General features: G+C 46.6%; 1 protein-coding gene across 1 annotated transcript; it reads left to right on the forward strand.

Moving 5' to 3' along the window:
* Positions 1–31,913: 31,913 nt before the first annotated feature.
* LOC138569267 (cathelicidin-1-like) lies at positions 31,914–52,385 on the forward strand. The gene is made up of 4 exons (XM_069647098.1): positions 31,914–32,126; positions 32,881–32,985; positions 44,887–44,970; positions 48,914–52,385. Exons 1-4 carry the CDS (start codon positions 31,956–31,958, stop codon positions 49,067–49,069), a joined length of 516 nt encoding a protein of 171 aa, XP_069503199.1. The 5' UTR covers positions 31,914–31,955; the 3' UTR covers positions 49,070–52,385.
* The last annotated feature ends 19,704 nt before the right edge of the window (positions 52,386–72,089 follow it).

Raw genomic sequence — 72,089 nt, forward strand, 5'->3', positions numbered from 1 at the left:
AGTAATAAGGAGCAACATGGCAGCATTCATGATGTAAGAAAGCAGAGAAGCAAGAGCATTGCACTTTTAAAGTGCAAAAAAGACATGTCTTCTCCCACACGGAGCAACAAGGGGGGGGGTCAATGAATTGCTTTGCTGTTGTGCCATATGGCAAGACAAGGACACAAAAGGACAAAGAACATTGAGCGTTTATCGTAATCTGCATAGCTTGAGACTCATGCGATCGCCGCCAACTCTAACTTACCAACAAAATTCAAAAATCGTTCTTTTTCAGGAGTTTATAATTTTGCGTGAACATTCTTTGAAAATTAAAAGCACTTGCAACATTGCAGGCTATTGTTGATGTATCGTTGAAATATTCTATAGGGAAATGCTATTTATGGCAAGAAAGAGAAGGTACGCTCTGTGTGTAGATGTCTGTGATTATCTTGTGTTTATCTTCCTGTTTCTGAGGGCGTGGGTAATGACGCGGCACGTTGGGCTACGTTGGCCAACAATGTAATGAAAATAGGTGGAGCAGATCGTTGGGACAAGTGATGTCAGCTTCGGGGGCGGGTGTTTTCATTTATTGCCGCGAGCCCACTTGATTTTAGGGCGATCGATCCACATATAAGATTAGCATGAGTTGGTTGCACACAACACGTTGTTTTTGCATGTGCAAAAGTGAGGAAAACTAAAGTAAGATGCATCGGAAACATTTTCATGATCGATCACCGTATGCTTATAACGACTTGCCCAAACGATCGGGACAATAACATTTTTGAGTGCACTATTCGTTTAAGGATATACCGTTTTGTCAGGGGTCCTTGATGAGGGCACAGATACCAGTGACACAAATCAGCTCATTATTTTCATTTGTTAGGTCAATTTAAAATATTTCAGGAACTGGCTTCCCTGGTATCTTTACATAGCAGAACTACTGGTGTTGATATTTTTAATGCTTTTCAAAAAGTCATTGATAATTTAAATTTGCCATGGTATGATCTAATAGGTGTGCCCCCTGATGGTGCCCCAGCCATGATTGGTGAGTGAAACGCGTTTATTGGCTGCTTGAAAAGACACTTGGGTGAGAAGGTTGTCTATCACGGTATTATGCATCAGGAGGCATTATGTGCAAAACATTTGCAATTAATATAAGTCATGGACTTTATCGTGGAAACAGTTAACGTCATCTGTGCACATTCTTTAAACCACAGATTATTGCATCTCTGATCTGTTTGGCAGTTTGTGGTTTTGAAATAAAATGAAAACTTCAGACAGCCCAACTTGAGCAAGGGATACTAGTTCACTTCCCCGCATGTGCAGAGGGTTTCCCCCATGAGAGGAATGTAAAATGTCATTGGCATGCAAAGGTCCTGATCGAATTACAAGTTGTTTTGGGGAATCATTTCACACAATTTAAATCCCAATTAGCCTATTTGAAACTTTTTGCAGACCCTTTCTTTGCTGATGTTGAACATGTGCCATTTATTTATTTTATTGTTCATTAATAACATGCTTAATACCAGCGAGTGGTTTTTAAGCACAGGATCGGGATTCCAACCTGTATTGCAATGTGTTGTCTTGCTTCTAAGACAAACATGTTGCCCCTGCGCTATCCTATCCACAGAGCTAGTGGTTCATCTGCCACTTAAATAAAGTGCATTTCCCAATCCTCATGGTTCATTCCTGACTTAGTATTGACAAACAGAAGATCCTAGAATCTATGCAAGTGGCAGAGCTTGTGCCTTACAAATAGAAAACAACATAATGTGAAATGTGTTTGAGCAAAGTGTTTCTCCTGAATGATTTGCCTACTTTATCTCCTATTGCTTTACTTCTGCACAGAATGTTACCAATGTGCCCTTATGAAATAAATAAATAATAAAAATGACAAATGTGTGCTACAAAATAAACGTTTGAAATCGAAATAAAGACAATACACCTCAAAATATGTATTATTGTCCATGTGGTGTGGTGAGGCAGAAGAAGGATAAAAACTCAGGAATGACACGTTACATGTGTTCAATGATAACTAAAAGACAAATTCCTCTCTGTCACTATTGCTATGAGGGATTTCCCTACCTATATGGTGAACTAAGGGTGCTTGTCAGTCATCAACGAAAAATGTAGTCCTCAGTCCGTATCCTATCTGCTATCTAGCCCTAAAAATATATTCAAATAACATAAAAAGGAGCCCAGGTGAGGACCTTCTCACTTGGGCTTTCTCGGGCCAACGTTCAGAGGATCTCCTTTGGGAGATCGTTTTTACGAATAGTTCAATTCAAAAAGGTTTTAAACTCTTCAGGAAAAGTTGCAAGTCTCTCTTTAAATTAAATGTCTCTAGTCCTTTATATGTAGCAAGCCTTTTTCCACCACCTTAGCCACTTTCTCTTTCTTGGCTTTATGTCTTCATCTACATGTTTGAAGTGTCCAGGTTCCCCTGAATTTCCCAAATGTCTCTTTGGGGTTACTTACTTGAATCTTCCAGATTCTCTCTTCTTTGGGGTTTCCCAAATGTCTCTTTGGCTTTATATTATGACCCTATTGCTTTAATCCTCCAGATTCCCTTTTCTTTGGGGTTTCCCAAAATGCCTCTTATTTCATTCGGGTCTTTCAGAACCCTTTGGCTTTCTGAATTTCTTAAGCATTGTGCTGGTTTCAATATTTCCATCGCATATTCATCTCTCAGGTTTCTAAGGCTCTGTAACCCTCTTTCTCTCTTTCTCTGTTTGTGGGGTTCCACTTGCCAGCCTCCACCCTGTGCAACCCTGGTACCTTCCGTATTTCTGGGCATGCTGCAGTGGGTGACTTCACAGCGGGGTTGTGACCGTTCACCTCCCTTCTCGACGTTCTTGGTCTTTAAGCATCTGCTTCTCGAATGCTGCCCAGCACAGCAGACACTTCGGTTTTAGCCAAGTGTATGACTCTGACCTAGCTACACTTAAACGTAAGTGTAGCGCGGCTGAGAGGAAATGGAGGCCTTCTTGTTAATCCTCTGACAAACTGGCCCGACGCCTGCTCCAAAGGCAATACACACTCTCTGTCCGCACCAAGAAGAGAGTCCACATTCAAGCCTGTGTCTCTGCGGCATCTAACAACTCGGCTGAACTCTTTAAAATCTGCACAGAGTTGGCCAACCCTGCTGCAGTCTCCACCCCCTTCCCTCTCGCCTCCCAGTCTCTTTGCAATGCCCTTGTGCTCACTTTATCCCTAAAACCCAGGACATCTTGTCCACCCTCTACTGCTCTCCCCTCTCTGTCTCTGCTTGCTGTCCCTCCTCCAGCTACTCGCCCACTCTCTTTCTCCGCCTTTCCTTTTTTCTTCCCTGATGAGGTCGCTAGACAAGTCCGATCTATGAAAGCCTCATCAAAACAAGTCCATCCCTGCTTCTCTAAAACCATTAAGGACCACATTGATATCCTTCCTACGCCCCTTGCCGATTTCTGTAACCTCTCCGTTGCCTCTGGATCTTTCCCCTGCCCCCTGAAGGACTCCATTGTGCACCCTCTGCTCAAGAGACCTACAGCCGATCCTTCTTGTCCGGCTAACTATCGCCCAATTTCCACTACTCCCTTTTTGGGTAAACTCCTGGAAAAGGTGGCCATCTCTCAGCTAAACCTTCATTCCAATTCTGTTGGCTCTCTACAGGACCACCAATCTGGCTTCATAGCTGCCAGAAGCATGGAAACTGCTCTCCTGAACATCCGTGAAGATCTGCTCTCCAACCTTGACTCTAACATTCCCTCTGTCTTTATCCTACTTGATCTCTCCTCTGCCTTCAACATGGTCAACCGCACTACCCTGCTCAACCGTCTCTGTGACAACCTGGGTATCACTGATCAGGCTCTGGCCTGGCTGACCTCTTTCCTCTCTGATCGACCCTCCCAGGTACAACTTGGGTCCTTCATTTCATCGATCTCCCTCTCTACCTGTGGTGTTCCCCAGGGGTCTAACCTCTCGCCCTGGCTTTTCAACCAATACCTGGCAGCTCTCGCCTACTGCATTTCCATTTTCTGCTCAAACTTCCAGTGCTATGCTGATGACACTCAACACATTTTCAGGCTGCTCTTGGCCACGTCCTCTCCCTCCTTCATTTCTGATTGCCTAATTGCCATTCAAAATTGGTGTACTGACAATGATCTTTGTCTAAATGCCAACACGACTGAGATCCTCCTCATCGGTACACCTTCACCATCCTTTCCCCTTACACTCTGGTCGGCCTCCCTTGGCCCTCCTCCTACCCCCACCTGCGAGGCCAAGAACCTCGGGGTCATCTTTGACTCCAAACTTTCCTTCTCTGCACACATTTCTGACGTCTCTTATTCCACCTCCTCAGAGGTACTCTGCCTTTCCTCTCGTTCCCCCAGAAGCTCCATCTCTCAAGCTCTGGTTCTCTCCAGGTTGGACTACTGTAACAGCCTCTTTTTAAATCTACCTGTCCCCACTCTCCGCCCTCTACAACAAATCCAGAACAGGACTGTGAGACTTGTCCTTGGCCTCAAGCCCTGGAATCGGATCTCTTCAAGTCTGAAATCCCTTCATTGGCTCCCAGTGGATGCAAGGATTACATTTAAAACCCTTTGCATTGTCCACAAGGCTTTATGGGGCCTGGGTCCAAAATACCTTCAACTATCCCTCCGCAAATACCTCCCCTCTCGAGTCCTTCGCTCCTCTACCTCTAACTCCCTCAGGGTCAGTTGTTTTTCAAAGAAACGAGCTGGGTGCAGATCTCTGTCTTTGGCTGGGGCCTCCCTTTGGAACAGCCTACCGGCCACCTTGAAACTTGAGGAGAACCCTCTCCGGTTCTGCAAGCACCTCAAGACCTTCCTCTTCGCTTCCGCCTTTGGCACTGTGCACCTGGACACCCTCTGTCCTTCGGGACCAGGTACCTGCTCACCCTGCCTCCCTCCTGCACTGCCTCCCGGCCTCCCATTGCCCTGGTTTCTGTATCTGTACCCATACATCCCCCACTCTTCCTCTGCACTTATCAGATATACCCTACCTGACTAATCTTGCACTTGCCACTTGCTGCCTGCACTACCACTTTTTCATTGCCTGTTTTTATTCATTTATTGAACTTATTCTTTTCTCTCCTCTGTTCTGCACTTTCCACTTCTCCCCCTTCCACACACTTTCCCTCTTTTTGCTTCTCCATGCACTTGCGCTTTCTTAATGTCACTGGGCCTAGTAAGATTGTTGTTTTTATTTTTTGTTCTCCCTTGTTCCCCTCCCTTTGCTTGGTCGTGCTCTGAAACGCTTGTTTTTTTTTTGTTTTTTTTGGGGGGTTCCCCCAAACCCCTGTTTTTAGGCCAAAAACCATTAATTTTACCTATACCAACCCCAACCCAAAAAAATACATTAAAAAAAGGCATTCAGTCTTTTTTTCTGGTCCTTTTGACTCGAATGTATTGCATTCGATCCTTTTGTTTTCGAATGAATGATTGGACACCAAATAAAATATCATATCATATACTATTCAGAACAGAGGATTCTTTCCAGGGATGTCATTTGGGGGTCACTAAATGACGCAATTACGACCCCTGCCAACCCCCATGCAAACCCTGACATTGCCTCTGCGACCCTTGGGGCAGGGCTCAGATTTCAAAAAGAAATCATTTCTTTTTGAAATCACTCTGACTTGAAAAAGAAAGTATTTCCGTTTTGGTTTTCCATAACAGAAATAATTTCGTTTTAAAATGAGTCACAGTGAGTTAAAAAAGAAAAAAAAAGATGTTTTAAATCTGAGCCCCACACAGGACATGGCTGGCTCTGGCTCCTGTGCTCTGTTGTGCATGACAGGAACCAGAGCTGGTTCCTTGCGTGCTTGCTGGAGCATGGGAGCCAGAGACATGCGTACAGAAGAGGAGCAACGGATTCTGGATGGGAAGGAGATTTATTTGTTAATGTAAAAGTGTATGTGTGTGTGAGTGTGCGTGTGTGTGGGTGTGTGTGTGTGTGTATATTATGAAATGTACATGTGTGTACATATCATGTAATATGTGTGAATGAGCGCATGATGTTTGTGTGGCTCGGCATGCTTGTGTGAGTGAATAGTGAATGAGTGTTTGTGTAAATGAGCAAGTGGTGTTTGGATGTGTGTGCTTGTGTAAAATACCTGGATTGCTTACCAGTAATCTGTATTACTCCTAGTCACACTATTCCTCGTCCAAAAGCTTGCCTATGAAGCACCTTGCCTCATACATAAATAGTGGGATGAGGAAGAGTGACGTTGGGGTAATACCGGCTGCGGAGTTGATTTTAGGGGCTTCAATGATAAAGCAGGCATGAGAGCTAGACTGGCATTTTGGTAAGCCAATCTAGAAGTTTCTTACTGTGGCATGACATTTTGACTGTGCATCTATAATAAAGTAAGCATGAGAAATGTTATTACCTGTCTAGCATGGTATTTGGGGGCATGTGTGTGCATCCATCATAGTCTTTACTAAGTGTGTAATGGCATATTTTCTGGGCATATATAATGAAGTAGGCATGATGAGTGTTATTACGTAGCTAGACTAGCATCTTGGTGCAACTAGTCTAGCAATTTCTTACTGATTTTTTGTACTGGGCATCTCTAATAAAGCAATCATGATACGTATAATTACCTACATTTGGGTGTAGCCAGTCTAGCCTTTCCTTACTGTGACATAGTATATTTGTCTGGGTATCTATGACAAAGTAAGCATGATATGTGTTATTATGTGGTTAGAATGGTATTTCGGTGCAACCCATATAGGTACGTCTTACTGTGGCATGACATTTTTTACTCTGCATCATCAAAGTGACAGCAAACATGATAAGTGTTATAGTGTTATTACATGTTTAACCTATAATGTGCAGCCAGTTTTTACATGTTTTTTTTATTGTGGTATTGCATTTTTAAAAGCAAAGTTGTAAGATAGTTCAGCAGGTTCAGTGCTCGCTGCTGGAATCAATGTGTTATCTGCAGGTTGCAGGTATGCATCCCAGAAAGGCCAACTTAGCATTTCAGTCTTCCGGGGTTAATAAATAAGTTCTATCTTTGATTGGAATGATAATTGTATTTAAATATGTGTTTTGTTGAAAATGCTTTGTGAATAACTTATCATGAATCAAAACATTAATGCTCTTGAGCATTGTTGGTGACTTGGATTTCTGGATACTGTAATATTGCAGCAACTGGCAATGTGGGGGATATTATCATATAATGGCAATACCTGGCATGCAGCTATAACTGGCATAATATGGAATTATCTGGCAATACAATTCTGAAATGGCATATCTATGGCAGTGCCTCGGCTTATGTTGATTCAATTGGGCCTAAGCATATCATATCAAGACCCCATTCATGACATATGAAGGCAGCACCCTTGTTAAAATGTGGTTAATATCTAAAGTATTCTTGTCTGCTTTAGTACCTATTTGGTATTTACATTTTTGTTAATTTATGTACTTATTTGTATGCCCACCTGAAAACCACTTCCGGTGATGTCACCAGAGTTAAAGAGGAACCAATGCCATCCAAGTCAAAGGTGATGTGTCATCACTTCCTATGATATCATCAGGTGTGGGTTGTCACTTCTGCTACCCCAGGCATTTTGGTGAATCAATGTCCCTGATTCTTTCTTCTCTTTATTCTTGATCTCAGCATAGTTTCTCGGGTCCTTGATCCACCATGGCATCAGTGTTGTCAAGCAACCATATAGGACAGTTCGCCCATCGCTGTCTCTCGTTAGACGATGTGGCCACTGTCAGTGCCAACCTTGTGGTTTCTTTGCTTCCTCATTCCTCTTCCGTACTACCGCTGGTTCCGTGGCATAGTGCGGCTCCGCCCCTCCAGGAAGTCAATACGCTATGGTCTTGCCACTGAGTAGGGTTCTCTCTTCGCCATTCACGGTTTTTTGTCTCTATATTCACGCTTGTGTACTTCAAAGGGGTGTGTTGCTGTACGTCCACAGCTGAGTTCAGCTTGTCTCCTCCATTACATTGAGACAATAACAGAAAAGTGCTGTCAGTCTTGGTTGCATGCCATATAGTCATAACATTAGTTTCTCATATACACATATAGGCAGAAATTGTGTTCTTTGGAGGGAGCTCCTTAAAGTAATGGAAGTCTATGGGCCTGTGAAGGGTGGAATTATAGTCGGAGACAGACACGTGCTAAAACAATATTTATTCTGGGTTTAGGGCAGCAGATGCTGAAAGAAAAATCTTATGTCCTCCCGGTTGACTTCACCGGTATCTTGTCCTCCTATAATACCACGGTACTGGGCCTGGCTTGGTCCTATCTCGAGCCGCTGTCCGGATAGGCCCACCACTCTGGTTCGCTCTCCTCTCTCCTCCCCGTCTCCTGTGTAATGAGAACAACCCGTTAGTCTCCCTGGGTGCTCTTTTATCACAGGTGGAGGTATCAAGCCCCCACCAATCCCTGAGGGTTTGAGTTAACCCCCTTCTTATTGGTCCCTGGGACATGGTCCCTCCTCTCTTAAGGGTTGCCGTCCCAGCGTGTCGTTCTTCCCGATCCCCTGGTGGTGGAGGGCGGTGGTGTTGGCCCCGTTCCCCTGGTGGTGGAGGGCGGTGGTATTGGCCATGCGGTTGTGGCCGCGACGCGTATGGACGCGTCCTGAGGCTGGGCCCTCCTCCCCCCCAGCAACGTGCAGCTCTGGCAGCGTCATGAGCAGCACGGGGCCAGCGAGCCGGGCGCTGCTCCCCCGTATCCCGTCGTCGCCGTGAACAATGCTCCCCACCCCCCGGACTGGGGCGAACAGGTGAGAGACGAGCGGCCCCGCCGCGGCTGCACATAGCTGCTTCCTGCGTGGCCCCGCCGTGTCCCCCCGTAGCGGCTTTAGCCGCGCGGCTAGTCTCCGCGGGTTTCCCTTTCCCCTCTCTGGCCTCTCTGGCCGCGGACGCGACAGCGCCTCCCGACTCGTGCGGGTCGGCTTCACGCCGCGGCCGCCGCGGCACCAGCCGAGGCGCTGCTGCTTCACACATCCCCACCCCAATCCCAGGCCGTTCGGGCCAGGGTGAACACCTAGACAGATAGTCAGCCACCAGCTGAAACTTGGCAGGCCTGTGCAATGTGACGAAATCAAAAGGCTGAAGGGAGAGAAACCAGCGTAGGACCCTCTGGTTCGTGTCCTTGTGTTGGGCCAGCCACTGGAGGGGTGCATGGTCGGTGTACAGAGTGAACCGGCGACCCAACAGATAGTACCGGAGCGAGTCAACAGCCCACTTGATGGCCAGACACTCCTTCTCAATGGTTGAGTAAGCCGCTTCATGGGGCAATAGTTTCCGACTGATGAAGCACACCGGTTGCAGGTCTTCTCCATTCCTCTGCGATAACACAGCTCCCAGGCCCTGGTTTGAGGCGTCCGTTTGTAAAAAGAAATGTTTCTGGAAGTTCGGGCAACAGAGGACCGGGTTGGACGTGATCCTTTGTTTTAGGTGTGCTATGGCGTTCAAGGCCTTCGGGTCGTTGGTCAGGTTGGGATTCCCCTTGAGTCTCAATGCGTCCGTCAAGGGAGCGGCTATCGAGGAGAAGTCAGGGATAAATCTTCTGTAATACCCGATCAATCCCAGGAAAGCTCGTATTTGTTTCCTGTTGGTAGGAGTCGGTATATCTTGGATAGCCTGTGTTTTGGATAACTGTGGTTTCAGCACTCCCCCACCTACTATGTGGCCCAGATATTTGGTTTCATTGGTTCCCATCGTGGTCTTCCTGGGGTTGATATGTAGGCCTGCCTTCTGTAAATCAGCCACTACTTGTTCCAGATGGTTCAGATGCGATTCCCAGGATTGGCTGTATACCACAATATCGTCCAGGTAGGCAGCGGCGTATCCAGTATGCGGTCTCAGTATGATGTCCATCAATCTCTGGAATGTGGCGGGAGCCCCGTGAAGACCAAAGGGTAGGACTTTATACTGATATAATCCTCGTGGGGTGGAAAAGGCAGTTTTCTCCCTGTCCTGGGAGCGAAGGGGTATTTGCCAGTATCCCTTGGTTAAATCGAGAGTGCTTAAGAAACAGGCTGCTCCCAGGCCCTCCAGGAGTTCGTCCATCCGAGGCATCGGATAGGCTTCGTATCGGGACACCGCGTTCAATTGTCTGTAGTCCATACAGAAACGAACCGAGCCATCCGGTTTAGGGACAAGCACTATGGGTGATGACCAAACGCTGACCGAAGGCTTGATGATGTCCATCCTTAGCATCTCGTCCACTTCGGAATTGATGATGGTTCGCCTGGCTTCGGGTATCCGGTAGGGTCTAAGCCTCACAGGTGGTCCGGGATCTGTTTTGATAACATGCTCAAGTACATCGGTTCTTCCAGGTAAGGCGGAGAAGGCATCAGCAAAAGGGGACAACCGGTTCCTGATGTCCGTCTTCATTTCGAGGGTTAGGGTGTCTCCCCAATTGACTGAATTTAGGGTATCAGGAACGGTGTTCGGGATCTCGTCCGGTTTGGCTTCCTCGATACATACAAAGGCGCTCAGAAGAGGCTCATTCCATTTTTTTAGAAGGTTGATATGATAGACCTTTTCAGGGGTGGTGCGATCAGGCTGGTGTACCCGGTAGGTTACTGGGCTTAGTACTTCAGTGACCTTGTACGGCCCTCTCCATCTAGCCAACAGTTTATTGGTGCTGGTGGGCAGGAGTACCAATACCTGGTCCCCTGGGTTAAAGGTTCTCATACGACTCCCCTTGTTATAGTTTCTTTCTTGAATTGTTTGGGCACGTCCAAGGTTATCTTGGGCCAGGGTACGTAGGGCGGTTAGGTGTTCCTTTAATTCCTCTGTATACTCGGTTAAAGATACTTCTTCTGTGGTTTCCCATTCCTCTTTAACCAGGTCTAGTATTGTTCGAGGTTGTCTCCCAAACAAGAGCTCGAAGGGAGAGAAACCGGTGGATGACTGGGGGGTGTCTCTTAACACCATTAACACTAGGGGAATCACCCGATCCCAGTTTTTTCCATCTGGTCCCGTCACCCTTCTTAGCATCTTCTTGATCGTTTGATTATAACGTTCTACCAGTCCATCAGTCTGGGGATGATATACTGAGGTTCTCAACTGGTTGATCTGGAACTGTCCACATACTTGTTTTAAGAGGGTCGACATAAAATTGGTCCCCTGGTCGGTGATTATCTCGGAGGGAATCCCTACTCGGGCAAAGAATGGAATCAGCTGGTCGCATAACAACCGGGCCGATGTTCCCTTTAGGGGAAAGGCCTCGGGGTATCGAGTAGCGTAGTCGACTACGACCAGTAAGTATCTATAACCCCGGCTGGCTGGTTCCAGGGGTCCCACTATGTCCATGCCGATCCTCTGGAATGGAATCGCAATGAGGGGCATTTTCTGTAGTGGTGCCTTTGCGGGTAGAACCCCGCTAGTCAATTGGCAGGTGGGGCAGTTCTTGCAGTGTTGGGCAACTTCTCCATAAATGCCGGGCCAGTAAAACCTCTTTAGTAGGTTTTGTTGGGTTTTAAGAGAGGCCATGTGACCTCCACAGGGATGGTTGTGGGCCAGTTGTAGCACTATAAGTCGGTGGCTCTTTGGTAGCACCAGTTGTTCCTTCATGGCGTCATCGTCACCCTTATACCTTCGGTATAGGAGACCTTGTCGCAGTAGAAACCCTGGGCCTCTGGCGATGTTGGGTTCCCCTTCCCGGGCGGCTCTTTCTCTGGCCACTCGTAGGGTGGGGTCAGTCAGGGTCTCGCCCCTTATGGTGTCTTCGTTGTCTTCTAGCTTCCAGTCAATAGGTCGGGTCATGTAACTGGCCTGACACCATGCCATCCGGGTCCTCCTCTTTCGCCCGGGTGGGGGTTCCTGGGAGACGGGGTCGGTTCCTGCCAGATCGGTTTTGGACGGGGACTGCCCCTCCCTGGTGTCCCAATTACCACCGGGGTTGGGAGACAAGGTAGGACGGCAACCCTCAAGGGAGAAGAGGTTTCATTCAAGTCAATCACTACATCCTTCATCGGATAACATTTGGTGTCCCCATGAATGCATCGGATAGGTACAGTTACGTTAGGTAAGCAGGGAGCGTTACTCACGGTTGGTGAAATGGCGGTCTGCCTGCTGCCGCTGTCCAAAAGGGCACGTGATGGTCTGCCGTCGACTCGAACGTCCACCACATATGGTCCTGGGACACCGTTCTCGTCCATCGGGGTCAGATAGCCGATGTCCATGGGTTCGACTGTTCTTCTCCTGGGACAAAACCGGGCTATGTGGCCCCACTCGTTGCACTCATAGCACTGCGGTTGCTTGTAGCTAGGGGTCGGTGCTGGGGCCTTCTCCTCGTTTCCTGGTCTCTTGTCTTCGGGTCTCCTGTTGTTCTCATCGGGAGGTCTCCATCTTATGGGTAAGGCTCGGTTACCCCTAATCATGTGGGGGTCGGATATCGGGATGGCGAAGCGGGCCGATACCCCTGTAGCTGGTAGTCGGAAGTGGCCTGCCTTCTGGTATGCCGATGCAATATCCACGGCCTCGGTCAGGGTGGGTTGATGGTGCTGCCTAACCCATTTTTGCATCTGGCCGGGCAGGGCTTCGACGAATTGTTCCAGAATTATTTTATCGATTAGGGATTGGTTAGCGGGGTTTGGAGCCAACAACCACTTCTCTGCCAGGTCCTTTATCCTATAGTACAGCTGGCGTGGATTCTCCCCGGTCCTGAGCCTGGTTTCCCTCAGTCGGATCCGGTATGCCTCGTCGTCCAAGCCCAAGCGGTCTAGTACGGCAGCCTTGATCTCTCCGTACGGCGTGTTGCCGTTGGGATTTACCGCCTGATAGGCGCCCTGCATCACCCCGGACAGTAGGGGGGCGACGTACTGACCCCACCGGTCAGGAGGCCACTGTGCGTTTCTGGCTATACGTTCGAAACTAGTAAAGAAGAAGGCGGGATCCTCTCCGTCCTTATATTTTTGTAGGAGGGCCGAGGGCACCAGTGGTTGGTTTCTAGTGCTGGCCACTGCATCGGTGAGACGGGACATGGCCTCATGCTGGTTGTCCTGTGCGGTGGTCAATATAGAGCCCTGCAGCTGTATGGCTTGTTGAAAGGCTTGCCGATCCGCAGCTGCTTGTTGGGAATGCAGTTGTAGCATCTGTTGCAATTGTTGTTGGCCCTCAGACAAGGTCTTTATTAACGATTCCATCGCGCTGTCAAAAATCCCACCTTCGTCGCCAGTGTGAAGGGTGGAATTATAGTCGGAGACAGACACGTGCTAAAACAATATTTATTCTGGGTTTAGGGCAGCAGATGCTGAAAGAAAAATCTTATGTCCTCCCGGTTGACTTCACCGGTATCTTGTCCTCCTATAATACCACGGTACTGGGCCTGGCTTGGTCCTATCTCGAGCCGCTGTCCGGATAGGCCCACCACTCTGGTTCGCTCTCCTCTCTCCTCCCCGTCTCCTGTGTAATGAGAACAACCCGTTAGTCTCCCTGGGTGCTCTTTTATCACAGGTGGAGGTATCAAGCCCCCACCAATCCCTGAGGGTTTGAGTTAACCCCCTTCTTATTGGTCCCTGGGACATGGTCCCTCCTCTCTTAAGGGTTGCCGTCCCAGCGTGTCGTTCTTCCCGATCCCCTGGTGGTGGAGGGCGGTGGTGTTGGCCCCGTTCCCCTGGTGGTGGAGGGCGGTGGTATTGGCCATGCGGTTGTGGCCGCGACGCGTATGGACGCGTCCTGAGGCTGGGCCCTCCTCCCCCCCAGCAACGTGCAGCTCTGGCAGCGTCATGAGCAGCACGGGGCCAGCGAGCCGGGCGCTGCTCCCCCGTATCCCGTCGTCGCCGTGAACAATGCTCCCCACCCCCCGGACTGGGGCGAACAGGTGAGAGACGAGCGGCCCCGCCGCGGCTGCACATAGCTGCTTCCTGCGTGGCCCCGCCGTGTCCCCCCGTAGCGGCTTTAGCCGCGCGGCTAGTCTCCGCGGGTTTCCCTTTCCCCTCTCTGGCCTCTCTGGCCGCGGACGCGACAGCGCCTCCCGACTCGTGCGGGTCGGCTTCACGCCGCGGCCGCCGCGGCACCAGCCGAGGCGCTGCTGCTTCACAGGGCCTCATTACGACCCTGGCGCTAAGTGAAAAACGATGGCGGTAAATGGTTACCGCCATCGTTTTCCGCCAGGTCCGATCATGACCCGTGACTGTTAACTACGATGCCATTAGCGGCATCGTAGTTAACGCTACCGCTAACTGCGCTAAGGGTGTGCGCATGCGGCCGGCCACACCGTACTTAGCGCCATGGCGGAAAGGTACGCAAATGCTGACCCAAGCGGACATGCACCTAACGCCATCACCCAGCCCGTTAAGTACCTTACCGCCATGGTGCTAAGTACGCCATCGCGAACCAACCGTAAAGGGCCATGTAAAGTGAATGCAGCTGCCACAGGTGCACAGAAACAGCACAGGTGAAGGCAATACAGACTCAGGAAGTACAAAAAGAGCACACCCCACCCCTTCCCACACCCAGTCACACTCCACAATGATACCAATACGACTAGCAATGTTGGGGCTGGAGAACCTGATAGCAATGCAAGTGCTACTACAACAACAACAACAACAACAACAACAACAACAACAACAACAGGCTGCACAGAGGAGACGCAGGAGGAGAAGGAGGGCAATGCAGGCCCAGCAAGCCCCACCAGCACAGCCAGTGCCACCACGCAGGCAGCCCCCAATCCCACGCATCAGAGCCAATCCATTCAACCTCAGTGCTGAGCAGATCCACACCCTGTACCGTATGGACCGGGACACCATCACCGCCATCGTACACATGATACACAACAACATCGTCAGCATGATAGAAACTCCAACCGCCATCCCACCCCTACTGAAGGTAGTGTCTGTACTCCACTTCCTGGCCACAGGCACCTACCAGCACACAGTGGGGCACTTGCATGGCATTTCACAACCATTATTCTCACGAACCCTCATCCAAGTGCTCGATGCCCTCCTCAAGCACACAGACGACCACATCTCATTACCACGGACTGCCCAGGACATTGCAAACACCAAAGTGGGTTTCCATGCACTAGCCGGCATACCCGGTTGCATTGGTGCCATCGACTGCACCCATGTGGAATTGGTGGTTCCACGTGCCACGGAGGTACCGTACCGCAACCGGAAACAGTTCCACTCAATCAACGTGCAAATGGTCTGTGACTCCAACAAGATCATCACACATTGTTGTGCCCGATTCCCCGGATCAACCCATGATTCTATGGTCCTGAGGAACTCCACAATACCACGCTACATGGAGCGACATGCAGGCCCAAGATCCTGGCTACTCGGTGAGTCCAATGTCATGGAAGTGGGCAGGAGAATGACGTACCGATGCATACTCCACCTGGCTGAAGGGGGGGGGGGATGATGCATACTCCACCTGGCTGAAGGGGGGGGGGAATGATGCATACTCCACCTGGCTGAAGGGGGGGGGGGGAATGATGCATACTCCACCTGGCTGAAGGGGGGGGGGGGAATGATGCATACTCCACCTGGCTGTGAGCAACACAGAGAACGGAGACAGAGGATGGGCACTCACAATGCACTCAACCCCTCTGCATACATTGGGTGATGGCATGCAAAACAGGCCAGGGGAGCCATGAGCATATACTGGTTGCATTGTGTGAATCAATTAGTGCATGTAGAAGTGAGCCGAAGTAACAGTTGGATGCAGGCCATGGTGGCACATCATGTTCTTGATCAGACGACATGACTGACACATGCATTCTCGCCTACATACAGGTGATGCAGGCTATCCCCTGAAGAGCTGGCTCCTTACACCAGTCCGGAACCTGCAGAACCAGCACGAGGAGGACTTCAACCGTGCACATACACGTACTCGTGTGGTCATAGAGCAAACATTCGGCCTATTGAAGGCACGGTTCCGAAGCCTCAGCAGGTCTGGAGGGGCACTCCTGTACCACCATGAGAAGGTGGCAAAGATCGTAATGGCATGTGTCATGCTACACAATATGTGCGTCAGACGGAATGTGCCCCTGCCCCCTGACGCAGGACTGCAACCACCTGACGATGAGGATGAGGAGGGTGCAGATGGGGCACCACCCCATGGAGGAGGCGACGCACAGGAGGGGCGTGCAATGCGCCAACGTATCATCGACCACTGCTTCTAGCACACACGGCTGGTGTGAATCACATGGAGACTGCACTTGGGGCACTGTGTGTCTCTGGGACATGCACACTGTGGACTGTACACCAATAAAGCACACATATGCAATGAAAATGTCCACACATTTCTTTTTGTGAAAGAAAAATGTGTATTGAAACAATGATACGTCGTGACACACCCCCTCCCCCCTCCCCCCTGAACACCCCAACACACCCCCTCCCCCCTGAACACCCCAACACACCCCCTCCCCCTCCCCCCTGAACACCCCAACACACCCCCTCCCCCCTCCCCCCTGAACACCCCAACACACCCCCTCCCCCCTCCCCCCTGAACACCCCAACACACCCCCTCCCCCCTCCACCCTGGAATCCCTACGAAGGTGCGGTAGTGTCTGTGCAGCAGGGTGTGCAGTAGTCCTGCTCGACTGTCAAGCCACTAATGTGATTCCCCTCCCCTGGCCCCCGGGGCACCCCTGCCCGTGCTGCGTAGATTGCGCCCTGATCTGCAGATGGGGCTGCTCTGTGCCGAGCTGGCTGATGAGGATGGTCCGGCCTGCACATCTGGACGCATGTCCCTGATGGTCTGGACAAGTTCTGTGAGGACATTGCGCACAGCCGCGAGTTCCGTGCATATGTCCTTTGTGGACGACTCTATGGCAGCTGTGACTCGGTCTGCCAAACTTTCCATGCCATCCCTTGCCACCCCACACTGTGCAACATGTTCGTTGAGGAGGGCGGATAGCTGCTGCTGGCGGGTAACCATTTCCTCAAGTGTCTGCTGGTTCTGCTGGGCCATGGCAAGTGGCATTTGCATGTGCATTGGGCTGCTCACCTCAGGCTGGGGGGATGGGGTGGCCGGCCAATCCTCGGCCTCCGACTGCCCCTGTGTGGCATCCGCCTGCAGGGGGCTTAGGGATATGCAGGGGGAATGTGGCTGGGCAGTGGGCATTTCCTCATCGATGAGCTCGATGCTGCCTGCCTCACTGTCGGAGGTTGCCGCTATGGCAGCGATTTCTCCCAGGGTGCTGCTTGCAGCAGAGCCTGTCCCTTCAGTGGGCACGAGTAGTGACATGTGCGATGCTGCTGCTGGGTCTGTGTCTGCTGTTGTGGGGGCTGGCATTTGCCTGTCCTCTTCCCCAGGCAGGGTTTGCTGCTGGTGGTGTGTTTCCTTTCGGATGGCTGGGGTGGATGCCTGTGGCCTGGCCCTCTTGGTGGATGTGGATGCGGTGTTGTCCTCTTCCTGGAGGTCTGTGTCAGAGCCTGTGGTGGAGCAAAGGAGGGAAAGTGTTATTGATGGGTACGCGGACATTGGCCGTGCATTGTGAGGGATGACATCTATGCAGTGGGTACATGCAGCACATTTCAGGCAGGGGCATACAGGTTTTGTGCCTTTTGTGTGGAGGTAGCATGGTGGTATGTGTGTGCCAGCAGTTAGGTTGTGCATGCTGCATGTGTACAGGGTGGAGTCTAGATGTGTCTGTGGACATTCACCTGGCGATGTGTTGCATATGCGCTATGGGGCTACATGGTACTTCACATGATGGGACTTTGTTGAGTTTTGCATGGCTTGCTCTGGCCACCTACCTGCATCTCCTGAGGTCGGCGCTCCTCTCTCCATCCCTCCGACACCTTGGATGCTCTCCATCCCGATGGTGGATGCACATATTTCCTCCCATGCTTGCAGCTTAATGGGCGATTCCGATCCACCCCCAGTTGACGTGGCTAGGTTGCGGTTGGCTGAGAGGATGCTTCGGACACGGAGCCTCAAGTCGTCCCAGCGCTTTCTGCACTGCTGGGCTGTGCGGGGTACGGCCCCCACTGCACTCACACGCTGTGCCACTAGGGCCCATATGGCCTTTTTTTTTGCTATTGCCGGCCTTGTCATCTGCGCGGAGAATACAGCTGCAGCATTTTCTTGCAGGGTCTCTGCGAGCATGGTTAGTTCCTCCCTTGAGAAACGGTCTTGGCGCTGCCGGTCACATGCTTTTTTGACAACTTTGGGCATTTTTCCTTGGCTAGTTGGGTGGGTGATGGGTGTGGATAGGTGTCAGGGTTGGATCAGGTATGGTTGTGGAGGATGGCAATGGATTGTGTTTTTCAAGATGGCCGTCGTGCAGTTTCCCGTTCCGCCGCGATGACGCTATTTCCGGTTCCGCCTATTTACGGTGACCGCTAATTACGCTGACCGCTAATTACGGTGACCGCTAATTGCGGTCGCCGCTATGGTGTGTGTGGCGGTAGTGCTCCTTGCGCGGCGTGCGATGGCGGTAAGGGCCGTTTCTGGCCCATTTACGCCATGCCGTACTTTACATTAATGCCATGGCGTAATGCACGTGCCCGATGGGTCGGAATATGCCGCACTTTACGCCATCGACCCACGGCGTAAACGTTGATTACGCCATGGCGGTAATGTTCGGTACTTACCGCCAGGGTCGTAATGAGGCCCTATGTCCCACAAAGGGGAGTTAATCCCAGTGAGGTCCCACGTTCCCTGACCCCTAGGAAGAGTTTTGCTTAGCAGGCGCGGCTCCCTACTCTCAAAGGGGGTGGCTCCCATCTGGGAAGAAGGGACGAATTGCCTAGATTCATCCCAGTGATTATTGAAAACTGGAGGTTGAAAAAGCCTCCTCCCACGACCTCCCGTTCCACACACATTTGCTTTTCGTACCACTATAGGCAACATGTAAGGTAAATTTGGCCCTCTGGCAAAATCAGTTGTGCACCCCTGGTGTACGATGCCACCTATCAATGTTTGGATTGTGAATCTTCCCAAACACCTGTTAAATCAATAGCCTATTGCACTCAACTTTAATAGTAAGTCCTCCTAAATTACAAGAAACACGTTTGTGGCCACCTAAGAGTTCTATGTTCCCCTTTTCTGTTAGCCTTTGCATCACAGGAAAGCTTTGAACACGATTTGTGAATCATGCATTATAACATTCTGTTTCTTATTATGAATTAACAAAGAAGAGCTTAGTTTACTATCATTTGGTTGCTTAATAATGTGGGGTTTCACAAGAGTCTTCCCTCAGGGCCATAGCCAGGGAACTTAACCGATTCATGGCGGTCGCCGGATTAAAAATAAACCCAGCTAAGTCTGAAATTCTCAACGTCACCCTCACGAGCACAGCCTCAAAAAGTCCTCCCCTTATAGATGGTGGAACACTATAACTTACCTAGGAACAAAACTGACTAAATCACTGGGTAAACTATATCAAGCAAACGACCCACTGCTTCTGGAGAAGCTTAAATCTAAATTGGTAGACTGGGGCCTGTTAGCGATTACATATATGGGACGCATAAACGTATTAAAAATGGTAGTGCTGCCACAACTACTTTACTACTTTACAGCCCTCCCGACTCACGTGCCGCTGGGCTTCTTCCGAGCCCTCCACAAAACCACCAGTAAATATTTGCTGAATAACAAACCTCTGCGAGTGGCCGCAAAACTTATGCAAGCCCCAACTACCCGAGGGGGAATGGGGGAATCAGACTTCAGGGCCTACTACACAGCAGCCTAGATGCGGGTTATCGGGGACTGGCAAAAGGACGACCGGGAGAAGATCTGGAGACCTATGGACAGAGCAGTCGCGGGGGCTGGAGGGGCTTTAGGGAATACTATGGAAAATCAAAGCAGACAGACAAATGCAAATGTATAGTAGCTCTATCACATCAGTCATGGGAGATGCATGGAACAATGCGGTCAAGAAGGCACACTGTACCACATTTCCTTCACCATACGCACAGCTTTTTGACTATACGCAATTCACACCAGGTTTCAAAACATCCACTTTCGAGGCCTGGCAACAGGCGGGCTGCCTCAAGGTTAGAGATATGTTAGACCGGGACTAGGTCAAACAGTTTGACCAATGCAAATCAGACTTTACCCTGGGGAAAAATGAAAGATACACCTACGTCCAATTGAGGCATTGGCTACTCGACCCCTCCATGAAACAAGCAGGGAACCCCCAACTAACCCCATTCGAAAAGTACCTAAACAGGGACCCAGGTGACAGGCGAGTGGTAGTGACCATATACAAACACATAAAACTAGGCAAAGACCCTCCGCCGAGAACATACATTAAAAGATGGGAGACCTCCACCGGGTGCACAATAGAGGTAAAGAAGTGGGAAAAAATGTGGGAACACATTCACAAACTAACGAGATCCCTCCAGATTTACAAGCTATGGCTAAAATTAATGTTTCAGTGGCACCTGATGCCAACTAGGTTACACAGAATGTATCCCGGGACCTCTCAGCGGTGCTGGAGGGAATGGGGAGAGGAGGGAACATGGAGTGACATCTGGTGGGAATGCCCGAAGATAGATCAGTACTAGGTGGGCATACAGGAAGCAATCCAGCAGGTCCTAGAGGTAAAGTTCAAGGGGCACAGGGGCCTCGTAACCATAGACCTTGACGGCACACTTGAGCAACTCAACTCAAAGCCGGTCCGCAAGCTCTATGTGACAATGATGATGGCGGCAGATCTAGTACTGGCACGCAAATGGAAGTCCAGGCACCCTCCACAGGACCACGAATGGGTTGCAATGATCTGGAACATTGTTGCCATGGAGTGGCTCACCTGCTCCATTCAAGGGGACCACAAAAGGTTCAACACTGACTGGTCATGCCTACTGAGATACCTGAGGGAAAGTGCTCGGGTAGCATGGTGCTCCAGCTGCATGGGCATCTTGGGAATATTCGACCGCCCAGGGGAAGGGGTCATTTGAATGAGACTTGCCGTCAATGCTAAGCAAGGACTGAAGCTGAAGAGACAGTCGTGGTCAGCAAACCCGCAGCTGAAGGGAGTCTGCATGCAAAAGGAACTTTACCCTGATTAAAGGGGAAAGTGTGGGGGAAGGGGGGGAACTGTTCCAGTTGGAATGTGTTATTGTTGAAAACTGTCAATAAAAAGTTTTGGAAAAAAAAATAATGTGGGGTTCCATGCCTATAGTAATGCAATGTTTTTTTTAAACCCTTGTTACTGTCATGGGCATTTCACGCATCTGGCCATAGGAAAAGAAATGCCTGTGACCATCAGAACGGGTTTGGTGGTAATGATAAACACGTGCAGTTGGCTCAATGCTCTGCTATACTTGTCATTGTCACAGGTTCACTTATCCCTGCTTCCCCCAAATGCTGATGCTTCTTGATTTGTGCTTTTTGGCGACCGTAGCGGATTCACAGATGGTAGTAGCCTGCTACGAACTAGCATTCCCGTCAGGCTATGCATGATGTCACCTGTTTTAGGCCTCTGATATTCAGTTCCATGTGTTCAAAACGACGCCATCAATAATGACATACATTTTTAATGACACCTAAATAACGAAAACATTTCAATTAGTCTTTTTTTATTTGGGGGGAGGGAGGGCCCAAGCCCTGTGTTTTCTCTGCTTTGCTAACTCTCCCCTAAAACTCTCAACCCTTTTGTATCCCTTACCCCACCCCAAATACAATTTTATTAAAAAATTCGATTTTATTTTCTTTTTTCAGGTGTCACTGAAAATGTATGTCGTTATTCATTTTTCGTTATTAACACTGTGTACCTGATAATTTGCATGAGTTTTCTGTGGCGCACCTCGACACAGCTTCCTGCATACCTGTGGAGGTAGTAGCGTCGGCCACTGTACTTTCCTTTTGCTCAAAGTAGGATTGCTTCTCGGATTCTCTAGGCTCACTCCATTTTTTATCTTCTGCCCACCCAGCTGGCTCTGTGTTAGCCCATTACCCTTCTGCCTTCTCTGTTTGGTCCTCACGTTTGCCCCTGATGTTCCTTTCTTTCAAGAGCGTACCTTCTGTCCTCCTGGACTCGACTCTACTGCTCGTTGGGGCCTTTGAATCCCTATTGTGATACTCATTTGCTTGTTGCGGATTCAGTTGGTGTTGGGTCTTCAGCAACTATTCTTGGAAGTTGGATTTTTCCTTCTGGAACAGTACTTTAAAGTATGCTCCGTCCGGTTGCAGGTGATTCTCTGCATTTCTGCCTCTGGATTATCCCAGTTTGAGTTGCTATCACAGAAAATAGTCAGGCCCACAATACACCTAGCGTTCAGACTCCTGGTTACTAGATGTTGTGGGCATCACCCATGGATAGAGGGTGGTGTGTGTGTGTTCGGGCGTGCGTGTGTGTGTGTGTGTGTCTGAGGTTTCATTTAGAACAGTCTTTAATCATGTGTGTTTTCTTCTTTTTTCAATTTGGGGACTATAATAATCTGTTCTGGTATTCTAATCTTCTGCACCTTTTTGCCCATTTTCCTCGTTGGATTTTCTTCCTCAGGCTTGGGATATTTTAAAAAGGTTTAGCAGCAAGGCACATACTATAAGCTGACAGACACCTTCATGTACAATATCAGCCAACCCAGGATGCATCCTTTAAGACAATATGAGACCCTACGTCACAGCTGGTGTATTCTCGTTGATTTATTCTCTTTTTTACATGTGGCTAACAGGCCTAAAGATAAACTAATTGCACTTCTCCAAATCTTCCACAGGCAGGCTCCAGACAGAAAGCATGATTGTCATGTCTGAAATGTGTCTGAGCCGAGTGTATTGTGACAAACAATATTGCGTTACCCCTTACATGTTCTCCTACAGACTTGCTCTTTGGGGCTTTGTTTGTGAACTGGTTTGGACACATGCCTTAGAAAATGGAAGCAGCCATAAGAGTTTGAATCTCACTTCCTCCAATGCATTATTGAATTTGCTCAGTTTTTGAAAAAATGTTTGCTGTTTTTTTTTTTTAATCTGTTGACAAATGGCCAAAAAATAGATGGACAACATGGGGTGAGGTTTATGTACGCTTGGAACAAGAATTAGCCTCAGGGCTTGCTTGCAGATGGAATCTGATGTTGGACAGTTTTGGTCCTTCCCGCAATCATTACTGCCAGGTTTCCAAGCTAGTGTACATCACACACTATTTTTAAGTTCCCTCTATGCAAACAGTTGCTCTTTTTATATACTACCGGAATGTGTGTGACTCTTCGTGCCACTGTTTTTGAAATAGTTATCATTTAAACCATGGGGTTGTTTTTTATGGGGAGGGTTTTATCCCTTAACACTTGGTTAGTATATGACATTATGATTGTAGCTTAGTGCACCAAAGTTGGGTTTGGTGAAGACTTCTGGGCATTCTTCAGTATCTGTGTGCCTTTACTATGGTATTTCACGTCTGTCTCTATATTTGCTACATTTCAAAGGGTGTCTCTTTATTCATAGGTTCTCTACTGATTGGTTCTTTATTTTAATGTCTTCCATTTGAATGCATGGTTGGGTGGTTGGGTTAATGTGATGTAAGGGTACATGTACGCAGTATGCAATGTAAACCTGCATACTGAGAGCCTGATGCTGCCCCTGGCCTCTTGCAAGGTGTCTGCCCCCTTTCAAATCAGCAATTTCTGTCTTCCGAGGATGGACAATGCCAATTGCCCCTGATTAAGGCAGTAAGTATGGATGATTGTTGTCAAGACAGTAGCCTATGGAACAATTTATCTGCAGATGTTTACCGCCTCTGTAATCCTCCTCCCCCAGTCCTCCACCATTTAGAATATGCATAGCTGTCTGATGTGCTTTGCAATTTCTGATCTACTTCACCTGCTGTACAATCATGGGTCCACTGATGACAAGCAGAAGGAGGATTTGTGTTCGGGATGACATTGCAGAAATCCAGCAATGTGGCATTACTCTTGGTTGTTCGCTCACACAGTCTGCCACAGACTACCAAATCAGTGAGAATACACACTCAGAGTAGGGGAGAATCAGGTATGAGGAGGAGTGTGGTTCGTTTTATGGTACACTGTGTGCTGTATCAGGAGGCAGAATGTTACTATTTAGTATAGGAGTTGAGGTGCCATACCATCTCCATTTAGGAGAGTGGACGTCCTAAACTCTAGACCAACATTTTGTTGTTTTTGATATATTCATACATTTTTACTTTAACCTTCCCAAAATATGACTCGCTCCAAAGCAAGTCAATGTGTACATGCATGTCTCCCAGCTTTCATCTCCAATTGTCAAAACAAAATGGTTCCATGGGTCTGAACGCTAATATTACTCTACCTTTCTGCAGTACTTTTAGGCACCTGTGTAAATCCTTACTACCCCCCTGATTGGGGCACATGATGGGCAAACTGTGACCGCTGAAGTCTCTGCGTTTCTCGCATCAGAGGATTGGAGTTATGAACACAATCATCTACTGTTCTCACCTAGCTCTTGGTTGAAATGATGAGCTATGATATACGTCAGACTTTAAAACTGCCCCGGGTTCAGGGGAGTGTTTGGGTGGTGGTTTGTGCTGTGTTCATTTGAAGTGTTCCTACAGCAGACACATTGTATGCAGCGTTATTATCCCCCAGGCACAGTGAGCTTAACACCATTACCCCCAGGGAATAAGATATGGCCATGTCCTCTGTACTATTGGTAAGCGCAATGTGCTGAATGGGCAGGGCTAGAGACATGATTGACAGGGCTAGAGCCAAGTCCCACTTACAGTGAAATCTGAACCGTGTCCAATGAGCAAGACCTACATCCATGCCCACATGGCCCTGCGCCAAAGTGAAGACCTTCAGCCATTCCATAGGTTCTGTAATCCTTCCTGCAATGTGTGTGGCCATGCCCAGCATTCATTGCGGCTTAGTTATGGCCTTCATCCATGCCCTGGCACAGTGAGCCTACCTGTGAACATCTCGTCCAAATAGGACATCAATCTGTTGAGCAGTTATTGTGCGGCACTTCCACACAATTGACATGTTTTATTCCGGCCCCTGTAACTTTTCCACCCTTGGATGTAACGTCACAAAACTTTCCAATAATAATTAAAGTGGGTTAATTAGGTTAAATGGAACTTTTCATGCTGTTCTGTTCATGGGGCAAAGTGGAATGGAAACATTATTTATTACCCGTTTCAATGAGTGTGCTCCCTGTACATGGACCTTCACAAAACATCCTAAAAACATTTGACGTAGTCTATTTGTGATTTTCATAAATCTTCATGCATGGCCATCCATAGGACGCAATGGTGTAAGCCTCCTCCCAAAACTGTGCATGATTCATTGGCACACTAAGCTTGTCAGGGGAAACAAATGTGCATATCACTGCCCATACTAAGTCCATGGACACAGCACTAGCCTGAGCCCCGACGACCTGCCATCCAAACAGGGCCGGCCTTAGTGGCGGCTGCGCCCTGGCTGGCAAAATCCAACCTTTTCGCATCAGTGCTCTATTCTTATTAAATGCGCTCGGCTCCTGGGAGTGGCCCACATTTAATTTCAATAGGGCACCTGCCACGCCTTCTCCCACCACGCCAGTTCAGCTGAGACATTGAAAGTCTCTCCCAAGCTGGAATGGAGGGTGGCTAATAGCGCCCCGAGCAGTCGCCCGGGCGCTTGCTCTAGGGCCGACCCTGCCCTAGGGCCGGCCCTGTATCCAAGTCACTTCTTGAAAAGCGGCATAATTTCCACCCCTCTAACGCATGCCGCTACCGACCCGCTGGGTCAGTACCGATCCAAAGTTCCTGCTATATGCCAATTTTAAACATTGTCTGTTTGCATGGTGCTCTGGCTCGTAGTAGGTTGTGTAAGACACTCATACACCATGCTATTAATGCCCCTTCCTGATCACCGAAACCCGGCAAATGATTTCCATCCAGACAAAATGGGCAACTGAGAGGGAAGACCTGCAAGGGTATAAATCCTTCCAGATCCAGGCAAGAAAAGGGCCCAAGGGGAGACCTAGAGATGGCCTGGTAATCTGGCTGGAGGCCGCCCTTAACTTGGAAGTCGTTGAATGCCTTGCTGATTTGGCAGACCTCCAACATGTGGTTGCACACACCCTCGGGGGAGAATTTATCATTGTGTTCAATATTTATAACAGACCTTTTGCGCTACATGGGCTGGCTGTGGTAGAAAACATACGAGACCCGGCCAGTTCCTGGGTGACGGCCAATCCACTGAAGACCCACATTCTGGTTGCTGGAGATTATAACCTTCAATTTGAGCCTACCAGAGAATTGTAAGGGGTATGGGAGGACCAAGACATAGCATGGGATATCCCAACCTTGATTGCTACCCCCCCCACAACGAGTTCATGCCGCCATGCTATTGACACAGCCCAAATCCTGTATGGTTTTGAACTAAGAGCCTGCAATGCCCGCTTCCTGAAGGAACAAACGGCTAGACCAACTTAAGTTGGCTACAATGGCGCTTCTACCATTGACTACATTCTTACCATGATCAAAGATTGGGGGTAGGATGAACTGTTTTCAATTCTTGGATCAATTTGATATCGACCACAGACCTTTGTGTATTGATTTTAGTTTCAGGCATCCAATCCGCTACCCTGGGCTTAAATAGGACACGCCCGTAAGTCTGTTAAATGGTTTAAGGTTTTAAAGCCGGACTTAAAGGCTGTCATCTATGATGCCATCTTAAACAATTTAGGAGAAATTTGGAGAGAAGATATCTCTGATTTTGAGTTTCTATCAGAGAATGGCAAACACACTGAAAATGTGTTAGCCCACATACCCGACATAGCATCTAAAGGCAAAAAGAATGCTCTAATGAAAGTTGGTTGGCAGGGACTGCAGAGAAGCTACAAAATGGATAGTGACTTGTCTAGCAGCCGGCACAGCTGCTAATAAGGCTCAACTGCATTTGCAGAGACTTAATCATGAAAGGCTAATAACAGATAAAAAGGAGACATTTGGTAGGACAAAGTAGACACGTCTAATTCAAGCATTCAAAGAGGGTGATTTTGTATACTACTGGAAGCTTGATTCTGGGGAAGAAGTGAATAGTGATGTAAAACTTCAATGTGGCATATGTATTTATGTATTATGCATTTGTTAGGCGCTTATACAACAAGTAAATTGTGTTTAACATGGCAACAGGGAGGGGGCATGGGATTGAAAAACAATATATACACTGGAGGATAAAGACAGAACCTACTATGCCTTGTCAGTATTCAGAAGTGCAAGTGCAGAGAGAAAAGGGAGGAAGAGGGAGTGGGGGTAAGTGCTGGAGTGCCCGTGCTCATGAGAAAGCAGCAGATGTAAGTGCCGAGTATAGTATGCTCAAGGGAGCATTGAGCTGCAATAAGCGGGTAAGTGCAGGCCAATAATGGCTTAGGCCAGTGGGTGCTGAGGCAAGTGCTGTGTGTAAGCAGAAGCTGAGGCGATTGGGTGTGGGAGGCCAGGGTCCCGAGGACACATAAGGGCCCTAGTCACCAATCACAATGACTGTGAGGTTGGCAGAGGAGGGAAGAAGGGACGGAGGAAGTGAAAAAGAATGTCTTGCGCAGCTTCCAGAATTTGAGGAGGTCTGGCTCAAGACGAAGAAGATGGGTAGGGTGTTCCACAAGAGGGAGCCTGCAGAAGCAAGAGATTGGCCTCCGCCATTCTGTTTAGCGAAATGCTTCGCACACAGAGAATTGATTCCGGAGGAATGTAGAGTTCTAGAGGGGGAATATTTTGCAGTAGCAAGTTGCAGATAGCGTGGTCCCTGGCCCCAGACAGCCTTGGGGATGATGCAGAGGTATTTTAAATCAATCCATGCAGCAACGGGGAGCCAGTGGAGAGTTTTTAGGGCAGGAGAGATGCTGTCCCTGGGTTTGAGGCGAAGGATAAGTCTCACTGCCCTATTGTGGATTAGCTGAAGGGTTCGTAGAGAGGAAGAGGGTAGATTAAAGAGAAGCTTGTTGCAGTAGTCAAGCCTAGAGAGGACCAGAGCTCTGGTAACATTGAGCTTCTGGAGGAAAGTGATAAAAGGGAATTAAGTTGAGAAGAAAGAGTTGAAAGTTGGCCTTCTTGGCAATGTCCTGGTTGTGAGGGAGGAAGGATAGAGAAGTTGACTCCAAGGTTTCTGGCTTCTAATGAAGGAGAAGGGGGAAAGCCCATAGAGGATGGCCAGAGTGAGGGGAGGAAAGAGGGACCAGGGATCCCAATAGGAAGGATCTCAGTCTTGCTGGCACTGAGGCAGAGATCATTGGAATTGCACCAGGATTGGATGGCAGATAGGCAGTCCGGGATGATGGAAGAAGCAACAGAGTCAGGAGGAAATTTGAAGAAGAGTTGAGTGTCATCTGCATAGCAATAAAAACTGGCAGAGAAGGAGGAAATGATGCATGCCAGCGGAGTGAGATGAATTTTAAAGAGCCAGGGGAAAAGGTTGGCGCCCTGGGGGATACCACAGGTGGAGAAGGAGGTAGGTGAGGGGAAAGTGCCCAGAATAACCTGGGATGGGCGATCAGTTAGGAAAGAGGTCTGCCAGTCCAGTGCCCACTCCAAGATGCTCAGGGTATCATGGAGTCATTTTATGAGGATAGAGTATTTGACCATGTCAAATACAGAGGAGAGGTCAAGTAGAATGAGGACAGCTGGAGAGTTGGAATCAAGGGATGTGAGCAGTTATTCACAGGTGTTCAGAAGAGCAGTTTCCGTGCTTCTACCGGATGATGCTTGGTGGAAGCACTTCTAATATTGTATAAGATGGACACTATTGCAATCAGGTCATCAAATCATATGTGGCCATTCAATGTAATGAGGTAATGATGCGTCTCCTGGGCAGGTGATTTTCAACTTGATGTGGAGGAAATCAAAGTGAAGGTAGAGCCATGGTGTTCCAAAAGAGTGGAAAGGCCTACAGACAAGATAAGATCCCCATCTATGTAAACTCTTTAATCCAGTTATTAAGCTTAACATGGTCCCTACGACCTGGCAACATGCTGTAGTGTTTCCTATATATAAAAAAGGTGGGGGACTTCCCTGCAAATTATTGACCTATCTCACTTTTGGATAGTGCAGGGAAGATCTTTGCCAAGGCCATTTTATTTCATTTACAGGCCTGGGTCAATGACAATAATATTATTAGTGATCTTCAAGCCAGGTTCCAGAAGCAGAAGAGTACAGTGGGACAACGTTTCTGAATGTTCCTGTGTGTCCAGTAATACACTGTGGTGTTAAGAATGAGATTGTACACTGTGTTTGTGAATCTTCAGAACGCCTTCGATGGGGTCTCACGAGATACACTTTGGCAAGTTCTAAAGAAAAGAAGCGTGCCTCCCCATCTGTTTGTGAGCATAGAGGCATTGCATCTTAATAATAAAGTGGTGGTGCATTATGGCCAGGCTGGTGAAGTTACTGCCCCGTTCAATGTATCAAACAGTGTAAGGTAAGGTTGCGTCCTCAGCCCATTACTCTTCAGTGGTTATGTAGAAGAGATAATTGATTCATTAATGTAAAAGTCCTAAAATGGGCTCGGAAAAATACTCAGCACTTTTGTATGTGGACGATGCTGTACTTTTGTTTACTACCCCACAAGGGCTAAAAACCACCCTTGCCATATACCTGAGGCAATGTGAAGGCCGTGGCCTTAATTTGAACACTGAAAAAACAAAGGTCGTCATCTTCACACCTCAGTGTGTTAAGCAATGTGCACTGAATATCACTGTGGCTGGCTGAAAATTATAACAGGTACCACTGTATGATTATCTAGGAATTAGATTCAATTAGGGTGGTCCCTGGTCCGCCCAAACAGAAAAGGCCTATACTAATCTGAGTAGGCACAGTGGAGCACTAGATCCTTCTTTAATAGACATGTGAGAGACCTATTTCCCTGGCCATTGAGTTATATCAAAAACAAGCCATACCATTGTCTCTGGTGCAAAACTCTGGAGTTGTGTCAATACAACAAACCTAGCGAAGGTAGAAAATAAATGTTGGAAACACCTACTACAGATTCCTGAAAGCTCTCCCAATGTTTTATTGCACCTCAAGCTCGATATGTACCCAAATGGAGAACTAGTCTCCCTTAGCCTAGTATTATATTGGGTTAGGATGTGGAGCACCAAGTGCTTAGAGCGAGATTCGAGATGCCTTGAAGCACCTTTTGAGCCTGCAGGGGGGAAAAAGTATACTGTGGGTAGCGAAGGTGAAGAAATCCTTCCTCGCTATAAATGGGATCGGGTTGTGAGAGAATCGGTTTAGTGCAGATAAAGCGGCCCTACATAGGATTAAGAGAGCAGCAATTGTCATGGCCAGGGAGCATTTGGTAGAAGCGACCAATAGGCTAAAATTGGGGCCAGAATACCTCTCATGTAAATGAGAGTTTGGCTCTGAAAGATATGTTGACTATATAAAGCTACCATACGAAAGAACACTTTATGTCTGATTAAGAATGGGGACAATACAAATTGCTACCTTCACTAAATCTTTGGGACCTGTCGAATCGGGAACCTGCCCTCTATGTGGTTTGGGTGATGAAACTATTACCCATTTTCTGTTCCATCTGTGATGTGACAAGATCACTGAGAACTTGGTATCTGAGACCCTTACTCAGGGCTGCTGGCCTACGCTCAACCTTGGATGCCCTGAAATTTTGTAAAGGGACGTCAGATCCCTATATAGTGTCTGGTGCGGCCCGCTCTATCTATTGATTAAAAATGTGAAAATGCTTAACAATAATAGTGAAGCAGATTCATAGAGAGTCAATGTTGGGTAAAGCTGTAATTATGTATGATAAAAAGGCTGGCTGCGAGCTTGCTCTCCCCTTTCTATTCTATGATGTCATATGTATTATATTCCTTATCATGTATATCAACTTAGCAATTTCTGTAATTGTGTTTTTATTTGTGTTTTGTTATTTATCATTATGTATATTAACTTTGAAATGTTGTAAAATTGCAACTGTTTTTATGTACTTCATGGTTTTTATGCCAAATAAATTATTTATTTATTGATTGATTTTGAACACACCCCAAAAAACCTTTCTCCTTCTTTCAAAGTAGTGGTAATGAGATGCGTGTGTGTTGAAAGTCAATCAAGCTAGCCAGTGCTAAAGTATGCAAGCCAGCTGGTGATTTCCAGGTAAGACAAAATCAAATGTGTCTCATCTCAAACACATTTCCAAAGCTCTGTCAAGCCTAGCAAAGGCTGCATTTCTCTGAAATACAGAACCTTCTTTTTAAAGATGCTGCAAAAATTAAAAACAATAAGTAGATTCTGTTGTGTGCCGTGTAAAAGAACTCCTTAATCCAGCCAAACAGTAACATTCTCGAGTTCTCCAAAAGCAACAGACACCAGCCTCCTCCCACTACAACAGGTCCCTGTGACTGTTGCAGAGCTCCAAAGCAAGTGTCCTATATAGAGAGGCAGTTCTAGCTTCCTGAGCTTGGTTGCCCGAATCTCTCAAAGGTTTGAAAAGTTCGGCGGATTCTCAAATTCCAGTCATCAGGTTTAGTCAGGATGCTTACAGACATTTATCAATGACATGGAGATGTAGAATTCAGATTAGGCACTGCCATGTGACCCACGTGACACTGCCTATAAAGATGAACTGGTTTGATACAATCTCTAGCATCTGAACTGTGAAATTGGTTGAAGTGCCTTGTCCTAGGCGTTCAATTATTTACCTGAACTGAGCCTTTTTTGATCAAGATATATTATATCTTACATGTACATGTGTATTCTAATGGCTTTTAAATGTGATTATGTGGCACGGAGAATGAGTGTGGCGCGTAATGAACAAGTCAGTTCCTGATGTTGGTATAGTTAAGCTTTAACTTAATTTTGTGAATTATGATTGTTTACATTTCATCATGCATTCCCAAACTAAGATCTTTTCAAGTGTTCCAGAAAAGCAGAAGCTGGAAACAGCAGATGATCACAGATAAGTCTTGTGCAAAGTCCCCCATTATTTCTCCACGTCTCTCTGTTGTAATCTTATAATTTACGGGCACACAAACAGGCGTCTGCGTTCCTTGTGCAAGATCTACCGGTAAATGATTGAGTGCATGTCCACGAGGAGGGGGAACCACTCTTCTAGTTTAAAAGGGCTTATCCGTGGGTGTCACACACTGCACTGGGATCAGCCCATCCGCCAAACATGCAGAGCTGGCTGCGACTCTTGCCGGTGCTCGCCGTGGCTACAGCGGCTGCCGGCCCTCCGATTCCCAAGGTTTCCTGGACTGTAGAAGATGCGGTTGACTTCTACAATGAGGCTTCCAGCACAGACTACATCTTTAAACTTGTAGACACTGACCCTGGGTATGGCTTGGTGAGTGGTGCCTTCCTTGAACGCTTCCAGAGCATTGGAGCCAGGCATTTTTGCCAATTCTCGAGCACTCTTGGGAGAAAGGGACAATGGGTCTCATTATGAGTTCAGCTGTGCACTCGTTTTTTGCCTGCAAGTCCGTTATAGTGATTTTTTTTGTTGCGATAATTGATTTAACACAAGTTTACTGCACCACCAAAAACCGAGTTTGAGTGCAAGTGGGTGGGGGATTTACCTCCAGTACAGAGGTGGACATCACAGAACTACCGCTATATTCGCAATGAGTCCAAGTGACCCAGTGATGGGGCTTTCATGGTTATTTAAGGCTACTACTCTGTCCGGTGAAGGTTTCCAGAAAGCCAGCACAGCATACCTTGAAGAACAGAAGGCACATTAAGTCTCACGCACATGTTGGTTCTGGAGAATTCGCCGTGGTCGCCCGCATTGCGCGCGCGTGATGCGTTTTAGAGTAGCCTCAATGCGTAACAGAATAGCAGGCATAGTGCACGCCCACTGTTCATAGGCTGCTTGGAAGGATTTAATAAGAGTTTTGTTACACAAAATGATATGAAGAATTGGTGCTTTCTGTAGTGTCGTGCACAATACGCTATTCTTCTGGAGCAAATATTAAGGCAGCAGCAACTGCTGGCTATGTCACACATTCGCATGCGTTGGGGCATATGTTTTATATATATATATATATTTATATATATAGGAATGACCGAGTTTCAAATAGTTGTGTACTTATCTCACTCAGAATGAATCTGCAAGACTCCATCAGCTGCAGTTTACGATGAAGGAGACCGAATGCCTGAAGTCTGAGAATAAAAGCCTTGATGACTGTGACTTCCAAGTGGGCGGGGTAAGTACTATTGAGTAAGATGATGTATGAAAGGTGCATGGCCGCCTTTCACTTGTTCTGTATTGGGGAGTGGGCGCATAGACATTTAATTATTTATTTAGCATTGACTGATTGTTGACACACACACCATTTGCCATCTGCTCCCATGTACATGTCAGAGGGCTTAGAAGACTGACTGCATGAAGCGCTACATTCCAAACACTCCATGCTGTGTGTGGCCAATTGTATCTAAACTAGGGTGTTTCCAGAGGACACAGGCAGCACCAGCTATTGTGGAGCACATGCACCCCAAGGCAGGGGAGAGCATGGTGAGGCCCTTAGTGACTGTGGAGCTCGCCATCTTGATGCGCTCCACAGCCTCAACCGTTTGGCTTTTCCAAAAGAGCCTCATTACAAGTACGCCGGTGCAGCAAAAAGAGACAGTAAAGTGGCATCAGTTCTGTTACCACCACTTTATCACCAAACATCTGCACCTCCAGCCTGCAAGTCTCGGTGGTAAGGTGAAGGCCAATCATCCACCTTACCGCTAAAAGCTATTACAATTACTTATGTGGAATTGTCCCTCACTGTAATTCCAAACGATTCCCCATGGGGTCCTACGGACTCCTATAATGGGGACTAACACCATTGTGCCACCACTCGCAATCCTGCGATAACTCATCCGGACTGATTTGCGGTAACGGTAACTGATGTTACCAGTAAATCAGTGGACTTGCGGTTGGTTTTTCGCCAAACTCACAATGGGACTTCCCCATTTCGCAATTCACGTTTACTAGTGAAAAAAAGACCTTCAGGGTTACATCATGCTTAAAACCTGTTATCTCCCTAGCATAAACATGAGAAAATTAAGCACAGAGGTTGTCTCAGGAGGATAGCTCAGGGGCAACTTGGAGCAACACAGGTTCGATCCCCATGTCCGTGCTTAGAAACGTCTGGGTATTAAGTGCGTTATAAATAACCAATTATAATTATAACTAATTATAACTATAGGTGTTCTTCGTACATGAAGGAATGTATTTCACTCTATGCCCCTGCATCACAATACATGGACTATCGTGCAGGTTCCTGGGCATGTAAAATGCAATGGGCCACATTATAAGTATGGCAGTAAGATAACTACCGGCACCGGTAGGTAGTGCTACCGGCACCGTTGCTACTGTACCGCCATACTACAAGCTGTGCTCCCAGGTGCCTGTCAGCCCGCCAGGTCTGACCTGGCAGGCAGAGTGGCACCCGTGAGAACAGCAAGTCGGATGCACCGGCACCGTTGTAAATGGTGCCGGTGCATTTGACGTCCCCATTCCCATAGAGCCCTATAGGGCTCAAATGGGAATGGGGATGTACCGGTTCCGGCACCCACAAAAGGGCAATTACCGGATCCGGCAGGGCCAGAATACCCAGGTAATTGCCCATTCACGGGGGCCAGACCCAGTTGCGAGTTCGGAGATAGTCTTTCAGGTTTTACAGGCAAGGCTACCTCCAACATTGTAATAAGACTCAATGGGCCTCATTACGAGGTGGGCGGTAAGGGATTACCGGTACCGGTAAGGGCACCGGTGCCGGTAATCCCTTACCGCCCTACCACGAGTTCCCTTTGCGGGTCCTCCCTTAACGGCTGGTTTTTCCAGGCGTTAATGACAGGACCCGCAAAGGGACTCTGGAGCTAATAACAGTACCGCAATTTGTGGTACCGTTATTAGCGCCTTCCCCATTCCCATTGAGCCGTATGGGGGCTCAAATGGGAATGGGGAAGGGCCCTGGTGAATGGGGAATTACCGGTCCCGCCAACCTTGGAATGGACCGGTAATTGCTCCATTCACCAGGGCGGGGTCGGAACGAGTTTTGGAGGCAGCCATGGCGCTAATAGCACCATGGCTACCTCCAACCTCGTAATGAGGCCCAATGTCTGATAATGTTTGTGTACTGGAACATGTGATGTCAGTGGCCCTCATTACAACCTTGGCGGAGGACCATGGTGCTTTTAGCACCATGGTCCATGCCGCTAAGGTTACGATTCCGCCATGGTGGATGGCAGAATTACCGCCCCATTCCAAGGTGAGTGGGGCAGTAATTCCCCATTCACCATTTGCCCTTCCCCATTCACATTTTTGCCCCCAAAGGGCATAATGGGAATGGGGAAGGCGCTAATTACGGCACCGTAAATTACGGTGCCGTAATTAGCTCCAAAGTCCCTTTGCGGGTTGGATTTTTAACGCCTGCTAAAAGCAGGCGTTAAACACCAACCCGCAAAGGGACACTTGTAATCAGGCGTTAAGGGTTAACGGCGCCGACGGCGCTGTTAAACCCTTAACGCCTGAGTTGTAATGAGGGCCAATGTATGCTAGAGCTGGGAATATATGGGTTTATTATTACGTTTGGTTTATTATAGCAATACCTGTACTATAATATGACTACTACAGCAATTGATAGTAGTACCTCCACACATGGGGACAACAGCTGCAAATGCCTGTACAAAATCGAAAAATATGAGTTGTGTCAGTGTTAGTCTATGTGGTAACCACATAGCAGAGCACTCGTTGTTTCAATGCGTGCCCTTGTACCAATTTTATGAATTAAATTGCACTTGCATCATTGTAAACATTCGGTAATATGGCCTGTATGTCCAGGCCCTTGCAACCACGTCCATAGTAAAAGATGTCATGGGTAACTTGAGTCTGGCGTGTCCAGGGCTGGACTGGGAACCAAAAGTGGCCCTGGAATATTTTTTCAAAGGGGCCCCATATTTCACCCAGCGAGCGAGCATAGCGTGTGAGCCAGGGCTGGACTGCCCCACCGGGACATCCCCCGGTAGGCCTCTGGCCTGTAGGGCCTCTTTTTGAGCGGAAGGATACATGTGTTACACATTGCGTGACTCCGCCTGGGTGGTTTGCCTTGAATTGGCTGCCACCACTGACCTAGGCTGAGGCACCGTCATTTTTTTTTCCCCAGGCAGCATCTGGGCTGGGCCCGCACCTGCGCAGGGCCCCCTGGGCTGGGCACCAGATTGGAACCGCACGTGCCCTGCAGAGGCACTGTCATTTTTTTTTTTTTCTTCACAGCAGCTGGGCTGGGCCGGGCCCGCCCCTGCGCAGGGCCTCCTGGGCTGGACACCAGATTGGAACCGCACATGCCCTACCTGCAGCCCAGCCTGCTGCACAGAGTGCACACATTAGCAGGCACTGCAGGCAGGCAGCTGGTCCGGACTGCATGAGGCCCGGCAATGGCAAGCCACAAGATCGATCGATTGTCAGGTAAGAAGCGAGACACACACTGCACGTTGATGATATGCATCTCGACTCGAGATATTCATCAACGTGCAGTGTGAGATCGTCAGTAAAGTTAACTTGCTGCGCTGCCTGGCCAGCCTTCAAATAATTCCCCAGAGCCCTGTTATTGGGCCGTAGACAAAACCGACTCTGCAGACTCCCAAAGCCTGGATAATTATGGGATGCATGTTTGCAATTGCAGCTCAGTAATAAGCTGCACTTGACTTCCAGTGTCTGACATGTAGCAAGCAGCAGGGACCTTCTCCCTGGGGGACCGTCACCCTCCTCACTAAACGCCCACACTCTGCCGCTGGAGCACATACTAGGCTGTCCTTGCACCAGACTGGAGAATGAATGACTGACTCAAGATCATAGCGCTGTGAGTCGCATTATTCTGGCCTGCCTTCTGAAATCCAGTACACTCACTTGCCATGTGTGTAGACGTGGCGGAGGTCAGGACCCACCCAGGGCTGGACTGGGAACCAAAAGTGGCCCTGGAATTTTTTTTCAAAGTGGCCCCATATTTCACCCAGCGAGCGAGCATAGCGTGTGAGCCCAACTCTTCTATGAGCGGATTCAGAGTATCCCCCAAGAAAATGAAAATGAGTCAAAATGAGTGCATTTAAAGCAGCTTTTAAACATATATGGATTAAATGGTCATCTTTTAAATAAGTTACCAACAAGTACATCTTCAATGACAGAGGGACAAACCACAAGTGCAATATCGGTCTGAATAAAAGTAATCCTGGAGAGGTTATTTTCTCTCATTGTAGTCATGCGTTGTTTTTCAGGGCACAACTAGAGGATACATGTGGGTGGGCACACTTTTTTCCGAGGGTGGCTGCTACCCTGCTTGGGTGTTTTTGAGTCCGGAAAACGTGCTCAAGTGTTTGACTACAAGGATTTCACCTAGGTTATCATGTACCAAGTGCAGACGCTTACCCACAAGACCACATAACTGGGATTTTGTTTTACTAGGTATATTTCACTATAGATTGTTGGGATTAAAAGGTGGGCACCTTTTACACTTTGCCAGCGTACTTATGGGAAAATCTACCCTCTCATGTCATTTTTCTGGTGTTGATTAATGTTTTTTTAATGCCATTGCTCTTTGGTGTGATGCACTTTTTTCTAAGGGGAAAGGTCAATTGATCCAAACATGTATATTTCCCTTTAAGTTATGTACACTTACTGTGCGTATATTGATAGGTGCCAGCTTTTGATATTTGCGATCGGGCCAGAAGTCCCCACACCTAGTGATGTGAGGGAGCCGTACGCATCTCCTAGTTAAAACACCTCATTTTACTCCACATGTTGCAGCAGTAATGGGAAAAAAAGCCATATGATTTACAGGAAGATATAAAGATAACATCTCAGCAGCAGTCGCCTAACCTTCTCAGTTGCCGTTGCAATGTTCTGTTATGGGATCCCCTGCTTCGCCTTTCAATTCCTGCATCCTGCCAAACAGTTGTGGCCTGCTCACCCCATCCAGTGAAGGCTCAGGGGGTACATTGATAAGGGTCCCTTCTCATTTTGTCTGCCACCCCAAAATAAAGCCTCTCTCCTGATATTGCCATATGGGTAAATGTTAACAGTGACAAATCATATACTGGACGTCTCATTGTATTGGTCTCCTGCCTTACTCATGGCAACGTGTTTTTAATGTAACTTCCTATGATACCTGTGTGTATTAAAGACTTATTCTGTGATATAAGTTTCTGTAATATCACGGGTCACCATTAAGTTTCTGTAATATCACGGGTCACCATTCATGCAAATAAGGGGTCCCGCACATCTTATGTAGTCCAGGGCCCAGAAAATCCTAGGGCCGGCCCTGGGCTGGGTAATAATTGTTCATGGAAATATTTTATGCAAAATGCTTTGTCGAAAGGGCTATGTTAACAACAATTCACTAACAAATGTACCAACACACTTGGGCGTCATTACTAGTCTCAGTACCAGAAAAGAAAATGTAAAGCTTGTGTCTATCAGTCTTTTTTTCAATTTCCTTTCAACCAACTCCAAGATGTCATATCGCCTTCACTCCGTCTGCGTAATGTTGTTACCAGGAGTATAATAGGTTAGAGAAGACTGAGGGTTAAGTAATGCAGTGTACAATAGATCTAATTCTAATGAAACCCGTGAGATGCATCAGTCCTCTCACACAAGCAGCTCAGTAATGAAGTAGGAGTCAGTAAATCAGACAGAGACGCATGAACTTTATGTTGTAGGTCAGGTTGCATGCACCTCAAAAGACGCCAGTCACCCTCAAAATCTCAATGAGATGGATTCCCCATTATACGATGTGCTCGGCCCTCAATAAACACCTCAGCATCGACATTACACACTCTTCTGCTCACATTATCATCTCACTCACATCTAAACCTAGGTGACCCTGAATGCATCTCTGATCTGATCCTCACACAGTTCTTTTGTAAAAAGACTCCTGATTGCACTACCACGGTATGGAGACAACACAATTAGCAAGTCAATTACAAAGAAAACCAACTACCTATTAAGTCCCATTCAGTGCCATCTAAGTCACCCTGAGGCCTCACGCACATACACATAGAAGTTCCATTTATACAGAGCTTGCTGTCACCTTGTAATGACTTCTTAGCACTGTAAATACCAGCTAGTGCTGGCCCTCTTCGATAGCAATCATGTCATAAACTTCTGAACGATGAAAGGAAGAGTCAGCCCTGATAATAATCAAAAGCTCCATAAAACCCCTGATAATACCCCACTTGCAAAGCACTGCTGAACATATACAATGTGCAATATCAATAAAGCTCACAACAAGAACCTTTTATGTAATGCACAGCCCGGTGTATGTTCTGTTGGAACTTACATGATGAGTTGGGCTGTTATTAGGCTGTACAATAGTAAGCATTTTAAGCACCTCAGGAGAGTGAAAACCAGTCGTGCTTCAAACCTGTGGACTGCATGTAGATCGGTTGCACACGTCCCTCACTGTCCACCCTCCCCACAGCACGCCAAAGCACCCCAGGCAGGTTTCTGAGCCATAAACTCCATCTAGACACCACTGCCCACAACCACCCCATCTCTCCCTCGAAATGTTCCCTCTGATCACCTTTCTTGGTACAGAGAATCTTTGGGCAAGGACCTCCACTCCATTGACACAGGTGCACATGTGAATTCTATGCAGACCGTGCTCTGGCAAGATCAGCATCAGCTCCAGCCAGTAGTTTATAAGAACTTATGAGAAACGTAGTGAGATAATGGGAACAACACCAGTGACATGCTTATGTCGATATCTCAAAAAAAGTACGAGCATCAATAGAAAAGGATTTATCTCCGGTTAAACGAGCTGTTGCATTTAATGCCACAGTTTCCTCTACAGCTCCCCGTGCTGCTGGACAAGGAACCCACATGCTCTGCCAAAGGTCATACAATTTCACCCCAGGGCATTCTGGCTCACAGGCTACGTGAAAATCCAAGGCCTTATGCTAGATCTGGCACGCAGATGCCTGCTTCACGCCCTCCGACCTTCAGAATGCACCCACCGCTGCAGTGTGTCAAGAAAGGGTGCTGTCTACTGCACCACGAAAGGCAATGCATTAGAGAGCATTACATCATTTGAGCATTATATAATTTTTAAGATGAAATACAAACTTGTTGCAGGCTGACAACGGTCCTTTTATATGTCTGCAACACATCACCCTACTTCCACCCTCTGCCAGCTTCCGTGGCCATTCCCACAAGAAAGTAAATTTTCAGGACCCCCCCAACCCCCACACCCACACTGCGCCAGCGCTCCGCCAGGCGGGTCCTGACCTCCGCCACGTCTACACACATGGCAAGTGAGTGTACTGGATTTCAGAAGGCAGGCCAGAATAATGCGACTCACAGCGCTATGATCTTGAGTCAGTCATTCATTCTCCAGTCTGGTGCAAGGACAGCCTAGTATGTGCTCCAGCGGCAGAGTGTGGGCGTTTAGTGAGGAGGGTGACGGTCCCCCAGGGAGAAGGTCCCTGCTGCTTGCTACATGTCAGACACTGGAAGTCAAGTGCAGCTTATTACTGAGCTGCAATTGCAAACATGCATCCCATAATTATCCAGGCTTTGGGAGTCTGCAGAGTCGGTTTTGTCTACGGCCCAATAACAGGGCTCTGGGGAATTATTTGAAGGCTGGCCAGGCAGCGCAGCAAGTTAACTTTACTGACGATCTCACACTGCACGTTGATGAATATCTCGAGTCGAGATGCATATCATCAACGTGCAGTGTGTGTCTCGCTTCTTACCTGACAATCGATCGATCTTGTGGCTTGCCATTGCCGGGCCTCAAGCAGTCCGGACCAGCTGCCTGCCTGCAGTGCCTGCTAATGTGTGCACTCTGTGCAGCAGGCTGGGCTGCAGGTAGGGCACGTGCGGTTCCAATCTGGTGTCCAGCCCAGGAGGCCCTGCGCAGGGGCGGGCCCGGCCCAGCCCAGCTGCTGTGAAGAAAAAAAAAAAATGACGGTGCCTCTGCAGGGCACGTGCGGTTCCAATCTGGTGCCCAGCCCAGGGGGCCCTGCGCAGGTGCGGGCCCAGCCCAGATGCTGCCTGGGGAAAAAAAAAATGACGGTGCCTCAGCCTAGGTCAGTGGTGGCAGCCAATTCAAGGCAAACCACCCAGGCAGAGTCACGCGATGTGTAACACATGTATCCTTCCGCTCAAAAAGAGGCCCTACAGGCCAGAGGCCTACCGGGGGATGTCCCGGTGTCCCGGTGGGGCAGTCCAGCCCTGAATGACAAGTACTCAGATAGACACTTATACTCAAGGTTTCTTGGTAAAAACTCTTCTTAATTTATTACACAATCATTTATAAAGCATTCACTAAATGAGGCAACCAATATCACACAAAGATAATACTACAATACCGATTGCTAAGCAGTTGAGCTCCCTTGAATTAGGAGCCAAATAGCATTGAAGTAGGGGCAAAAAGGCATAAATTGATAAAAACGAATATTACAGTTACTTTAAAACAGTGCAAATAGTTTGAGTTCACCAGAGGAGTTGATTCAATGCAATAGATAGGCCAAAGTCAATGGGCTAGTGTCTTTGTGTACAAACAGTTCTGGTATTTAAAACGGAAAAGTCTTTGCAATGGTTCTTAGAAGTAGTTCAAGGAAGAAAGGTTTGTATGTCGAGTCACAAGCTGACTAGGCCTGCAACTTGCCAAAGTTCCATGAACTTTCGCAGTGAGAGGTAAGTTCTCTCGGTCGGGTTTTCACAGTACCTTATATTGAAGCAAAAGATGCAACTGAAGACTTCTGTTCCTGGCAGTTCCTGCAGATCTCGCTGTTCCTGAGCCTCAGTCGTGGGGACAAGAGTGAGGATGTCGGGGGACTCCTGCACTGCACGAAGACGGATCACAAATCTGGCAAATTGGCAAATCTTCCATTCCGGTTACTGTTCTTCAAGCACAAAGGCTGGCGTCCTTCTCCCTGGTTAATCCTAACCAGCTCAGAGCATGGTATGCAGGTGGCTTACGAGTTGGTAGGTCCTACCAACTCAAAGGAAGAAGTCGTCCTTGAAGGGGCTTCTCTGTCGAGGTGAACTTGGCGATTCAGACCTGCAGCAGGGCTCCACCGGGCAAACCAACGGTCCAGCAGTTGCAGCAGCCGTCCTCTTCCAGCTCGTCTTCGGTTCTTTCGTTCCAGTGGTCGACTCTGCTTTTCAGTCCAAGAGACTCGCCTTTTAAACAGTTTTCTCCCATTCATTCCAGCCTAGCTGCCACTCACCCAGCAGGGTGGTTGTCCTTGCCAGACAGTCAGCCGGCCAATCACACCAGAGTGCATTTGGGTCTCCTAGGAGACTAAGCACAGGGAGTTTCGGGCACCTCCCTCACTTCCTGCCCACCCCAGACACTCAGACCTCAGAGGCGGTATTCAGTCCTGAAGCCCACAAAAGGCATGGAAACAAAGGGACCAAACCTAGTTTGGCACGCAGAGACAAACTCTAGAACGTCCTTTCCAAAAATAAATGGGGAAAAAAGAAGACCGGGACCTGTTAAACAAAGGGGCTTAAGGTGCCATCTTGAAAAACATGGCACCTGCAATTTTTAGCTACCGGTGTTCGCGGTCGGGAAAAATCATGGTAGTTCTTTGTAAAACCACTGCCACCAGCCATTTCGATAGGAAAGGGCAGCATTTGACTGCTACATGAGTTTCTAGACACAGGGGGTACTATATATCACCTCAAGCACTTTATTGTAAGATAGTGTGTGCTGGGTCTAGGAATTTAAAAAGACTAGTAAAGTCAATTTAACTTTACATTCTCTGGGAAAGAGTAGTTTATCCCAGAGAAGTTATTTAAACCTTGGGACAGCCTAGAAAGGCTTCTACTGCACTGAGGGTGCTGTGTAACACACATGAAAAGATGATGCCTACGGTGTTGGCTAAAACTCCATAATCAAAGAACACAAGAGTAAAACACATATCAAAATACACGAGAGAGTGGGAAAAAAGGCTCACACTCTCGCCAGTAAAAAAAATCAAGTCCCCAAAATCCAGCAAAGTTGCTGGGGGTCTCTAAGGTGAAGGGAATTAGCACATTTATGAGAATTCTCCCTAACACAGAACACTCGACGATTTTAGGCATGCTGGCAGACGTTAGAGATGGATAACTCTGTACCTACGCGTCGGAAATTGGGTCAGCTCAATTAGACCCGTGAGCTCCTGCTAAGCCAGATGAAGGTCAAATAGCCTTTAGGCTTGGGGCAAGGGACAAGGAACTTGGGATGGGTGTTGAATGAAGGGTTCATGATAATTAAGCGGTCCAATAACACAGCGAGTAGAGTACTCGCTTTGACACCTGTGCAGAGCCTGCTGACACAGGTTCGAATCTCGGCAGGGCCAAACTGGGTCATAGTAAGCAGCGCTGAGATGCCTGACGGTTCGTAGCGCTATATAAAATGCTAAATTATTATTATTAATTGCCTGCGCTTTGTGACCTCGGTGAGTGTGGTACGCCATTAGTAGACTCAGCACAGAGCAAGAGAATAGTCTGCGGTCGTAGACTTCTGTTCTTTATGGATCTAAGCTTGCAGTCTCAGAGCAGAAGGCAAGACCTTGTTCAAGTGAAGTGGCAGCTCTGAAGAGATGCTTGGTTGACAAGAAAGTGAATGCTTTTACAAACTGTTCTTCTGGTTGATGTGTTGGATGATCCCATTGGATTCATTTCTGGAAGCTTATTTTGCTGACTTTGCTCTGTTCCAAATATGTTTGTTGGCAATGAGGTGCACATTGTTTCATGACTCTATCTTCTTTCTCTATGGAGTTTGGAGTTTCTTTACATTGGTTGGGTGGTGGAGGTGTTTTGTCTGATTGGCTGTGTGTGGCCAGCTTTGGATGGGGATGTTATGTTACTGGCACGGTATGAAGTTGTGCAATGTGTTCCTTTTCTCTCCCTCTCTGTCTCTCCCTCACATGCTCCTCCTTTGGCTGTCAGTGCATTTGCTTTGAGGATGGTCATTGTTCTTTGGTAGTTTTATACCAAAAAGCAAGTTTATTGAAGGGTTTGTTTTCAAGCATGCCTCGGGAGGATAGCCCAGAGGCAACGTGCTCGCCTTGGAATAAAGACGACACGGAACACCACAGGTTCGATCCCTGGGTTTGTGCTTAGAAACCTCTGTGCATTAAGTGTGTTATAAATAACCTATCATATCATATCATTGGAATGTGGGCATTTCTTTTTCTGACTTTTGTGATGCATGATTTTCTGATGACAATAAAATTCTGTTGGTCATAAATGTTGCATGGAAATCCAAGTGGACCCATGTTATAGTATTTCCTCTATCACAATTAACAAAGCAGATTGTAAATGCCTACCACTGTGTCCATGTATGTTGGGATGAATTTCTACGGAAACGGTTATCATTGCACAGATGCATAATGCATCCCTATGCCATGGGAATCCATAACATCTTCGTATTGGGCCCCATTACAACGGCGGCGGTTACCTGCCGGTGCTATCGTCGGATTGCCACTGAACTCGTAACACTGTTCCGCCGCCTGAGATCTCGGTGTCACTGGGACATTACAAGTCCCGTCGGGCCAGGATGTCAGGCCGTGGAAACTGTACATCCCCTTTCCCTGGAGTCCCACAGGACTCCTCGGGAATGGGGACATGGGAACAATGACACCATTGCTAATGGTGCTGGTGCTTCAGTGAGAAACATGCCTGCAGGGGCCAGCAGGTCAGACCAGCGGAGAGCACTGGCCCCTGTAGTCATTCTCGTAGTCTGGCAGTTCAGAAAGGGTGCCGATATGTTTATTTCACGACCGCCAGACTTGTAATGAGGCCTGTGGTAGAGCACATAGAGGTGGCGGGATTGTACATTTAAATCCATAACCCTGCTCCACCGTACAAAACAATCAAAATCTCCCATGGCTACAAAGTTTGAGGTATGGTTTTTACCATACGTTTGAGGGTGCAAGCAAAAGAACCACCCAAGTGATGCTTTCTGTTGCCATTTTCTGTGAATCTGTGATACTTGTTTAGCTGATTCCGCCAACAAGTCGGATTCTGTCAGTCAAAACCTAATCTCCTCTAGTCCATATCAGACTGTATGGCCCAGACGATTACATTATTCTGATATTGAGTGGAATTGTGCTTCCTCTCCTTTCAGAGAATACAGTCTTGCTCAGCAGTGTTCCTTGTGGACCCTGAAAGGAATGCCATTGTGATCAGCTGTGATGACACCAGTCCCGAGGTAGGTGTCGCTGGTCCTATTACTTTGACCATTGCCACGCTGGCTTTTTCTGCAGCTTGCTCATGATCCTTTTGTGATATTTTATATAAATGTTATTAAAAAAAAGGGAGGCCTTTTTAGAGTGGCTTTAGCGGTGATCCAATGCAATAACGCAGGCATGATTCCAAAGATTACGTTTGCTTTTCTCAGGTGTTTATTGAACTCACACATTGTGTATTGTTACAGCAACCAAGCAATTGCTATAATACAAACTTAATTTCAATGCGCACCTGTGGAGATATTAGAACATTTTATCTGCACCGTCATCAAAAGTGAAACACAGCGCAAGATCACCTGCTGGGGCATTTTTACAATCCAAAGGAATGACCACAGGTCCAAGTGGAAATGGTGAAATGCTCCAGCCAATGGGAGAATGTGAATCCAAAAATAAAGATGACATGGTACCATGTGTCACCGGTCTGCCCGAGTGTAGTTTTGGAGGTTAACACCTTCTTTCTATTGGGTTTAATCAAACTTGCGAAAGTAGTATAGATGAACTTAACTTGACAAAGTGCAGAAACAGCACACATCCTGCTGTGGTAGCAGCTAAACGACAGGTGATGTGAGGTTACCAGACCCCTCCTGCCACCTCTGCACTGATGCAGACCTTATGAGGATACTACGCATTCCTCATCAATGTGAGAACTGGTGACTTCAGAAGTGAGCTCCATGGAGTGGACACTTCTGATGAACACAGAACTCCATAACATAAACCTACAACGCAGAATAAAAGCGGGGAGCTTCTCTTGCATACATTTAGGAAGACACACATGAGGAATAGTGGAAATTTGTTCCTAAAATATTTTCTTTTGTGATATGATTGGAGATGTCTCTTTCAATATGAGGAGTAGAGAAATCCAATATTAAATTTAGTCTATCCGCCGGTCTATTTCCAGGATGGCAGATATGAATATTTTTAAGTGCCTGAATTGTTGTGATCGCCGCTGGGAAATGTATTATGGACCTGCCCCAAGGAGCAGTCTTGTTTTAGATTCTGCATGGAAAGAGTTAGCAAGTTGCAGGCCAAACAGCTCCCCTACCTTGATGCTGTGTGGCGATGGAATCGCTCCACTGTCCACAGAAGTACCCGAGAAAAAAGGATACATGTTGCTTTATTCGTCACTATGGAAACTATTCTATCAATGAGGAAAACTCCAGGCACCCTGGATCTATCCGGCCGGGAGAACCTTGCCCATTATGTGCTGTATGGAGCAGGGAAGGAATAGGAAAAGAATTTCACCCCAGATGCTGGGTAGAGTCTGGGAGCTTTGGGAATTTGTTATATGAAGAAAGAGGTATATGCTGTAATGGGATTGGGAATAGGGTTGGGCAAAATGGCAGAAATTGGTCCCGCTTAGAAACTGGCAAATTCAGGGCAAAATCCACCTGCTTCTTAAATTGTGCATGATTAGTAAAATATGCTATTTAAGCTGTTTTCCAACCCAATTTGTTTTTTTGTTGGGCAGTTATGCTGACATTTCTACCAATTAGGATGTAGAAAAACATTTGTACCCCTGTGATTGGCTGAATTGTAGGGAAAATAACCTGACCTGTATGGCAAAAAATTGATGATTCGGTCTAGGAAGAAAGGCGCTCAAAAATTACAAATCCAGAACAAATCTAATCCACTAGCAAAGCAAAATTGGAAGTGTGTTTTGCCAATTTGTTCCACCAGCATTAATTTTGCCCACACATTATAGGGTGATATATCAAATATGAAAGGTAATGTTCCTATGATTCCCTGATTGGTCGTTCCACAGCTTTGTTCCACCTCTGAGAAATGAGTGATAGGTGAAAAGATGAAATAGTACAGGAAAGACAATGCATGACACAGTTGACATTAAGAATACATGTTTTATTTTCTAACAGTAGGATTACAATTTCAAGTCTTGATATTTATACAGTTTTCAACATTATCTTGGGAGGCTGCAATTAGGTGTCTCCTTCTCTATCATCTTTCTTAGTGCCAGATAACCAAATAGGCAAAGTAGGAACCGGCATATGGGCCCCACTCCTTTTAGGACTCCATGACAACAGATCCAAAACAATATTGATTGGTTTTTTTAAAGAAAATTACAATTAAGCTTTCTTAAATTGTTTCTAAAAGATCGAAAAAAATGAATCAACTCAAAGAAACAAACGGAAAAGCTTGCATTAAAGACTCTACAGAGTATAGAGAAATACTGTATTATTGTAATGTACCCATTAACAACTTAAAGTAGATAAACCAGAGACATCAGATTCACATTACAGATTGTCTCTTAAAAGCTCATCATGTGGCAACTGTCAGTATGTAAAACTATCTGATGCAAACTACGTACGTGTAATGTACAGTACTGATGGTCATCTCCATCTACCGCCCGACGTGCACACTACTTAGCTCAATGTTATCCCACAATAGCGCACGGGTGCAGTCAAACAGGAGAAACCTCCAGAAGCTAAGCTTTTTGTGAATTAGTGTGTCACGAGTTCCTGAGGACTCCAGACCCTAGTAGAATATTCACGAGTAGAAGCTTTGAGAAGACTGACGAGTATACATAGGTAGGCACCCGACGTCTGCATTACTAAGTTAGGTTTTCTGAGTTCTAATGAAGTTTGATTAAATTCACCATCTAATTTCTACCCTAACAGAACAAATCTATCTTGTTCAGGCACTTTTTACTAATTTTTGTCGGAAATTTAAGAATTCTTTTAATTTCCAAAGCGTAAATATTGTTTGTCATCGCCCTTTTGTGGACCCATAATGTTGGCACCCGAAAAGAAGAGGTAGCAAAGCAGAGCAGAAAACTGAAAACATATTATGAGATCATTTGCAAGGTGGGCCCTGAAATCTGGACTGGCTAGGGGCCTCTGTATTGTTTAATCCGGCACTGATCTTTCTGTGACTGCTCTCTGAATTTCTAATTGTGCACACACTGGAGATGATGCAGGAAAAGTTGATTGCATGACTATCCCATGAGTCTATTGTTATTTTAATGTTATTTAAATTGCTGCCAATTTGAATACATACATCTATTAATAACTCCCAAAAATAATGATAAATAACAACAAGCAAAAGTAGACAGGCAGCTGGGTGTCCGAATAGTGTGAGCTGGGTTGCACATTCTTTTACCTAGAGATCGATTGGTAGAAACACTCCATCCAGAGTAGGGACAGGCAACCTGGAGGCTCTCTATATGTGTTGGTCTACAACTCCTGTGAGCTTTCACTATTGACTTTATGGGCTAGGACTGCTGGGAGTTGTAGGCCAAAACATTTGGGGGGGGGAGGGGCAAAGGTTGCCTTTCTCTAGTCTAGAGTCGATGTGGAATTAGTTGGGGGTCCCACTCTAGTACCCAGTGGTCACATGTCGAATTATAACAACGGTGTCCCAAATTGGCATCCATGCGGGATATTATTGAAAAAAATGTAACTTCTCAACTGCGGTTCAAGGAACATTACATGCATATACCTCCAGCGTTCTAAAATGAGCGCTGCGATATTGATTTGTTATTTATATTTCAATTTTGGCAAAGGTGAAAGATGTACTTAAAATTATCACCGAAAGTTGGTACTCATATATCAATCTCGAAAGGATGAAAGGCTGAGTTGGCCTTGCAGAGATTCACACTCGCGACCAACAGATCACACACAGATCAAAGCAGCAAGCACTCAACCCGCTGAGCTATCTTACAAGCTGTTTGCATTCTCTCTATGTTCATATCTTGAATTCCAGTTGATTTCTTTTCCGCTCGCGAAAGGGTTTTGGCTGTGCTTCTGCTTGCTCTTCTAGAATGTCTGCTGCAGAACTGCATTGAGTGCAACTTGCTGGAAGACAGGGCCAGTCTGCTGTGCAGCAGGTGCATCCGAGTGCACTCACCTGTATATTTTGATTGAGGTGTTCTCCTGTCTCTTTCCATTCCAGAGTGCTCGTGTGCGCAGGTCCAGCTGGAGATCCAGACATGGACGCAGACCTGCGGTGAGACCTCGTCCAGCAAACAGATTCCGACCTAGTGTTTACACTAACATCGTGCACCCACGGCGTCCCAGCTCCAGAGGCACCGGCCTCGTCAACGTGTAGTCAGCCAGGCAGGCAGCTCTTCAAGCCGTGAGCTTCCCTGGAAGGCGTCCCCTATGCTCCATGAACACCGGTCCAAAGGTCGCCCTCCCTTACGCTTCACTCCTGTTGGGCAGAATTTATTTTTTCCAAAAGCATTGGACATTTCACCATTTTATGCTGATTTCAAAATGGGTGCTCCCTAGCTATTGGCAGAACCTTTGTAAGCCAATCACAAGTTTGCAGAAAAATCTCATGCAAAAATGCAACAGAGGGGCTTTTTCATTTCATAATGCAACATTTAACACACTTTGCAAACTTTTGTTTAACGTTTATCAGCATTATTTTAGGAGTTTTGAAACAAACGAGGCCACATTATTACTTAGCAGTTTGCAAAAAGTGTTGACATCTTGATTAAACATGTAGGTGTTATTGCAATATTTACACATGTTGAAACGTGATCAGGTTTTGCAAGACTTTTTGAATGCACATTGTTCAGGGATTTTTTGAATGCACATTGTTCAGTGATTTTTTGAATGCACATTGTTCAGGGATTTTTTGTTGCACATTGCAGTTGGTAGGTTTGGACGAGGAAATATTGTTTGTGGAGAGGTTGGGATTATATATAAATAGGACAGGAGAGAGTTCCCCTCCCGCCCCCCACATTTTGCAGCAACACATGAGTAAAACATTTGCGGTAAAAAAATCAGCAGTCAAAAAAAGCAGTAAAAGCACACGTAACTGTTAGAATTGCTTTAGGCAATTGTAAACACGATATTAAGGGTGCAGTGTTACTTCCAGGTAAATGAAAAATGTCAGCTTTCAGGCTACAATGTGTGGTGTATGCATCTGCTGTCTGGCTCTTTGCATGAGTAAAGAGCAGGTCCCCTCATAAACAGTACTTCTCAGCGTCCGGAAGTGTAAGGAGTTTGAGCAGTTCCTTGCCTGGCTCTGAGGGTAAGGGGTTGGGTGAACAAGGGTACCGGTTACCGCCAACCACTAACTGATGCACGGCGTGGGGGTCTGTGGGGAGGCTCACCTGGTCGCTACCACACTCATCCTGGCATGTGGCATGCAGTTTTCGCATTGTACCACCAAAGAGCGGGTCATGTACAAATCATGCAGACAGAATTGGGGGTAGTAAGGGTGACATCAGAACAAGTGCTGCAGAGAAGCATACATTGAGGGGAAAAAACATTTGGGGAATGAATATCAGGTTGGTGCTCATGAGCCCTGCATGCGGGAAACATATTTGCAAGCGCTGGTATTTGCATACGCAGAGAGCTCACAAAGTACGCAGATACCCTCAATGGAGGTGTCAGTGGGGAGGTGTAGATACCAAATCAAAGGTTGCCCTGGCCTCAGTTATTGGCTTGGCAAAGGGAGGGGGTGAATCTGACCATGCCGCCCGATCCCAAGTAATGTAAAGCAACCAATCCAATTTCTTAATTATCCAATGCACCTGAGAGATATTGAAGAAGGGAAGTCCGAGGAGGAGAGGCCGGCCCTTGTAAAGGAGCGAGGTCTTCCCAGAAGGAAGTGGGAGTCTGCAGAGAGCAGATGTGCAGAGCAAGAGTGTGTTAAAAGTGAGAGGAAGCGGCTGCTTTGAGAGGCTTGATGAGAGGAAAGCAGGTGATTGGGACTAGTAGGGAAAGATTGGTGTCTTGGGGGAGAGAGTGGGGAGGAGGTTGGAAACAGCAGTTTGAAGAGGAGCAAAACATTGGTTAAGTATCAGGAGGTGGTTGCAAGAGGACAGGCGTAGGTGGTGAGAGAACAGGAGGAGGTGGTGGGTGGGCAGGAAATGTTGTGTCACTTGTAAAGTCGAGGCTGCAGGACACCATGTGAGCCAGGAGGAGAAAAAATATCAGGAGGAGGAGGAGAGATATCAGGAGGGGTTGCGAGTGAGCAAGACACACATGAGGAGGGGGAGGAGGAGGAGAAGGAGGAGATAAGACATCAGGAGAAGGTGTAGATGGTAAATGATCAATGCCACAAGGTAGAGTGTCAACCGAAGGAGGTTGTAAGATACCGAGAGGATGTGGCGGTGTGCACTAAAGGGAAGGAAGTAGAAAGAGGTCAGAAGAAGGAAAAGCTGACCAAACAGGTGGTTGCAATTACCTCTCATTTATTACTTTGACCCCTTATTTGTAACAAACCCCAAATATACACTGAAACCCATAAGAACTGCATCTGGCTCATGACAGATCCATGTCACCTTTGTGATGGGATGCAAAGTTCGATAGTATCATTCCTCCCTACACTTTGCCTGTGAATTGAAGGGTGCTGGGAAATGGAGCTTTGAAGACCCACCAACTTTGACTAATCTTGATTCTTCCTATGGCAGAATAATGGCCTGGAACCTCTGCCAGGCACTCTGAAAGCCTACTGCATGCGGGGAAGACAAATACAAATACATGCTGCACTGAGGGGGGAGGACATTGATAACAGCCCTGTTTTAAATAATACTTGATCCAGATGTGCTGTCTGTTTCAGCACGATTCTAATTGTGATAAATGAGAAAATGTACGGTGCATGGAAATGGAGCGATTGGCCGGTAGCAAATTACAAGGTGAAGTGGGGAGTCTGGGACGAACACAAAGCTCTCCCAATTTTAATATCCTTCCACTAGAACAGCCCACTTAATAAAGTCTGATATGTGCCGTGGGTACTGGTTAAATTGATTAACAGGTTTACTATACATGATATGATGTCAGAGAGGAAACCAATGAATACAAAAGTGGTTCTTTTAAATAAGGAAATACAATAGATCCCAAAGGGGGCATCCCATCCTGCCTTATTGTAATATGGAGCATATATTGATCGGCCAGGCAGAGTACTGATCATTTCCCTCAATGCTAGGAAAACAATGCAACACAATAAGATGAGGGTTTGGCATTGAGGGATTCAGGGTTTGGCGTGTGATGATCTATTGTACCCATAGAATGTAGTCCAAGACACATCTGTCATGATTGCTGTCTGTAGTCCCACGCAAACTCAACCCTATCTATTGGGATGGCAGATGTGTGCTTACAGGCGCATGCTCAGTTGGGAGCACTACAAATGGAAACTGTAAATGGCTGCACACCTAGGGCTTCCGGGTTGCTTGGATGTGCCCCAACTGCAATATATTGCAACTTGGAAGCCTGGGATTGAGATGTGTGTATAGCACATTTCCAAGCTCCCAGCACCTTTCAAACTGTTCTTACTTTTCACAAGCCTTGCAAAACACAGTAAATAATACTCAGTAAAGCTATACTGTAATGCAAAGTGACGGGAAGATGATTTAAAACTCATGCCATACACGTTTTAAAGTAATGAAATAAAATGTAATGCTACTTCACCGCATTGGCTGTCCACAATTCTTTCGGGATGGGTTGATTTTTCAAAGGACCAAAAAGACGTGAATTAACAGCGTTATGTTACGATTCCATGTTATGTTGGGCGGTGTCGTGCTTTGTTATCTGATGTGACCTGGGATTGGTCGCTACACACCCACAGCAACCATTTATTGGTCCTCCATTCAGCCAGGACACAGCCCCTTTTTCAGCTGATCTTGAGCCCTAAAGAGCAAACTTGTAGGTGTCAGGATTGGGCACTCTTTTCACCTGATAACAGTCATGTGGGTGGTTGATTGACCATCACGAATTCTGTATGATACCGGGTACAAACAAGTTTCTCTTCCTGATGATGTTTTTAGAACACAACCGTCACTTTATATTTGATGTATCTGTATCGTTGTGTTAGTTTCTTGCTCACGAATGTATCCTACACTTGTGACTTATGCATTTAACTTCAAATGCTTTCTGTTCTACTCATGTTTGCATGTATGAACTGTTACGTTTTTGAAGAAAAAACACAAAAATTAGTTTGACTAAATAATGGTCACTAAATCAAATAGTGGCCACGTTTGGATGCATCCCCGTTGTTGCCACTTTTTATGTCAATATAGTTCGACTTGGACAATAATTTGAATACCCAGGGTGTTTATAGGGTTCCACGACATTCCTTCTTTGAGGCTAATTGGATGTATGCCTCTCCCGCGCTTCCATGAAATCGCACCAGAATTAGAATTGTGCCGCCAAAATTGTATGGGAAGTCTAGACCCCACTTGTTCATCAGTTATTGATCCCCTTGTGGGCCTTCCCAACAGACAGGGTCACCCTTATGTTTACTATTGTTATCTGATGTTCCTGGGTCTTGCAATATAGTGGCTCTTACCATTTGCTTGGACACTTGGCACGTAGGTTCTTGGGTGAACAAACGGGTTAAGGTTTGGTTAGTGGATGCCGAGGGAGCACAGATCAGCTGTGCGTGGGAGGCTGGGTTTTGTCTTTGCCTGTGGGGGATGGGAGGGATGTGGGTGTTTTGTGTTCGGGATGCCTAAGGGGGTTGCTGGTTTGGGTGTTCCACCAGCAGGAACCCTTCGCCTAATGCGGATTAGTGTAGTGGTATGCCGAGGAGGCAAGAGTGGGTGAGCTGTTGATTTGTGCAATGAGTGGACGCTTCTATTGTGAAGTTTGGTTACTGTCCCAGTTTTAGGGTTAGATGTTACCCACAGTTCAGATATTCAAACCGTCCACACCATTGAATTTATTGCTGAAAGTGCTTAGAGTTTGTGTCCACACCATGCATCCCCGTGTTACCACATGCAGTGGGAGAAGGCACTAGGGCCTCATTATGAGTATGGCAGTAAGTGGTAAAATTGGAGGTAACTGAATTACCTCCAATTTAACCACTAAGTCAAATTGTGAGTTTTGGCTTTGATTGGAAGATTTACCTCCAGCAAAACGCTGGAGGTAAATATTGCCACTCAATGCCAAAAAATCAACAGAATGGGTGGAATTACCACAGTGGTAATTCTGCCATGGCAATTCCACACAAAAAAGCCCCATTGGGTCCAAGCGACCCAAAATAAATGGGGATTTACACTGCTACCACCACTTGTAATCAGGGAGAAATTCCGCCTGACCAAGTGGCAGTAATAGTAGTATTCTGCAGAATTACCGCCATACTCGGAATGAGGCTCTATAGCTGAGTCTTGACTTGAGCCGGGTGTGGAATAGTTTGCGTTATCTGGCATCACATAACACAATGCATGACAGGATCCTGGAAGATTTGCAACCAGCCCAGCAAATGGAAAGGGAGTGCAGAAAAAGTGCCCTAAACTCGACCATTTTACGGTGCATTGTTGCTGAATGACTTTATAGTATATCAACATGTGCGCATGGATTTACTGAAATATGAGTTTCGAATAAAGTGATTTGATGATGATTTTGATCATCATCTTAAACCTTTTGAACTGTGATGTAGGGTTCTCCTTCATAAAACTACCTGACCTTTAACTCAGAATATAGTTTATTATGCAAAAACATACACATAACCATAGACCTATTTGTTTAACCTAATGTTCATAAAAGCACGTGATGTCACATATGAGCACAGCAGTGAACACATACCTCATCAACATCAAAACAATGCATCTAAGTTCATGTCTTCCTGAACAAAAGTCCATGCATTGCTAAAAGAGAATGTTTTTTTAATACAAAATAAAAATATTGAAAGAACATTGGGTTACAGTCCAAATTTGGGGAAGTGGTGTAAAATTGGTGTTAATTACATTACCCCCCACTGTTTTGCAGAAATGGAATTACCACCCTTTTTACCGCTCTGCCAAATTTGACCAGTTTGGCGCTAAAGTGGATGATTTACCTCCAGCAGGTAAATCGACCACTTAAAAGCCAAAAGTCAGTGGAATTACTGCAAGCGGTAATTTCGGCAAAAGCCACATGGAGTCATATGGACTCAAAAGATGGGCACTAACATCGCCCTAGCACGACTTCCTATGGGGCCAAGTGGCGGTAATGGAAACCGATTTTGGTAGTAATTCGGTAGAATTATGTCCGGATTGCTGCCAAAATTTAAAAGGCCACATTGTTAACCCCACCCATTATAGGTGCCCCGCCTCCCCATCTTTATCTTTTAACCCAAATAGACAGTGGTTTTCTCAAAAAGAGTTCCACTGACAAACATGGCAATGCCTCAGAGAATGCTAACAACTGGGACAGCAAAGGTTTTCAATATCTGAAGGAACTATGCTTAACCAATTGAAGGGGATGCATTACATGTTCAACTGTCTAGCAGCTGCACAGTTATATACAAGCTTGCGGGCGGGGTGGGGATGGGGGAGGGCATTACGCCCATCAGCAGTAACTAAACAGAGAGAGTGATGACTCAATCTAAGATGTGCCAGCATAAACTTCCGATTCATACTGTGCATGGGGTGAACCAAATAGCACCAGTCTCCTTTCCGAATGTTTAGGGGCTTCCACTGAGGCCTTCATCGGCTCCCTTTCTTCACCGAAACAGACAAGCATTGCTCTCAACACCCATCAATTGTTCAGAAAATACATCTAATTCTGTGAAGTTCTTATTCACACATCGGAGCAACGGCGATGGAATTGGATGTCCATTACCCAAAGAGTAATTGAGAGTAGATGTCATAAAGCCTGCATGCCGACTGATCCAAACTGCAGACTATATAGTTTGATGTTTTTCTTATCACAACTATCAGCCTAATTGTACAGGCAGATAAGGCGTCGTAAAATGAAGGCGTAAACATTGTATACTTTGGCTCTACGCTCAGCCTCATGAAGCACAAGGTGCCACTAACCCCTGCACTTCACACCTTGCATGCAAAGAGTATACTCGAGGTGGTTGTGTCACCTTGTGTTTACTCTCCGCCTTACGCCTCAATTTAAACCACAAAATAACACCTAGGATAAATGCCGCATTCAATATTCAAGCACCTTTCCACTTAATTTACCATCCACATTTACAGCTCCAAATAGCATCTACTCTCACTCTCTGGATGGCCTCCCTTGGCCCTCTCCCTGCTCCCACCTGTGAGGCTAAAAACCTTGGCACCATCTTCAACTTCACACTCTCCTTCTCTCCTCACATCTCTGACGTCTCTAAGCAGTCACACTACCAGCTGCACCTCTTCAGAGGTATTCTTCCTTTCCTCTCCTGCCCCCAGAAGCTCACTGTCTCCAGAGCTCTGGTTCTCTCTAGGCTGGAATATTGCAAAGCCTCTTTCTAAATATCCCTGCCTCTACTCTCTGTCCTCTGCAACTCTTCCAAAACAGGACTGCAAGACTTGTCCTTGGCCTCAAGCCCAGGGATCGTATCTCTCAAGGACTGAAGTCTCTGCACTGGCTCCCAGTGGCTGTGAGGATTAAGTTCAAAACCCTCTGCATTGTCGACAAGGCCTTCTGGGGCATGGGGCCACAATACCTTCAGCTCCCTCTTCCTAAATATCTTCCTTCTTAAGTTCTTCGATCATCCGCCTCCAACTCCCTCAGGCACAGTTGCTTCTCCAAGTAACGAGTTGGTGGTAGATCTCTTTCCTCTGCTGGGGCCTACCTCTGGAACAACCTCCCTGCCTCCCTGAAACTTGAGGAGAATCATCTCCGGTTCTGGAAGCACCTCAAAACCTTTCTCTTTGCTTCTGCTTTTTCTCTTCCTCTCCCCTGCTGACTTCCTGGCTGAAACTGAAACTGCACTGGTTACATGGCCACTCTCTGATCTTGGGCCCAGGTCCCCTCCCCCACCAGTCACACACCTGCCTTCCTGGCAACCCCCACACTTACGGACTCTTTTCTGTATCCCTACTGTTCCACTACCAGCACCTGACACATGTTTGCACTTACCCTTGCACTTGGCACCAGCTGGCCATACTTTACATATTGTTTATTATTCTTTTCTCATGTACTGCACTTTGCCCCCTGCCCCTTCCCATGCACTTAGGCAATCTGAATGACACCTGGCCTACTAGGATTGTTGTCTGTCTTCCCTCTGTTCCCCTCCTCTGCCTCATCACGCCTTGAAACACTTGTGTATAGGCGCGTTATAAATGCCATATCATATCATATCATACTCAAGCGAGGGTGCTATTTGGAGCTATATAATAGGCCTTTCACACAGGTTGGCCAAATCAGCTCAACAAGCACTCCAGCAACCCACAACTAGACACACATGAATATAACCAGCCCAGCAATTAGGGGTTTAGAAGAGCACATACAAAGCAGCCACACCCCACCCTCAGTTTTCCACCTGCATGGAAACAGCAGGAGCATTTTCCTATAACGTAGATAGCTAAGGATGCTGCCACAGGAAAGGATGGCACTGCACCTACACAAGCGGGCAGCCCATACGCCTGCCCACTTGCCCAACTGCAGGTAGCCCACCAGCCTGCCCCTCAGCCTTTCCCTGCAAGAAGCCTATCAGGGTGGATCCCAGCCTCTCCATCAGGCAGCCCACCAGCCCATCATCCCTTCCCCAGCTTCCTGGTAGGCAGCCACCAGCCTGTACTCCAGCTGTTGGCCAGCAGACAGACAGTAGCCTGCGCCAATATGCCCCCTTGCAGCAGCATCGGGACAAGCAATGTGGTAGGAGAGCCTGATGGCCCTACACAACTAGGGTGTACACGCCTAGGCCGTTCCACCCTGACCTCACCGACCAGCAGGTTGTTGTCACTTACCATCTGGACTGCCCACCACCTACAGCCTCCTGGAAGAAATTGAGTACTATATGGAGAACAACAGGCAGACTGAAATGTCCACTCTCCCCACCGCCTTAAAAGGTCCTGACAGTGATTTATATCCGTGCCACAGGTACCTTTCAGAGCACTGTATCCATGGCGCATGGCATCATCCAGTCATGCCTCTCCCGCATCTAGTCACAGGTGTTGTCTGCTATGATGAGATAGATCTGTCACCAAATATCCTTCCCCACAGATCCAGTGGCCATAAACCACATCAAATCCCAGTTCTACACCTTTGCGTGCTTCCCCAATGTGGTTGTGGCGGTAGACTGAAGACATTTGGTCCTTGTCCACCCAGGGCCAGAGAACAGATCTTCATTAACCGACGTATTCAAAACTACATCAATATGCAGATGGTGTGTGATGCAGACATGCTCTTCAGCCACATGTGTACACATTTTCCTGGCTCCACACAAGACTCCCTGATCCTGTTGTAAGGTCCCCTTCCAGGCATTGTGGAGGGATTGCAGCAATGCGGACATGACTGCTGGTTAAATGCAAACAGACACCACCCCTTAATAAATGGTAGAACACTCCTACCATGCATGTGATCTAAATGCACACCATTGTGCACCAGCACACACATGCCACTTTGTTAGTTTGTGCACAACATGTTCAGTGCAAAGTAGTCCTTGGAGGGCCAGAATGATAGAAGTAATTCCTGGGAAGGTCAGGCTAGCTGTGGTTTGAACAATGGATGGATAGGCATGCAGTCCCCAAAGAGTCCATAATTAAGGACCATTGGGGCCTCCATACAGAGGCAGACAGATATGGCATTAGCATCAGAGAAGGAGAACAGAAGTGCGATGCAACAACATTCTACCTGGAGTGGCAGAGTATTGGAGGGAGATGAAGCAGCATACATCCCAGGGCCATTGGGGCCTCCATAAAAAGGCAGACAGGGATTTTATTTATTTTTATTTATTTATTTGCATTTATAAAGTGCACAGTCGGCCCAGGGGCATCGAGGCGCTGTTACAGAAGGCTTTTTCTTATGATACATGCGTGACATGGTTATCTCAAATTACACACATACATTACATGTCATCAGATGTGTAGTTACTTAGGATGCAGTTTACGACGTCGTATCAATACATGTGCTTCTAGCAGAATAGTTTTGTTTTACAGCAGTTTGCGGAAAGTGGGGTAGGATTTTTCGTTTCTTAGTGAGGTAGGCAGGGCATTCCAGTTCTTGGGTGCCAGGTGCTGAAAGCTGGACCCTGCCGCTTTGGTTCTTTTGAACGTGGGTACGTTTATCTGATTGGAAAGATGTGATCTAATGGGTCTTGTAGAAGAGCGGAGGGTGATTCTTTCCGACAGGTAAGGTGGGGCTTCCATGGAGATGCACCTGTGCATAATGGCCATTGTTTTAAAGAGAATGCGTTCTTTAACTGGTAGCCAGTGGGCATCTTTCCTGGCTTGAGAGATGTGTTCCCTCTTAGGAATGCTAAGGCTGCTCTAAGAGAACTATTTTGAGTGACTTGAAGTTTATGCAGGTTTTTGGCCGAGGTGCCCAGAAAGAGGGCATTGCAATAATCCAATTTGGTACCGACTGTGGCCCTGGCGATGAATAGGCAGTTTTTCGTGGAGAGGAATGGCTTGATCGGATTGATAACCTTGATGGTGAGTGCGGCGGAGGATGCTATAGCATTGACTTGGTGGGACATGGAGAGAGAGGAGTCAAGGTAGACTCCAAGCGTTTTTACCACTGTTGAGACTGTGATGGTAGAGTTGTCAATAGTGAATGTTTTGTATTGTGTAGGGAGTTTGTTGAGGGTCTCGCTGGTGCCTACTATGAGGATTTCTGTTTTGTCCCCGTTTAACATAGACCATTTGCGGCCATCCAAGTCTGGATGGCAAAGTACATTTTGGTTAGTGCTGTGGCGTCTTGTTCATATATGCCAGATAGAGGGAGAAGCACTTGGGTATCGTCAGCGTAGTTGGTATACGCTATGTTGCAATGGTCAAGGTTGTTGTAGAGCGGGAGGGTGAAAATGTTGTATAGTGTGGGGGCAGTGCAGGAACCCTGGGGGACGCCGCAGTGGATTGTGGTCGGTGATGCGCAAGCAGTGTCTGAGAAGACTTTCATGAGTCTTCCTTTCAGGAAGGAGGCTACCCAAGCGATGGCTTCTGGTGAGAAGTGGGCCTCTTTTTTTAGGTGCAGTCCTAGAATGTCATGGTTAATTAGGTCAAAGGCAGCGGATAGAGCTAATAGGAGGAGAAGTGCCGGTTTGCCTGTGTCCATAATGTCACCTAATTGTATTTTGAGATCTAGTAGCGCAGATTCCATGCCATGTCCTGAGCGGAAACCAGACTGTCTTTTACCTAGGATATGATTTTTTTCAAGATACTGTTGAATTTGGGTGTAGGCAATTTTATCCAGTATCTTAAGCAAGAATGGGACGGTGGTGATTGGCCTATAGTTTTTAGCGATTTCAGGGTCCAGGGTACTTTTTTTTAGCAGAGGACGCACCCATGCTTCTTTTAGGCTATCGGGTACAGTGTTGGAGTTGAAGGAGACATTAATGAAAGATTTGAGGAACAGTGAGAGTGTTTCCGCACAGTCTTTGATTAGAATTGCTGGGCATTCGTCTCCTTTGCAATTGAAGGGCCTAATTTTATTCACTATCTAGATTACTTCGAGTTCGGTGACTTCCCTGAATTTGAATGGTGTTATGTGCCCGGCTGAGACTAGTGGGTCTGCGGGGGTGGTGACACGTGTTCATTTTTGGCGGTTAGTTTGATGGCATTAGCATCAGAGAAGGAGAACAAAGGGATCATGCAACAACTTTCTATGGGGAGGGGAAGAGGGTTGGAGGGATATGAAGGTCCATACACCTCAGGGTGCAAGGGAGGCAACTTTTGAATGTTCCATTGCAAGTATAGGAACATTTAGAACAGATTGCTTTTCGCAGGCAGTGCCCGAGCCCTGAAACACCTGCGTACTCTCAGCACTCCTGCAAGGGTGGAAGGTGTGACGGCTGGCAGGGCATAAGAGGGGTGGGCCTTGTTGACCACCAACCAAACATGACCACAACATCCAGACGGTGGGTTGAGTAAGGTTAGGCATCAGAGTACATGCAGACAACAGGGAGGTTCACACTACGACTGTTGGCCAGGGCTCTATGAGGGCCCATGTGGATCCAGACACATCATGAAGGCAAGATGTGCACAATATGAGTAAAAAAAGGTATACACAACAATAATCAAAATGTTGCAAGGTCAAAGGGGAGGGTCACTCTAGGAATAGCTGGGAGTGAGAGGCATGCAGAGCAACTCCATGGGGATTGGGTGAGTGCTAAAGTGAAAGTCATAGTTGTGTTATTGAAACATGCACATGACAATAACACTAATCATTTGGGTTCCCAGTCAGGAGGGAGCACATGGTAGGTGATGACAGAATGATTGGAAATGGAGGGGCAAGGAAAGGATGCATACGAGTGGAGGGCCATATTCTGGGCAAAGGAGGGAAATGGCTCACAGCTGGTGGAAACCTGGTTGGTAACTGGTCTGGTATTCATTAGATACAGTACATATACATGTTCATAATATGGAAATGAACAATGCAGTAGTGGGCAGGTAGTCACGTTAGAGGAGCCCACTGTCCAACACTGAGGCCCGTGATGACCACACATAGCCAATTCCACATACACCCTGGAACTCTTACAATTCCCCTTTTATCAAAGTGGTCAGGACTCTGTGGGGACAGACTCAATGTACATATCATGTGACATGGGAAGTGTATCATGATGCACCACAGGCTGTAATGGCTCCTGCAGGTGTGGTACTTTCAAGTGTCAGAGGCAAGGGGAAGGTTTTTGAAGTTGTGCCCAGATAACAGAGAATCACTGCTCCTAGACAGATCAGTAGAGGTGCTGTGACACACATGGCATGTATGTATGATATTGAAATCCAGGTGATATTTCCCACACTCCCATCTTGAGGCACGTGATGCTGGAATTGGAGATGTAAAAGTAATGTGCCTTTCTTGTATGCCGTCTTTTCGTGTACAACCACATTCAAATGAGCTCTACACAGTACAACTGAAAATTCATGATGATTTCAGCTGGTTTTACTCTACTGTTTTCCACTCTCCCCTGCACATTTTCAAATGTCCATACAGGGAACACAACATCGTGAAAGTACAACTGTTGGTTGTCCCCTTTAAGCATTTTGCCAATACACAAATTAGGACTGGTGAGTTGTACCACCCCTTACACATCAGTAAAGTCAGCACTAAACGTCACACAATGGAAAGTCAGTAGAGGATTTCAATGCCACATGTTGAATGTCAACGAGACAGGTTTACTTGTAGTTCCACAAAGGGTTTCCAAGCATGGTCCCTAACTATATCTGTGGTCTGAACATTTACATCAAACACAATCTGCACATATAGATATAAGTCTTACCTCAACTCTAACCACTACTGCAGAGCATGGGTGCGTCCATTTTGAATGTTCACATACATGGAGAAGCCCATTGCACAAACATTTCCATATGGGATAAAACAGGTGCTTTGCACATTGAAAAAAAGTAATCACCATCAATGCCATCCTTTGTGCCACACAGGTGATGCTGGATAACGCATAGGCCCATTGTTGATGAAACCGGTTCAGAATTCCATGAATCCCTAACAGCACAGGTACAAACCCACACCTGCACCAGCAACTACTTTGAATGGGTAGTCGGGGTCCTCAAAAACCAATGTTGGTGCATGCATTGTATAGTTGGTGCATTCATGTACTGGCCTGAAAAGGTTTTCCCCATCAAGGTGATGTTTGTTTGTTTTGTTTGTTTAGTATTTATTGTGCACGCCAGACCCAAGGGTATCAGGGCGCAAGGAGTAAGAAGTTGTACAGCTTAGTGCATAGGTTACAGGTTACAAAGTCTCAGCAAAAGGCATGTAATTCACAAGCCAGCAATTTAGCAATTAACAATCTGGCAATAACAATTATATACATATACAATTATATACAGGATCAGTATTTGTATGCAGTCAGGATCAAGTTTGTGCAATCATTTGTTGTCCATCTCAATTAACCATTTGATCAAGTTTTGCCTAAATTTGGTGAAGGATTGTTCCATTCTCAGTGTGGTGGGAAGCTCACTCCACAGTTGGGCTGCTTTAACTGGGGACCTGGAGCCTCCAATGGTGGAGAGTTTGAATCGGGGTACCTGTAGGCGATTGGTGTTTGCTAGTCTCGTCAGTCTGGTGGATGCTGTTCTCGAGAATCTATCTGCTAGATATTGTGGGGCTCTGTTGTTTAAGTATTTGTGGGTAAGGGAGCAGTCTTAAGTCTGATTTTCTCGTGTGTGGACAGCCATTTGTGCTTTCTTCTTGTCTCGGAGATATGTTCTCTCTTAGAGATATTCAGTGCGGCTCTAAGAGCATTGTTTTGCTGTATCTGTATTTTGTTGATGTGATGGTAGATTTGGTTGCTCCAATGTATAGGGCATTACAGTAATCTAATTTGGATATGATCAGAGCTCTGGCTAGTGTCATGCAGCTGTTAGGGGATAGAAATTTTTTGCCTGCTCTGATTAGTTTGCATGTGTATGCAGTAGAGGAGGCTAGGGTGTTTACCTGTTTGGTAAAGGATAAAGTGGAGTCTAGGTAGAGACCTAGCGTTTTTACTTCCTTGGCGACTTGTATAAAGTTCTCATCAATAATGAAGGATGAATAGTTTGCGCCCAGTCTGTTGAGAAGGGGTGTACTACCCAGGATGAGGAGCTTTGTTTTGTCATCGCTCAGGCGGAGGCCATGTGTGGCCATCCATGCCTGAACGATGCTATAGATTCTGTTCACAATTGCGAGGTCCTTGCTGCAGTCCCCGGTGAGTGGGAGGAGAATCTGGATATCATCTGCATAATTAGTGTAGGTGATACCCAGATGGTCCAAGTCATCAAACAAAGGTTTGGTGAAAATATTATAGAGTGTTGGTGAAACACAGGAGCCCTGGGGCACACCGCAGGTGATAGGGATGGGGTCCGCGGCTGCTGATGGTGAGAAGACCCTCATAGTACGGTCATTAAGGAATGATTGTATCCATGATATTGCCTCACTGGAGAAGTGGGCAGCAGAACTCAGGTGACGGCATAAGACATTGTGGTCCACTAGGTCGAATGCCGCCGATAAGTCTACTAGGAGAAGTAGTGCAGGTTTTCCATTGGTGCAAGTTACACAACCTTGCCACCAGGGGCTATGTGCCCATGTCCTATGAGGACGAGAAACACCCAGAATCCGATGATGGTGACCATGGTCCTAACAGGAAGGCACCAGTAGCAACAGGATGATGTTGGGGAACATGTGCTGTGGGAGGAGGAAATCAACAACGTCTTCTGACAGAGGCCAGTGCATTTCTGTGAACATCAACATGGCCCTAACACCCAAACTCCCTTCCTCTGCCTGAACGCCTCAAAGGAAATAACATCGACCATTGAACAACAAATTGATTTATTGCACAGGGAAGCATGATCATGGAAGCTACTGTCCCATCTGAGATGGAGGTGAGGTGAAACAGAAACAAATCAATGTGTGATGTAACATAAAGAAAAGGAAAGTGTCCCGGATGAGTCAAAACCATTGTCAAGGGCCATGTCCATTTAGACCAAGTCCTATGTGTGTTGTGACAAATCTGGACTATTATTCCCTTATCACCGTAGGGGAGTCACCCCTTTAAAGTAAGGGAGGTGAGCCTTCTATCAAGACCATTGCAAGGGGTCTGGAAAGTGGTACCTCACTGGGAGTTACTCCCCTCTTGGGGACAAGGACACCCATTCTTCTGTTTTGGATTCTTCAGATAGTGATGTTTCTTTAATCTCTTTGGCTTCTTGTAATGCTGGATCTCGCCTGAATTCCACAGTCAAAGAGGAACAATGCACCTTTTTGTTTGTAATGACAAACACAAAAAGATGAGGAACTTGGAATGGAGGAGAGAGAATCCTATGCAGTCCCATGACTTGGAGCATTGATGAACATGTGAAATCAGCAGGATGTCTGAAAGGAGTCATAAAGATATGGACTACAAAGAAGCACTTCTTCAGAAGAGGATGGCTAGATGTGAAGAATGATGGGAGAGTGGTCGATGAATCACCCAGATGGGAGAGTGTAGAGGAGGAGCCAAGTACCTCCACCTAAAGCCCCGCCCCCATGTTGCCTATATGTTGGGAACTAGAAATTGTGACATGTGCAATATCAGTGAGGGTACCTATACCGCAAATAATTCTTAAAACAAAGTATCCATTGAGAAAACCTTATATGCATTCACGAAGAAATAAAGTCTTCTAAAGGAAGTCCCAGAAGAAGCGTGAAATGAATGAGAGAAAATGCTGGTGACGTCACATGAAGCAGAAATGACGCACCTAGAAGAGATGCCAACAAAGAAACAATCTAGACCTTATGGCGAATCTGATGACGAAGTATCGAAGTAAGCAATATTTTGGGATCGAAATGAAGATTGCACCTGTGATGAAGCACTGAAGAAAATGCAAAGACATTTTACAAATGTACAGACGCAGTAATGCAAGTAGACAAAGTACTCGTGAGGCAGGCTACATAGTGAATAGACTGCAGGCAATGCACCTATATATATATATATATATATATATATATATATATATATATATATATCAGTGAAAAAACTTTGTTAAAAGGGACGTTATGGTTAAGTTGCGCTACTAAAAACCTATCAAATTCTGTAAAAAGACTTTGTTAAAGGGACGTTATGGTTCAAAGTAAAACCGAAAAACCCCTGAAATTCGGCAGTTATGGTAAGATAAGCAACCATAACTTGCGCCACCGTGCACTGCCAACACTAACACCCAGGACTTTCTCCACTTCTGCCACCTTCACTACACACAGTCTCTTTCAACACAAATCCACAACCTCAACATCTGATTGGCTGATCCCTACAGTCTTCTTTCCATGCTGGATTTGCTGGAAAACCCCGGATGTAGCACGCCCTGTCCACAGACAGCTGCGTTGTCCACGGACCGCGTAACTCTTGGACAGCCCTTCTACCATTTCCACTTCACTCTCTGTGCCATTCCCTCATTGCATACAGCTAAGCAGTCACACAATACGGAGAACGTCCTCAGAACACCCCCATTTTGTTTATTTTCGAACATTTCAGGACACCGCGAGTGTTCTTATAACACATGCAACTTGCCAGCGAACAATACGGACAACGTCCTCAGCACACCCCCATTTTCTTTATGTACGAACATTTCAGGACACCGCGAGTGTTCTTCTGGCTCACTATTTTTTCTTTTGCTGACATATCTAGGCCACATGGTTTTCTTCGGTAACAGTCAGAAACTAAAAATTGTATTTTATTTGTAGACGTATCCTACAAGTAGGTTCTTATAGTAATTCCCTTAGAGTCCAGTCACATCATATGAAACATATACATAGGGGAAGACACAAGCTTTAAAGACAGCATTATTTTCAAGCAAATAAATTATGATTTCTCTATTTCAAAGCTGCTATTTACCCTATGTATATGTATATTGGTATGTGTTCTTGTCTCTTTGTGTTTTCTCTATAGTAATGCAATTATGTAATACATGGGTTTTATTAGCTACTTATTACATATTTCACAGTACACAAAAATCTATTAAGAAAACAATTATCATTTCATTATTCTACATATTAACATTACGAATATTATACCTTCATCTTGTACGCTGCACACAATGCTATGTTTCTGCATTAGTAGCTTAGTATACTAGATAGAACCCCATAATAGAATTCTATTTATATCAATGCATCGTTCAAAGCACTAATTAGGGTATGATATTTATTGCAATGATCCTTGACACTTTTTTCGCAACATTATAATACGAATCCCTTGTATACATATTTCATGAAAAGTACATACACATGTGATGTCATCAGTGATGTCATCAATGACATTTGTGATGTCATCTTTGATGTCCTGGGTGTTAGTCTTAGCAGTGCACGGTGGTGGCGTGAGTTATGGTTGCTTAGCTTACCATAACTGGCGAATTTCAGGGGTTTTTCGGTTTTACTTGGAACCATAACGTCCCTTTAACAAAGTTTTTTTATTAGCACGCAAACAATATACAAAGATGGAGTGTAAAAAGCAATTTCTCAGAGATGGCTGTGCACAGAATGTTGCAAACTAAGAATTTATGGTCGTTTACAGTGAAGGTCAGCTGCTTCCATTTTTTGCTCGCGTGCCGGAGAGGCCCACGACTCGCACTATAAGGTTCTATTGTTTTTTTACCTTGACAGACAGGGATCGTGCTAAAAGACTTCTTTTGAAGGAGTGTTGCAAAAACGTAAGACACGATAAGGATGAAATTTCTGAAACGAAACCACTTTTATGTATTATATAACTATGAGAAAGATTGTTGGCACAGACGGAGTCGTATTGGGGGACTGCACTACGCTTAGACAATGGAAAATGGCAATATAATGTAAGTAACCCTTTAGATTATTTTATACCGAAATATAATAACAATAGCGTGACGTTAAAGCCCGGTTAAGTTGTACTTGATCATTCAATGTGGCATAGTGTTTTCTACTGCGCACTATCACCGCTGAATTGGTCCCCTGTCGCTTAGAGGGCTCTGAAAAAGGCAGAGGACAGAGGGTGGGTTAATGGGAATAAGTTAACATACTCCGTTGCACTATCCTCACTAGCAAATAGTTTCACACCCTAATAAATAAAATTAATATTTTTAATGAAGATCGGCTGGTGAGACTAATTTATGTTTTTTAAAACAGGTACGTCCTTCCGTACTGTCAATGCCACGATTTTCAGAGCCCGGACGACGGATTTTTTAACTGCCAGGTGCAGCTACTTCTAAACAACTTCATGACCCTCACCATTTTATGGGACAATCGCCAAGGACCAATTGTCATGATCTCTGCTTCCAAAAGGTCAGGGTTTTCCCAACTCCCTTGGAAGCAGATCCATAACCCAGGTTCCGAGTGCCAACCAGTCCCAATTGGGACCTTTTGGACCCAGTCCTGGCGCCAGTGGCACCAGGCTCATAAATATGCCCAGTCCCAGCGCTGGAAGCGCCGGGCTCATAATGCTTGGGTGGACTTACCTTCAGCAGACCATGCTGCTTACTTGCCTGCCAGTTGAGCCTCTGATCCTCTTCTGTTTGGAACTACTTTTCCTGTTGGGTGGGGCTGGAGCCACTCCCTAGATTCAGAACACTGGAACTCTTCTGGAAGGCAGGAACTCTTTTCTTACCAGGAACTCTTTTCTTACTTGGGCGTGGCTGTGGAAGGAGACACCTAAGCACTACAGGAGGCTATTTAAACCACACCCGGTGGATGAATCTTGCTTTGCGTTATTCTGCAACCTCTGCAGCAGAACGCTCATCGTGTCTTCTGCATCCGGTCCTGGGCCTAAGGAAAAAGGCTTACCATCCTGAATCCAGTCTTCAGCAACACCTATAAAGACAAGAAAGAACAGGTTAGCATTCCGGCATCTGAAAGGCAAAGGCTTACCATCCTGAATCCAGTCTTCAGCAACACCTATAAAGACAAGAAAGAACAGGTTAGCATTCCGGCATCTGAAAGGCAAAGGCTTACCTACTCTTCGTGCGCTCCGGAGGTCTTCGGCGCTGCATCCCGCATCTGAAAGACAAAACAAGGTGCGTTTAAAGACATTGGGGAACTTTAATACTCACGTGCCATTACTCCTTTCCACATCTAATCCAGTGGGTATTCCGGCACCCTGCAGCCGCTCCGAACTCGTACCTGCAAAATAAAAAGACAGAGCGCATAGTGAAGCAGGCAACAAGCGCTTACTTACGTGCTTCCAGGCGCTTCTATTCATCACACGGGCTCCATCTTCAACTCACTTCAGCCCGTCATCCGCCATCGCCAGAACCCTGCAAAACAAGAGACATCATTACTAAAGACTTTAAAGACATTTGAATGACTCGAAACTTACCGTTCGTGCAGTAAACGACGGACAGCAGTCCTCTGAAGTCAAGAGGCCTGCGCTACCTATCCAGGGAAGAAACTGGTTACAGCACCCTGCCCTGAGGCAGATGGAGAGCTTGGCATTCACTTACCTAAGACATCTTACTCTACACGTCAGGCATACAGTGCACAGAGGTCGAGCCCAAAGAGCCAACCGGGTGCTACACATCACCTTTGAAGATACGGTAGTCGCCCAGTCAAGACCGGCGCCTCTGCGAGAATCAGGTGAGCGTTACAGAACGCAAAGCCTACCGCAAAACTCTCTCCCAGGCGCTATGGAAACCTCGGATACTGACCCCCTAGCCCGGTTAGTTGGGGAACTAAGGGCAGAAGTGCATGCAGCTCGTTAGGAAACGAATGCTCTAAGAAGGGAACTAATTATTTCCAAGGAGAGAACAGACAATCTTGCTAGACAAGTGCTACAGTCACAAGCCGGACAGACCCCGTTACCCGCATCAGGGGCAAATCTTCCTTCAACATCCTCTATGAATCCAGTGCAGATCAACCTACCTGGGAATGTACCTCTGGCTCCGCCCAAACGATTTTCTGGTGACCCAAAGAGGTTTGCAGTATTTATCAATCAGTGCCGGTTGCACTTCTTATGCTGGCCAGCAGCCTTTCCAACTGATCAAGCAAAAGTAGCTTTTGTACTTTCGTACCTTAGTGGCAATGCGGCAGACTGGTCGATCCCTCTAGTTAATCAAGATGATCCGGTTCTCCATGATTTTCAAGCCTTTCAGCTTAGTATGAAAAAACTGTTCGCAAGACATTCACAGGGGCAGGCCTTGGACAATGAGCTTCTTTCGTTGCGACAGGGTAATCAAGACCTTTTGGCTTATATTGCATCTTTCAATAGACTAATAGTGGAAACTCAATGGCCTGAGGACAAAAGGATTACGCTGTTTTATAGAGGTCTACGTGGAGAGCTCAAAGACGTTTTAGCCCAAGTAGTGAATCCCCCACAAGACTGTTCGGATTATATAGACTTGGTCGTTCAAATAGATCACAGGCTGCAGAACAGGAAGGCCGATCGTTCCAAGTTTGGTGCTCGAGTATTTTCCAAACCGCCAACTCCTTCCAAAGGAGTAGAATTCGGGGAACCCATGTAAATAGGGGGTCTGAAAGGTCCTCTAACACAAAGGGAGCGGGAAAGGAGGAAACAGTTGCAATTATGCCTATATTGCGGAAACTCAGGGCACTTTCTTCGAGACTGTCCGGTGAAACCTGCCAAGAAGGCAGTAGGAGCTGCAGTTACCAAAGTTACAAACTCTGAGCAGGGAAACGACCTCGCCCGACAAGAATAGAGGTCCTCTTGCCGAGCGTGAAAACCAGTTCCGTGACCTCGCATTTCGTGATACCTATGGTCCTCATTAGCCCTGATAATCCGGATCGATTACATGCAATTGAAGCTTACGTCGACAGCGGTGCCATCGGCAATTATGTGGATCATGAAATGGTTTTGAGGATGAATCTACCTCTTTGTCCCAAGGCTGTAAAGGACGTCATTACTACGGTGGATGGTACGGAGATAGCCTCCGGGCCAGTAACGCATACCACTCAAGAGGTGACGCTAGTAAGTCAAGATGGACACCATGAGAAGATCGTGTTCGATGTGATCAAGGCCCCTCAGTTTCAGATTATTCTAGGAATACCTTGGTTAGAGAAACACAATCCTCTGATCGATTGGCGAGCAAGAACGGTCCAGTTTCCAGAATGTGTCTCTACTTGTCACCCTCCACCTGGTGTTGCACTGGCCGCAATTTCTTCAGAGACTCCCCAGTTACCTCCCGAATACCTAGAATACCAAGATGTTTTCCGGAAGGATCAGGCTAACTCTCTACCTCCTCATAGGTCTTATGACTGCCAGATAGACCTGATACCTGGATCTACTCCTCCTTGTAGTAGAATTTATGCCCTCACCGAGCCTGAGAACCTTCACCTTCGACAATACCTGGATCAATACCTGGCAAATGGGTTTATTCGTCCTTCCAAGTCCCCTGCTTCTTCAGCTTTGTTCTTCGTTCCAAAAAAGGAAGGAGACCTTAGAACTTGTATCGATTATCGCTCCCTGAACCAGATCACCGTTAAGAATAGATATCCGTTACCTTTGATCCCTGAACTCCTGGACCAAGTCAGAAAAGCATGCATATATACAAAGCTGGATCTTAGAGGAGCTTACCACTTGGTACGAGTAAAAGAGGGCGATGAATGGAAGACGGCCTTCCGCACCAAGTATGGGCTATTTGAATATCAGGTCATGCCCTTCGGACTTTGTAATGCCCCGGCCGCCTTTCAATATTTTATGAACGATGTCCTCAGAGAGCTCATAGATGTATGTGTTGTTGTTTACATTGACGACATCCTCGTTTATTCTTCATCGGAATCTGAACATCGGAAACATGTGAAAATGGTCCTCGAAAGATTGCGTCAACACAAACTTTTCGCTAAGTTGGAAAAATGTGTTTTCAACGTGACTGAAGTAGAATTCTTTGGATTCATATTATCACCTGGCGGAGTGCGTATGGATTCAAAGAAGGTCGATGCAGTTCTCAAATGGCCATCACCATCCTCCGTAAAAGGTGTCCTAAGCATGTTAGGCTTCGCTAACTTTTACCGCAGGTTTATCCCCGAATTCTCTCGAATAGTCCAGCCCATCACTGCCTTGTTAAAGAAAAACAAACGTTTTCAATGGTCTACCGAGGCGGAACAAGCTTTCCAGGATTTGAAGACTAAATTTATCTCTGCACCAATCTTAAAACACCCTCGCCCCGAACTCCCCTACATCGTGGAAACTGATGCTTCAAGCCTTGCCATGGGGGCAGTTCTATCACAAAAGGACCCGGTAACCAATCAGTTGCATCCCATGGCATTTTGGTCCCGCAAATTCTCGCCTCCTGAAATCAATTACATGATTACTGACAAGGAACTTCTGGCTATCAAGTCTGCCTTTAAGGCTTGGCGGCATTATCTGCTGGGGGCCCGACACACCGTTACTGTGATTACGGATCACCGAAACCTGCAATATTTGAAGACCGCAAAAGCCCAATCCTCTAGACAACTCCGTTGGGCATTATTCTTTGCCGAGTTTGACTTCATAATTACCTATCGACCTGGTACAAAGAACGGTAAAGCCGATGCCCTTTCTCGGATGGGAGTGGAAGAACACTTGGTCAACCCTAAACCTGTACCAATCATTCCCGAACAAAGAATTCTGGGTGTAATCGCCACAGAATCCATAGAGGAAGTTAAGGATAAAGCCAGGCAACTTGTAACTCCAGCAGACATACAGAATTGGCATCTGCAGGGAAAGGACTTTGCAGTAAAGGACAACTTATTGTATTTCCAAGAACGATTATACCTACCCAGCACAGATTTACAGAAAAAAGTAATCTCTTGTTATCACGACTCTTTAATGGAAGGTCATCCCGGTATAGCCAAGACCTCAGAAAAGATCAAGCGCTACTTCTGGTGGC

This window comes from Ambystoma mexicanum, chromosome 2q (assembly GCF_040938575.1).
Source record: "Ambystoma mexicanum isolate Mex_15411 chromosome 2q, UKY_AmexF1_1, whole genome shotgun sequence".
In the NCBI taxonomy this organism is placed as follows: Eukaryota; Metazoa; Chordata; class Amphibia; order Caudata; family Ambystomatidae; genus Ambystoma; species Ambystoma mexicanum.

Excerpts from the sequence above, each read along its gene's own strand:
- LOC138569267 (XM_069647098.1), top strand. The coding sequence starts at position 31,956 with ATGCAGAGCTGGCTGCGACTCTTGCCGGTGCTCGCCGTGGCTACAGCG. Across the intron at positions 32,127-32,880 it reads CTGACCCTGGGTATGGCTTG|AATGAATCTGCAAGACTCCA; the intron begins GTGAGTGGTGCC and ends TATCTCACTCAG. Across the intron at positions 44,971-48,913 it reads GTGATGACACCAGTCCCGAG|AGTGCTCGTGTGCGCAGGTC; the intron begins GTAGGTGTCGCT and ends TTTCCATTCCAG.